Raw genomic sequence first — 72,089 nt, forward strand, 5'->3', positions numbered from 1 at the left:
GAGACACAGACTTTGATAACATGGGGTGTGGAGGGAAAGTATACTATATTTGTTAGGGTGTTTTGTAAAATGGATTTCCTGCCCTAATCTGCCTAAGTTATTATACAAATATATGCTTGACCAGAGTATTTCCTCAATGTTGAAATTACATGGAAACAGATGGATTTAGTTCCCAGGAGTAGATGATGACCTTTACAGTATCTTACAAGGACCACTCAAGGCCTTGTTTGCTACACGGAATGACTACATGCCTACAATTTCCTTTCTTTCTTTTTTTTTTCTACTGTTTCAAACAGCTACATATTTTAAGAGAAATTTGTGCTGAATGTGATACCACCTGTGCCAGGTATTTTTTTCTGGTTGGACCACTCAAGGCAATGGCTTCTTTTGCTTAATTTTTTTTTTTTTAGTCTCTATTTCGAATACATGATTGGTGATAGACTGGCAGTGTTTAGCCAGGTAGAGACCCAGTTCTTTGTGGAAAAGTTCACTGGAAATAGGTAGTTTGCAAAAGAGAAAGCTCAGCACTTGGGCCTATTTTTTTTTTTCCTTTTTTAACCTTTATTTTAGATTGGTTTGTTATTGGGGTATATTGTGTGCTATTTAGGTTACAGGTGCAAATGATTCCATCACCCAGATACTGAACGTAGTACCCGACAGCTAGTTTTTCAGTCCTTCCCCCTCCCATCTTTCCTCCCTCTAGTTGTCCCTGGGGTCTATTGCTGCCAGCTTCATGTCCATGAGTACCTAATGTTTAGCTCCCACTTATAAGGGGAAATATGTGGTTTTTGGTTTTCTGTTCCCTCATTATTTCACTTAGAATACAATTTCTTGGAATTGCTTTATTTTGTTTCATTCCTTGAGCTAAAATATTTGGCTTAATTTATCTTACCTGACTTATTCCTGATTTGAAACAAACGAGTTACTTTCGTCAAGCCCTCAGCAGAGCTCTAGGAAAGTGAAAATGACCACCACGCAGGGCGACCAAGAGAAAAAGGAAGCACATCATGGGCAGATTGGTAAGGTTATATTATGAACAAAGGGAAGATAGAATTATTAAACATCTCCCTACAATGAGGGAGAGTGAACGCAGGTCATTTGGAAGCTGAAATAGTTATATTTGAAAAATTTCAAAGCATTCTTAATTTCTTTATTTATGAGAAGGAGATAGAATTCTTTTTTGTTGTTGTTGTTGTTGTTGTTGAGACAGAGTCTCGCTCTGTCACCCAGGCTGGAGTGCAGTGGCGAGATCTCCGCTCACTGCAAGTTCTGCCTCCCAGGTTCATGCCATTCTCCTGCCTCAGCCTCCCGAGCAGCTGGGACTGCAGGCGCCCGCCACCACGCCCGGCTAATTTTTTGTATTTTTAGCAGAGATGGGGTTTCACCATGTTAGCCAGGATGGTCTCGATCTCATGACCTCGTGATCCGCCCACCTCGGCCTCCCGAAGTGCTGGGGTTACAGGCGTGAGCCATCGCGCCCGGCCGGAGATAGAAATCTTATAGCTTTTAAAATGTCTTGATGATTTGATTTTCAAAAGAAAGCTATACTTCACACCACTAGTAAAAATGTCGAAATAATTTATTACCTTTAAAGAGTGCCAGAATAAGAGATATAAAAAGATTCAAACTGAATTTAGGTAAACATCAAGATATCAATGTCATAACTTGATTGAAGTGCCCTGGGTAAGGCAAACTGTTGAAGGCAAAATGGATGTTATTTAATGCAGTGATTCTATTGTTTAAGGGTAGGAGTTGTCAAGAAGGTTAGTGTGGGTTGAGGGTTTGTTTAGGCAGGCTGCCACAGAGGACCAGTGCAACCTTGTGGCGGAGTGAAAGAGTATCGTGCTACTTACTATGTGATTTTTTTCAGCTGTGTCCCTAGTCATCAGTGATAGCCCAGAATTTGCATAATACTTTGCATTAGGCTAAATTGCTCACAGCACATATATTTTAATTGTGTGTGTGTGTGTTTTTTTTCTTAGACAGAGTCTCGCTCTTGTTGCCCAGGCTGGAGTGCAATGGCGCGATCTTGGCTCACTGCAACCTCCACCTCCCGGGTTCAAGCGATTTTCCTGCCTCAGCCTCTCGAGTAGCTGGGATTACAGGCACCCACCACTATGCCTGGCTAATTTTTGTATTTTTAGTAGAGACAGGGTTTCACCATGTTGGTAAGGCTGTTCTCGAACTCCTGACCTCAGGTGATCCACCTGCCTCGGCCTCTCAAAATGCTGGGATTGTGGGTGTGAACAAAGAAAGTTATAAATCACAGAGATCATAAAAAGAGACCTAAAGAACTAATATCACACGTACACACACACAATTGATACCTGATCATTTCATCTACCTAGAGAAAAACTGGAAAAAACCTTATGAAGGAACAAAATCAAGCCCACATTTACTCTCATAAAAGGATTAATTTTTTTCCTCACAAGCTAGACTGTGTATAGTGGATTCAACACACTATATGATTTTCATTCAAATACTGTCAGAAATGAAAAATTGCACCAAACACAGACGAGTAAGTCATTTATACATCTGCACTGAGATTTAAATAAGTTTAGGCAAAGTTTACAAAACCAATTTATTACCCATTTTCTTAGAAATGAGGATGGTTTGAGATGGAGTTCATCAGTCCAGACAAGATCCTTGTATAGCATGTTTGGATCCTGCAGGAAAAGTTTTGCCTAATTTTATTTCAAATTTAAGAAAAACACATCATTCAGAAGTCCACAGTCTCTTAAATTTGTTCTATTTTTTTCGTTACGTGTACCTCAATATGCTAGACCTATATATGCTAAGGCTTAAAAGAAAATTCTCCTTTTGGCTCAAGGTGCTCACCCACCATCTGGAACTATTTCCCAAGCTTCATCCATTATGCAAATGAGATTTAGGATCCATCATGTTTCATCTACTGGTACTAACACATTAATGTTGGATGTTACAGCGTGAGCCCCCAGCAGACATTGGCTTTTCATCAGTCATTGGCTTGAGCTCACAGCTCATTACTTTTAATGGCTTTGTGTCACTTAAGGTCACTGGGCTCCTAACTGCTTCTGCCTAGGGTTTATCAATTAAAGCAGTTTTCTCTATTTAAGTGAGGCATTTTTTCCCATTTTCTTTCTTTGTTCTTTTTCTTTAAGTTTAATTTTTTTTTTTTTTGTCTCTCTGGAAATCCCACTACTTGAGAATAGATTATGACTGTTTAATTGAATAAATGGGGCTGTTTTCAGAAATTTAGGAAAACAAAACGATTTCTGGAAAGAGTTTAAAGAAGAAAAGGTCCACAGTAGGCCCTTAGTATTTGCTGGTTCCACATCTTTGGATTCAACCAACCATGGGCTGAAAATATTTGAAAAAACAAAACAATAAAAATAACAATATAATAATAAAAATAACACAAATTTAAAAATACTGCATAGCAACTATTTATATAGCATTTACATTTAGGTATTACAAGTAATCCAGAGATAATTTAAAGAATGTGAGAGATTGTGTGTAAGATACATGTAAATATTATTTTTTACATAAGGGACTTGAGCATCCATGGATTTTTGGATCTGGCTGACTCGGAATCAGTCCTACATGGATACCAAGAGAAGACTGTAGATACATGTAGATATAGACACATATATTTATACACATACATATGTGCCTATATATACAGATATATATATATACATATTTATATATATATATTTATGCAAATACACACAGATGCTTCTTGACTTATGATTGGGTTATGTTCCAATAAGCTCATCATAAATTGAAAATAGCGTAAGCAAACAATGAGCCTAATCCGCCAAACCTACTGAACATCATAGATTAGCATAGCCTACATTAAATGTACTCAGAACACTTTATTAGCCTACAGTTGGGCAAAATCATCTGACACAAGGCCTATTTTATAATAAACTGTTGATGATCTCATGTAATTTATTGAATACGCTGCTGAAAGTGAAAAATGGGATGGTTGTATGGGTACTTAAAGTGTAGTTTCTACTGAAAGTATATTACCTTTGCACCACTGTAAAGTCAAAAAATTGTTATGTGGAAGCATTGTAAGTCAGGGACTGTCTATATAAGCTTTTATAGCAATTTTTAATTGCCCCTCTTAAAAGTGTGCTTCCTTTTAAGATAGTGTAGTGATTAGTTTGAACATAGTGTAACAGCTTAGTTAACTACTGGCTGCTCTGCTTCCTAACTGTGTGAGTTTAGGAAAGTTACTTCATGTCTCTGTGCCTCATTTTTGTTATCTTTAAAATGGGAATAATAGAAGTAAAATGATATGTTTGTAATGAGAATTAAATGAATTAAGCACATAAACACTCCAGCACACAATATCTGCTAAAAATGTGATTGTTGAATAATATTAAATTGATAATGACAATGTACACATTTAAAAATAATTTTAAAAACACAGTTAAGTGTTAATAAAAGTTCAAACTATTATGTAAATTAATTAAATAATTGACAAATAAGAAAAGCATCTGTACTTAATGCTGAGCATAAATATTAATAAAAGTTCAGTTCTCAAAAAAATCATTTATACAAATACTAATTTAGAAAACCTCATTAGACTGATAGTCATTATTTACACACACATATATATTTTTAAGAACACCATAAAGAGGAGCTACATCTGGACAACACTACAATCATTTCCTCTGAAGAAATAGAAAATTATGTGCAAACATTTCCAAACACAGCTTCAGTGTGTATCTATGTTGTTGTGTACCAATATTACATAAATATAGATGCAAAAATCCCAAAACAAATTAACAAACCAAATCTAGCATCGTGTTAAAATAATACCATGATGAATTTGAGTATATTCCAGGAATATAATAATAATTTAATAATGACAAAATGGTAATGTCATTCATTATACTGTAAGAAACAGGAGCAATAAATAGTGTTAGTACTTGCCATCCAAGATGCCATCCTAAGCAGGTGAATTTACCTTCCCTCCCTTACCAAATCCCATTGATACAGCAGAATACACATAAAACTTACATTAGTAAAGCACTGGAAACCAGGAATAGATATCCCAAACAGAGCAGAAATTTAAGGGATGGTAAAGTACAAAGCCACAGCAGAAGAAAGGTAAATATTGATATATTTGATAGAAAACACATTCAAAAATTATTTAATGCCAGAAAAATATAAGCCATGTTAATGGCAAATAAATAACTCAGAAAAATATTTGCAATTTTTATAACAAAGGATTTTCTTTTTGTATAAAATCATTTACTAATAAGAAGCTCTCTAACAGACACAGCCAGTCTCACTGAAGAGGAACTCTATACTTCAGTGAGAAAAAAAAAACATGCTCTGGGCTCCTAACATTCACAACGACTCACAAAGAAACACACGCACAAACACGTATGTGCATGCAGGCACACACACACACACACGCACGCGCGCTACATACACACAGGCCCTTGCAAATGCCCCAATACAATCACATACAACAGTATCTTAAAAATGACTCAACATTACCAATTAATTGTAAATTAAAACAAGGCAATATGTTTTTTTCAACCCACTTAACAAAAAGAAAAGAAAAGAATTATGCAGGATAAAAAAAAATTTTGGAGAAAATGAGTTATCACAATTTCTGATTATACACATATACATAAAAATTTTGAAAGTAAAGCAAAATATTAAATATTCTGACACTGGATTTTCACTTTTAGAAACTTGCCTGAAGAAATGTGTCTGGATAAATATATAAGATTTTTAAATAGAAAACATTGGAATATATTTCAACCTCCAAAATTAGGAGATATGATGTTTGTATATTATGATACTTCAATGCCATAAAATGTTATGCAATCACTGATGTGATGGAGTAGATATGTAATTACCTACATGAAATATTTCCTTATTAGAGGGTTAAGTAAAATATATGGTATCTTTAAGTCCTAATACTTACAATATTAAGCAAAATAAAAGGTTGTAAGACAATATCTATATTATCTTATATATAAAGGTGATTCTCATGATTTTATTACTTATGTTCTATAAAGTCACTGGAAACACTAAATTAGTGAATAGGAACTGCTGCTTATGGGGGAATGTGTTAGTCTGGATTCTTTAAAGAAACAGAATAAATAAACTGATATAAAAGGAGAGAGAAAGAGAGAGAGAGATTTACTACGAGGAATTTACTCATGCAATTATAAAGGCTGAGAAATCCAAGATCTTCATCCAGTAATCTGGGGACCAGGAGAGCAGATGGTAGAGTTGCAGTTCAAATCTGATAGCCTGAGAATCAGGAGAGCTAATGGTGTAAGTTCCAGTCCAAGTCGAAGTATAAAGGCAAGAGAAGAACAATGTCCCTGTTTGAAGACAGTCAGGCAGAAAGAAAGAATTCTTTTTTAGACAGTCTTTTTTTATATTCAGGCCTCAAGTATTGGATAAGGCCCACCTACATTCTGAAGGGAAATCTTTTTTATTCAGTCTATGGATTCAAATGTTAATCTTACCCAGAAACACCCAGAGAGACACATCCAGAAATAATATTTAACCAAATATCTAGGCATCCAGTGGCCTGGTCAGGGAAATATGTGGTTAGGTTTCTTCTAGTCACATTTTCCTTAACTAATCCATATCTAACCTTTTATATATGTGTTTCTGTTTAAAGACACTTTACTTCACATATATTGTTGATTCATTATTTAATTTATAACCAATGACACTATAACTCATACTAAAAGAAGCTCAGACGCATATTTTCTCTGTAAGGTACATCTCAGCCTTCTTATGCTTAAGACAAACTAGACAGCACTTCAGCAGGGTGCTTGGGAGTTATTTTAAAGAGTGCTTAGGAAGGCCGAGGCAGGTGGATCACCTGAGGTAGGAGTCTGAGGCCAGCCTGGCCAACATGGTCAAAGCTCGTCTCTACCAAAAATACAAAAATTAGCCGGGCGTGGTTGCACACACCTGTAGTCCCAGCTACTCAGGAGGCTGAGGCAAGAGAATCACTTGAACCCAGGAGGCAGAGGTTGCAGTGAGCCGAGATTGTGCCACTGCACTCCAGCCTGGTGACAGAGCAAGACTCTGTCTCAAAAAAAAAAAAAAATTAAAAAAAAAAGTGAACTAATCAACAAAAAGAAAAACAAGTGAAAAATTTGGCACAAAATGGATTGTGAAAAGAACAAGAACGTTTGTTTATAGAGTGAGAGCTGAAACTGAAAGGCAGAGTGTAGCCTTGTTGGACCTCAGCTGGGAACATATGTGTAAGGCGACTTGAATTTTTCACCATTTTGCAGGAGTTCGTGAATGACCGTGAAAGCACCATGAATATTGATTTGGGGGCTAGAAATAAATTTTAGCAAGTTGAAAAATTTTCACATGTGGAATTTGAATATTGAGGATCAACTGTATGTATTTGCATTTTTTTGTAGAACTGACACAATATTTCAATTTAAACTAGATTCGGTTAAAAATTATTACATCACGAAATAGGAAAATTCATGGTTTAAAACTTGCTTCAGGTATAGGAAACTTGAGACAATACAAAAAAAAAGTTGCTATTTTTAGAAGGTCGCATCATGGAGAAAATATACTCCTAGGCTTCAGTATTCGGGGAAAATAATAGAGTAAAACAATTTCTTTTCTGCCTTCAAACAGAAGAATGAAACATATCTAAAAACAGCAGGAAATTGAACTACAGATAAAAATAAAAGAAAATGGACCCTTGGATAAATTTCCAACAAATAAGAGAATCTAATGCTGCTGAACTTGAAAATTAACTTTTACTACAATATATTTTTATTTTAGTCCGTGCCCCAAGTTCATGAATTGCAGGAATCTATGGCATCAATTCTCTGAGTCATTTTTATATCATTTCTGGGGGTCACATCCTAAGGGATATATAGGATTGGCAACACAGAGCTGTTTTAAGAAACAATCCAATGAAAAACATAGGAAAACACTTTAGAAATTGTTTTTCAAATATTCTACAATATTATTTGTTATTGCATTTGTTTAACATGCCCAAAGCAGACCTACATCTTAATATGATATCAGTATACTTTTCAGGATACTGGAACTAAATATTTTAAAATAAGTATCATTGGCTGGGTGCGGTGACTCATGCCTGTAATCCCAGGGCTTTGGGAGGCCAAGGTGGGGAGACTGCTCGAGGCCAGGACTTCAAGACCAGCCTGGGGAACATGGTGAAAAGTCCACCTCTAGCAAAAAAAAAAAAAGAAAGAAAAGGAAAGAAAGAAAGAAGGTGGGAGGGAGGGAGGGAGGAAAGGAAAGAAGGAAGGAAGGAAGAAAGAAAAGAAAGAAGGAAGGAAAGAAAGAAAGAGGAAAGAAAAAAAAGTTAGCTGGGTGTGGTGCTGTATGCCTGTAACCTCAGCTCCTTAGAAGGCTGAGATGGGAGGATCCCTTGAGCCCTGGACATCAAGGCTGCCTGAACCAAGGTCACGTGACCGCCCACCAGCAGAATGACAGAGCAAGATCCTGTGTCCAAAGAAAAAAAAAAGTATCATTATGGTTTATTGTGTGGAACTTTTAAGAAAAGGACACAAACAGCATTTACTCCTTCATGGAGCAAACATTCCTCAGCGCTTGCTGTAGGTCAGGTACTCTGTTAGTCATCTGAGACGCAGTTTAGCAGAGAGGCAAACAAATTAAGATAACTTGATTGCAGTTTAATATGTACTTTGATGGGGGCAAGTGCAGAAAGCTCTAGATCTATGTATTAGGGGCGTATACCTCAGACTTCCAGGGCCAAGGGAAATTGTCCATAAACAGAAATATTGATACCAGCTGTGCAAAATGAGAAGTAGTTTGCCAAACTCACAATAGCTGATGCTTGGAAGCTGTGAGGGGAGGGACTGGTGTCTATGGCTGGGACCCAGATTTTGAATAGGGGAGTGCTGAGAAATGAGACTGAAGGTTGATGTGGGTCTTCTATCCTGAGGACAATGTAAGATTTTAAGATAGGAAACTAGATTATTTAGAACCAGGATCAGCACACTTTTTCTGTAAAAGGCAGATTGTAAATATTTTAGGTTTTTGGGGTTTCTTATTCAATGTCATCTTTATGGTACAAAGAAAGCATAGACAAATACATAAGCAAATGAGCATGAATGTGTTCTAATAGAGCTTTATTTACAAAAACAGGTGGCTGACTGGTTTGGGGCCATGGCCATAGTTTGACAACCACTGAACATGAAGTTTACCATGACTGAAGGATGAAGCATGGATTTAAGAGAGGCGAGGATGGGGGCAGAGAGTGAAGATTCAAGTGCAAAAGTCTTAACTAAGAGAAAAGCAATGCAGGGCTGGGTAGAAGAAGAGGCTGAATACAGAAAATATTCAGGATTTTAAAAATGCAGGAATTGGTGATATGAAGGATGTAAACGGACATGATGGGTTGCAGGTTAAGGATGATTGGTTGGGACACTGGGAAGATGGTACTATTCTTTGAGACAACAAACATAGCAAGCAGCTGGAGCAGGATTGCTGTCAATGACAGAGGAATGATTTCAATTGTAGACAAGTTGGAATCTAAAGGCCATGACATATGAGTTGAGAGTGTTGGTGTCTAATAAGTCAGACACTCAGAGCAGAGATTTGGAGTGCAGAAGTGACTTAGACATTTCTCCTTTGGAGTTTTCCTGCCTATAGAAATATTGGGACCAAAAAATTTCTAAACACATTTTTTAAAAACATAAATAAATTACAACACCATCAAAGAGTGAAACCTTTATTCTGTTGCACATCAGTGTGAGAAAGTTGGTAAAGACAGCCTCCACTGAGAAAATATTTGAAATATTGAATGACATAGAGTAAAAAAAACGATTTTGCATTACTGTAAAGTAAAATACTGTAGAATAAAGTACGCGAGGGCTTTTTTTTCCTCTCTAAACTTTACAATGTTACGATGATCTTGTAACTATTATAAACCTCACATAATAAATTAGGAATGTTAAACTGTAATTATTTCCCATGGATTCAATCTGAAAATGTCAGCTTGATGGTTCTGTACTTAATTAAAGCAGCCCAACTATTTCACTGACAGGCAGCTTTAGATATTGAGGTAAAGGGTTTTTTTTTTAGATGTAGTCTCGCTCTGTTGCCAGGCTAGAGTGCAGTGGTGTGATCTCGGCTCACTGCGTGATCTCAGCTCACTGCCACCTCTGCCTCCTGGTTTTTCCTGGGTTCTCCTGCCTCAGCCTCCCGAGTAGCTGGGACTACAGGTGCACACCACCATGCCCGGCTATTTTTTGTATTTTTAGTTGAGACGGGTTTCATTATGTTGGCCAGGATGGTCTTGATCTCTTTACCTCGTGATCCGCCCACCTCGGCCTCCCAAAGTGCTTCAATTACAGGCATGAGCCACTGCGCCTGGCCGAGGTGAAGGTTTTTAAGCCAAAGATGAGAAAATAAGGGGTTCTCTCAATGATAATTTCTGTGTTTGACATTAATATAATGCTCACAATATTGATTATTTTATTGTGTATATTCTTTCTTTTTTCTTTACTTGGGGAAAAGAATATAATTCTCCTAAATAATTTTTCTATAGGTTAGAATTTCACGATAACATGTTGTGATCTCATGAATTTGAGATATACCAGAATGCAAATTAAAGTGTGTTCACACACATATTTAACAAATACCAAAAATATGTATGTTAAGCTTATCCTTGTAAGAGTGTGCAATGAAAACACTTCACCATAAAAGTTTACATTTTATTTTAAGTAAGAGAAATAATAGCAATACTCAGGGCCATTTTCCTAACTGCTTGCTGTTTACATTGCAATAGCATTGCACTTTTGTTAAAAATATCAATGTCATATTCCTAAATATTTTCTCCAGATGTTGTCAGTCTTATCACTCTTTGACACTTAAAGATATACCTGTGGATATAAATTTCCAAGAGCAACATGTGAAGAGTCAAGAGGAATGTTTCAGCCCATATTAGATTAGAGAACAATACACTATGTTTACTCTCAATGCTCAGTTTCCATTCTCACATAGTCTGAGCTAAAAAATCAGTGTTTGTTTTTTAACTCCACAGAAGACAGTCAACTGGTTACTATTTTGTGTAAAATATAAAGCTGCATCTTATAACTTAAAATTAAAATGTGTATATAAATAGAAATACATTTTATTTCCAAATACACTTTTATTTTATTCTGAATGTTAATAAAATAAAAGAAGTGAAAAATGACTATTAATACACTTAACCATGTACCTAATCTGGTGCTTATTCACTTGGCATGGACTCACCAAGTTGAATTCTATATATGTATAATAAAGACTTGTGCAATCAACTAAAATATTCCATATGGAAGATTAGCATGTCTTGGTGAACATTTTATGATGCTATTAAGTAAAAGTCAATGAACAGAATCAGAAGAAATAAGCCACCTGTAAATCGAAGAGAAAATTTACAACGTATCATAAAATAATTTTACCTGATAAATGCATATAAAATGTGCCATTAGTGATGTAATTACAACCAGGGTCCATGAGTCCTCATTGTTTTTCTACCCCAAGCATAGAGGATTCCATGAATTTTCTATGATCCATGAAACTTCATTATTATGAAGTTATCTTTCACTATATGCTTCATGTCATTAATTTTTTTTAAATGAAGCTTGGATGTTTCTGACTGTAAGAAAAATTTGAGGGGTATGTGCCATAAAATGGTACCTCTCATAGAACTGTATTAAAAATAGCAAACTTTGTGCAACATTGTTCTATTTGTATATTACTTAGTTCAGTAATCAAATTTTTAGTCTTCCTCTAGGCCATCTAAGTCATATGCAATCTATACAATCTAGCTAACTAATGAAAACAATTTTAATGTAGACATTTCAGCTTCCTGCAGTGAGGTATTCAAACAAAAATCTAACATCTCTTCGAAGAGTAAAGATTGAATGCTGTTCTTTATGAATTTGTCTCACACTGGCAGACTAGAAGTTGGAAAAATTGGTGTACCTAAGATACAGACTCTTTAAGAGTTGTATGCAAATGCTTTTTTCCCTCAATTGGTTTGCTTTAAATTATTTCCTTCTTATTTTTTCCTTTCTTAAATTTGACAGAATTCTCCATTTAGTGAAATATTTCTGAAAGCTTGGAATATGAACTCAGAATGACAAACAAAACTCTTAAAGTTGAAATACCTCTTTTCATATCATTAGCTGTCTGAAACAATGTAAAATTGGACAAGTTTGCTGTGAAATATTAACTGTTGCTTATACTTCTATTTGTCTCTTAAATATAATTCATCTGGCAATTATGTATAGAAGCACACGCTGAAATAGGGATAGAAAATTGCAATCTTTTAAATTTTCTGCATTTACTACACAGTCTCAGAGCTAATTCAGCTTTATTCATTATTCCAAAGTTGAGCTCAATTTTATATTAATGCTTTAAATGAATTCCAACTTGGGAAATAAATAGAAGACTTGTAAATACTCTTTTTTATCCAAAGTTTTAGATTATTTTGGAATTCACAATATATACAGAGGTGGTTTAATGTCACCCATGTACTCTAAAGGGCATTTTAATTTCATCTGGCCTAAAGACAAACTATATACGAAAGAATTCAGAGTTAATCCATGTGCCTCAGAAAAGCAACATGTGACCAAGGAGTCTGGGATAAAAGAAATGAAGGCAGATATCTTAAAAAAGATAAAGACAATGGGCCGGGCATGGTGGCTCATGCCTGTAATACCAGCGCTTTGGGAGACCGAGGCGGGCAGATCACCTGAGGTCAGGAGTTCAAGACCAGCCTGACCAACATGGAGAAACCCCATCTCTGCTAAAAATACAAAATTGGTCGGGCATGGTGGTGCATGCCTGTAATCCTAGCTACTCGGGAGGCTGAGGCAGAGAATCATTTAAACCGGGGGGGCGGAGGTAGCAGTGAGCAGAGATTGCACCATTGTACTCCAGCCTGGGCAACAAGAGCAAAACTCTGTCAAAAAAAAAAAAAAAAAAAAAAGATAAAGACAATGATTAGAATTGTTTAGTGATATTATCACTTTAATCTTTTCCAGTTTTTTCCCAAATCTTAGAGTATTCATCATGGAAACCTGGATTATTACCCAAATCATGAAAAATGCCACCCAACATGTAACTATTCCACCCAGAGATTTCAGGAGGCAATCAATTACATGCTTCCAAAAGTTGTCAGAGGTATGAAGAGGTATAAAGGATATTTTATATTTACATAAATATACATGTATACATATATATGTAATGTATAGATATATACATACATATAATATGCAACAAATAGATATACACACATATACATGTGGAAGAAAGAGAGATGGCTGTACATGTTTTGAGGCCCAAAACTACATACAGTATGTCTATTTTCATTTTATGCTTCCTTGTGCTTTCAGAATGAGTCATTCTAATTGGACCGTGTATTTGATGGTTTTGAAATAGAAATTCACAATGGTCATTTAATATGGTTATGGCACATAAAAACTTACCTTTATTTTTTAAAATCACTATTAGGAGCAATTAAAATTATTTTGTGATAAGATTTAAACATAAACAATAAAATGAGATAGGTTAAGAAAATCTTTAGAAAATTTTCAATTACAATATAAAGTCTCAGACATATTTTCTTGTATAAAAGTGAATATATATTATTTACTTTTGAGTAATATATCATAACATTAAGTGCTTTAAAAGCATTCAGTATGATTGCATAAATCACTATTACATACGCAATAAACCAATCATTGTAACCTCTGCCACTCAGGTTCAAGCAATTCTCCTGCCTCAGCCTCCCGAGTAGCTGGGATTACAGGCGCACACCAACATGCCCAGCTAATTTTTGTATTTTTAGTAGAGACAGGGTTTTGCCACATTGGCCAGGCTGGTCTTGAACTCCTGACCTCAGGTGATCCACCCGCCTTGACCTCCCAAGGTGCTGGGATTACAGGCGTGAGCCACCACGCCCATCCAGTTTTAAAATTTATTTATTAATTACCATTGAAGGAGATGACCCATTTTAACAAACCAGCTTACACAATCAAAAGGTAGTACCAGGGTGTGTAGTTTGGCCTTATTTTTTTAATGTAGTCTATACACATTTTAATAGCTATAACATTTATATATTTAATTTGACTTGATTCACATTTGTTTTTGTCAGAGGGAAAATATTTTACAATATATTAAGTGACTTAAATGTTCAATACATAGAAGTGCTCATATCAACGCCCTGTCCTATGCAGGATATCTGCAGAGACTGCCAGTGACTGCAATCTCCTAGGCAGCTCCTGAGACTCAATGGCAGAATATAATGGGATTTCACTCTGCTAAACAGTGAGATTTGGAAAGAAATGCTTTACCGTAAATCCTGAAGAAGAAGCCCATGTCACTTCTATCTATCTATGGCTTCTCTGCCCTGATAGCAACATCAGCCCAGGACTTCAGAGCTTTCTATTAAACATGATCATTTCTCTAGCTAATTGACAGGGTCACGTTCATGACTTTTTCCAGCAAACACCATTTTTAGTAGTTGGGACCATGTTCCCACTTTTTTCTTTCTTTTCTTTTTTCTTTCTATGGTTGCATCCTGTAAAGTCTCTGCTCTAAATTTGGTACCATCATCTCAGCTCTGCAATTCTAGATTTCCACTTCATTCTATCCAATAGGTTGAACCTTCCCTGGGGTGTCAGAACTAAGGTAGCTTAACTGCTTTTTCCATTTGACCTTGCTCTGTGCTTATCAGCCTGCTCTTTCCCACCATCCCTGCCATGAGTTTTCCCTCTGTCTCAAAGGGCTTCTCTGCCTTGGCCATTATCTCCTACTTAGGGCCATCAGTACAGGATGGTACCTCCCAACTTCCCGCCACAAATCAACAGTGTGTGCAATGCTTCAATTGCCCTGTATGGCTCATTTTCTAAGGAAGCAGTATATCCCTATGCATCAAAGAAGAAATGGAGGCAGGCTAAAGAGAAGAGAATGCTGGCTACATATAATTCCACGTTCATATCTCTCTGAGGTCCTGTAGACAGCTCACTCCATCAAAGTGTAATTCATTCATTTGTTCAGTCAATGGGTCATACAACTAAAGTTTATGGATCACCTTATCTGTGCCAGATACTTCGCTAGGCACTGGGAATTTCATTTTTTTAAAAAACACAGACACCATCTGTTCTTGCCCTTACATACCTTCCATCCTCATGTGGAGACAGATTTATGAAACCCAGCCAACATCCTTCCACACCAAAAAGAAAAATAAATAAATAAATAAATGATAAAAAACAAAAGGTCATTAGAAAAATAGAAATAAATATGTCTCAGCAAAGGGAACCGCATGTACAGAGATTAGGACACAGGAAAGAGCTGAGTATGTGTTAGGCACTACAGACAGTGTGAATAGAAGCTAGTGGATGAGGGTGGAGGGTGAGGCTGATGATTTTCTGTGGATAGGCAAAGCCTAGAGCAGGCGGGGATGGGGATGGGCATGTAAATGTCAAGGTAGGGTCCAGATTATCTTATAAGCACAAATCTGAAGCTATCAGATTGTTTTTAAAAAGATCACTTTTTTTTTTTTCTGTGTGGAAAATGTATTATAGGTAGCCAAGAGAAGAGGCAGAGGAACTAGTCAAGCATTTCAAGGTGAAGGAAGATGGTAGCCAAGACCAGAGAAGAGGCAGGGGAGATGGGGAAAATAACAACTAAGAGAGCCTATTGCAGGTCGGGAGTGGTGGCTCACGCCTGTAATCCCAGCACTTTGGGAGGCCGAGGTGGGTGGATCACGAGGTCAGGGGTTCAAGACCAGCCTGGCCAAGATGGTGAAACCCTGTCTTTACTAAAAATACAAAAATTAACTGGGCGTTGTGGAGTGTGCCTGTAATCCCAGCTACTTGGGAGGCTGAGGCAGAGAATTGCTTGAACCTGGGAGGCGGAGGTTGCAGTGAGCTGAGATCATGCCATTGCACTCCAGCCTGGGTGACAGAGTGAGACTCTTTCTCAAAAAAGAAAAAAAAAAAAAGAAAGAAAGAAAGAAGAGAGCCTATTGCAGAGAAGAAAAGGGAGGAGTCAAGAATGGTGCCTCATTTCTGGTTGTCTCAGTGTTTTTTGGCATAATCCATGTTATGTCTGCCCACTCTCTCTTTATCATATAGTAAACCTAAGTTCTGTATCAGCGATCAGCTTTCTTATGCCTTAAATTCCTCAGTCTCTTTGGATCTCCCAATTTCCACAGCCTAGAAAAGTCTGAAAACCTCTTCTAATTTCAGATTGTTCCAACCAATCAACAGTGTCAGGACAGCCTCTGCACCCAACTCACTGGGTCTATGTGCACTGTTTTCTTATGTCCTGGATTTGCCTGTCATCAACTACTCAGCCTATTCTCCAGGTCACATAGAAATCCACTCACAACCATCATTTCATGGTTTTGGAAATCTCGCTGAAAATTTTGAGTGGTGTGCAGAAGACAAATTCTCATGAAATTCTCATGCGCTCAACAAATGTTAGTTTCATTCCCCTCCTAGCTCCATGTTAAAATCATTCAAAGAAGAATGAATGGATTAATGGTGGATAACTGCTTTCATAAATAAAATAAAATACAAATACAATGGTTTGTACTGTGTTTTATGATGAGCAATTTAGGGATTATTTACTTCTGTGCTTTAGTAGCTATGTTTCTAACCCATTCACCCGCTTTAAGGTTGCTTTCTTTCAAAGTCTCTGGCTTTCTAACACTAGTGTACCCCCAGAGTGCAGCTGTCAGTCACAACCTTGCTGGTGGCTGAGAATTGATCTGTGAGTTGGCAGAGTGTCACTGAGCGACTTGGTTCTCCTCTTATCTTGCACCTCATGCTTGCAGAGGTGCTAGGAATGTCACTTTCAGCCCATGCCCACAGCTACTCCAATTGTCAATTTCTTATCTGACATGTTTGCAAATCTCTTATCATGTATTTCTTGTCCCCTGAGTTATAGACCTTGGATGGTGATGTACCCACTGAATGTCATTGTAAGGTACCAGAAGCATAACTTGGACTTCATTTCCTTCTCAGTTATATTTTAGATGAAACTGTAAAATCAATCGAGGAAATACCTTTTGTTTTTTTTCAGGACCCACCTCAAACTTACAATCATTTCTTTTTCTTCCAGTTTTACATTTGAGGTTTCAATGTACTCTTTTCATTGCATTTATTTTCTATAGCGTATATTTTTCTTATTCTTTGTCTTCTATTGTTTCTGTGTTCTAAATACACAAACAAACCACAAATAATTTTGATCCTCAGAAGTTGGATTATACTTGGATAACTCAATGTTGCCAGAAATTTGAACAATTGTGTTGGGATTTCTCTGTTTTAAGGCTCAAAGCCACAGAAATTCTTATAATCTATTTTTAACAGCACAAAACTGAGTCTTTATTCCATCAGCTCATCCCACTGCCATACCTGTCATTCAGATCCATGTTGGCATTTGCTAGACCTCACCTCACTGAGCAAAACTCCAACCCCCATTCATCCTCCTGGATTTATCTTTCTAAAATATTCTATTATGTTATGGCCCTGGCCACTGAATAAAATCTTCATCATCCCCCATTTTCTACAATTTGTCCCCAAAACTTTTCTTTCTTTTTTTTTTTTTTTTTTTTTTTTTAATTGAGACAAAGTTTCGCTCTTGTTGCCCAGGCTGGAGTGCAATGTCGCGATCTCGGCTCACCACAACCTCCGCCTCCCAGGTTCAAGTGATTCTCCTGCCTCGGCCTCCCGAATAGCTGGGATTACAGGGATGTGCCACCACACCCAGCTAATTTTTTATTTTCAGTAGAGACAGGGTTTCTCCATGTTGATCAGGCTGGTCTCGAACTCCTGACCTCAGGCGATCTGCCCGCCTTGGCCTCCCATAGTGCTGGGATTACAGGCATGAGCCAAGGTGCCAGGCCCAAAAGTTTTCATAATAGACCCAAAGGAAACATTGGTCCTTACTGTTCTTGAATTTCTGGTCACCTTGAACCCTATTAATTACTTTCTCCAAGTCAGTTTTTCTTCTAAAAACAGTGGAGACTCTCTAACTGGTATATTTTAGACCTACCATTCTCTTCCATATAACATTTCCAAGATTTTGTAAGCAGAGCACATTATGTGTTCAGGATGATGCACCAGGGGTCTCACTGCACAGTGTTGCTTATCTGTACCTGATTCTCACCCAGTCTTTGCCATTGTTCCAAGAGGGACGAAGTGAAATTTTTCAAACTCCCCTTCCTGCAGCTCTGGACCCTTAACATGCATGTGCTGTGTCCACTCCCTTTGTCCTTCATACATACTCACATACACACACCACACACATCACACAAACTACACACATATACAAGCATGCATGTACACATGCCACATACATACACATACCACACACATACACGTACCATACACACATAGCAAATACCACAAGATACACCACACACATAAAGCACATATGTATACATGCCACACACATACACATACACACACCATGCACTTATATACACACATCACCACACATACATCACAACACACCACACACCACACACATACAAGCACATGAATACACACACATACATACATCACACACACCACACATATACACAAGCACACACATACACATGCCACCCACACACGTACACACACCACACACATACACACACATTTATCATACACATATATACACATCACAGCACAATAAACTCATCAAACACACACATCACATGCATACACACATATCACACATCTACACATACCACATATATACACAAATAATATACACATACACACACTACACACACCACACATACACGCACTCCACAAACACACAGGCACACACACACCAAACACCCCTGTACACACACACACACACACACACCCCTCACCTGCATTAGGCCATGTGCCCTTTTAGGTCAGGGTTACTGTGTGTTTTTGCCATTATTTATCCAACATCTCAGATGATGTCTAGGACAGCACCAGTATCTGGTAAACATTAAAGACTCAAGTATTCACATGAACGAATGTGGTGGAAAAGAGAGTAATTCCCACTGCTCTAATTCCACATCTGCCAACTCATTCCTTAGTTCTCCATGCTGAACTTCCAGACTCTGCAAAGAAAATTGTTCCCTCTTCCAAACAGATCTTACTCTGAAACTCCTCTGTGTTGATATACATGCTGCTCACCTCTTCTCTAATGAACTCTCACTTGTCTCCATCTGGAAAATTCCTGCTCAGCCTTCAAGACTCAGCATGAATGCCATCTCCACTGTGAATCCTTCCTGCCAACTCCAGCAGCTACCTCCCTTGTATCCCATAGCATGTCACATATGTGATAGCACTTGTGTTTTATTTTTCTGACTTGTACACGTGTCTTTTATATGATCACGTGTGTGTGTGTGTGTGTTCTCATAGCATATCCAATTCCTCAAAACCGTACTGGGAACATGTTAGGTGTTGAGTAAGTAATTGATCAATGGATATGAACCAATTTTGGATGGTTCCTGACCTGAGACCAAGATTCAAACTTAATAGAATGTTATCTATATGTCTAACTCTCCTCAGATGATATAGGAGTTACTCTTGACTCCTTAGCATTGAACATCTTTAACTTAGCTATTTAAAATCATCTGATTCTGAGAAGAATGTCAATGACAGCTTAATGGGAACACCATTGAATCCATAAATTACTTTGGGCAATATGGCCATTTTCACAATATTGATTCTTCCTATACATGAGCATGGAATATTTTTCCATTTGTTTGTGTCCTCTCTGGTTTCCTTGAGCAGAGGTTTGTAGTTCTCCTTGAAGAGGCCCTTCACTTCCCTTGTTAACTGTATTCCTAGGTATTTTATTCTCTTTATAGCAATTGTGAGTGGGAATTTACTCATTGTTTGGCTCTCTGCTTGCCTGTTGTTAGTGTATAGAAATGCTTGTGACTTCTGCACATTAATTTTGTATCCTGAGATTTTGCAGAAGTTGCTTATCAGCTTAAGAAGCTTTTGGGCTGAGATGATGGGGTTTTCCAGATATAGGATTATGTCATCTGCAAACAAAAAAATTTTGACTTCCTCCCTTCATATTTGAATAACCTTTATTTCTTTCTCTTGCCTGATTGCCCTGCACGGAACTTCCAATACTGTGTTGAATAGGAGTGGTGAGAGAGGGCATCCTTGTCCTGTGCCAGTTTTCAAGGGTAATGCTTCCAACGTCTCCCCATTCTGTATGATATTGGCTGTGGGTTTGTCATAAACAGCTCTTATTATTTTGAGATGTATTCCTTCAATACCTAGTTTACTGAGAGTTTTTAACATGAAAGGATGTTGAATTTTATCAAAGGCCTTTTCTGCATCTATTGAGATAATCATGCAGGTTTTGTCTTTAGATCTGTTTATTTATTGATTTGCATATGTTGAACCAGCCTTGCATCTCTGGAATGAAGCCAACTTGATCCTGGTGGATAAGCTTTTTTATTTATTTATTTATTTATTTTTGAGATGGATTCTCGCTCTGTCGCCCAGGGTGGAGTGCAGTGGCATGATCTGGGCTCACTGCAAGCTCACGCCGTTCTCCTGCCTCAGCCTCTTGAGTAGCTGGGACTACAGGCGCCCACCATCACGCCCGGCTAATTTTTTTTTTGTATTTTTAGTAGAGACGGGGCTTCACCGTGTTAGCCAAGATGGTCTTGATCTCCTGACCTCCACCCGCCTGGTGATCTGCCTGCCTCGGCCTCCCAAAGTGCTGGGATTACAGGCCTGAGCCACCCTGCCCAGCCTGGATAAGCTTTTCGATGTGCTGCTCGATTTGGTTTGCCAGTATATTATTGAGAATTTTTCCATCAATATTCATCATGGATATTGACCTGAAGTTTTCTTTTTTTGTTGTATTTCTGCCAGGTTTTAGTATCAGGATGATGCTGGTCTCATAAGATGACTTAGGAAGGAGTCCCTCCTTCTCCATTGTTTGTAATAGTTTCAGAAGAAATGGCATCAGCTCCTCTTTGTATTTTTGGTAGAAGTCTGCTGTATATCCATCTGGTACTGGGCTTTTTTTTTATTGGTAGGCTATGTATTACTGCCTCAATTTCAGAACTTGTTATGGGTCTATTCAGGGATTCAGCTTCTTCCTGGTTCAGACTTGGGAGGGTGTATGTGTCCAGGAATTTATCTGTTTCTTCTAGATTTTCTAGTTTATTTGAATATAGCTGTTTAAAGTATTCTCTGATATTAGTTTGTATTTCTGTGAGGCCAGTGGTGATATCCCCTCTATAATTTTTTATTTATTTATTTATCATTTTTATTTTAATTTTTTTCTCTTTTCTTCTTTATTAGTCTAGCTAGCAGTCTATCTGTTTTATCAATTTTTTCAAAAAAACAGCTCCTGAATTCTTTGATTTTTTGAAGGGATTTTTGTGTCTCTATCTCCTTCAGTTCCACCTGATCTTGGTTATTTCTTGTATTCTGCAAGCTTTGGGGTTTGTTTGTTCTTGGTTCTCTAGTTCTTTTAGTTGTGATGCTAGAGTGTTGAGATTTGAGACCTTTCTAGCATTTTAGCTCTTTGATGTGGGCATTAAGTGCTATAAATTTCCCTCTTAACACTGCTTAACTGTATTCCAGAGGTTCTGGTACGTTGTCTCTTTGTTTCCACTGGTTTCAAAGAACTTCTTGATTTCTGCCTTAATTTCATAATTTACCCAGGAGTCATCAGGAGCAGGTTGTTCAATTTCCATGTAGTTGTGTGATTCTGAGCATAGACATACTTCACAGAATTAGAAAAAAAACTATTTTAAAATTCATATGGCAGCAAAGAATAGCTCGTATAGCCAAGACAAACCTAAGCAAAAAGAACAAAGCTAGAGGCATCAATCTACAGACTTCAAATTATGCTATAAGGCTAAAATAACCAAAACAGCATGGTACTGGTACAAAAACAGACACATAGACCAATGAAACAGAATAGAGAACTCAGAAATAAGATTGCACATCCACAACCATCTGATCTTTGACAAACCTGACAAAAACAAGCAATGGGGAAAGGATTCCCTTTACAACAAAATGGTGCTGGTTTAACTGGATATCCATTTGCAGAAAATTGAAACTGGACCCATTCCTCACAAGTTATACAAAATTTAACTCAAGATAGATTAAGGACTTAAGTGGAAAACCCCGAACTATAAAAACCCAAGATGAAAACCTAGGAAAAACAATTCAGGATATAGGCATGGACAAAGATTTCATGACGAAAACACCAAAACCGATTACAACAAAAGTCAAAATTGACAAATGAGATCTAATTAAACTAAAGAACTTCTGTACAGCAAAATAATTTATCATTGGAGTGAACAGGCCACCTACAGAGTGAGAGAAAATCTTTGCAATCTATTCATATGACAAAGGTCTAATATCAAGAATCTACAAGGAAGTCAACCAAATCTATAAGAAAAAAACAACCACATTAAAAGGTGGGCAAAGGACATGAACAGACACTTCTCAAAAGAAGACATGTATGCAGCCAACAAACATGTGAAAAAAAAGCTCAACATCACTGATCATTAGAGAAATGCAAATCAAAACCACAATGAGATATCATCTCATGTCATTCAGAATGGCCATTACTTAAAAGTCAAGAAACAACAGATGCTGGCGAGGTTGTGGAGAAATAGGAACACTTTTACACCATTAGTTGAAATGTAAATTATTTCTACCATTGTGGAAGACAGTGTGGCAATTCCTCAAAGATCTAGAACCAGAAATACCATTTGATCCAGTAATCCCATTACTGGGTATATATCCAAAGGGATATAAATCATTCAATTACAAAGATAAATGCCCATGTATGTTCACTGCAACACTATTCACAATAGCAAGGACATGGAATCAACCCAAATGCCCATCAATGATAGACTGGATAAAGAAAATGTGGTACACATACACCATGGAATATTATTCAACCATAAAAAGGAATGAGATTATGTTCTTTGCAGAGACACGGATGAAACTGAAAGTCATTATCCTCAGCAAACTAACACAGGAACAGAAAACAAAACACTGCATGTTTTCACTTATAAATGGGAGCTGAACGACAGGATCACATGGACATGGGGAGGGGAACAACACACACTGGGGCCTGTCTGGAGGTAGGGTTGGGGGAGGGATAGTATTAGAAAGGAGGGCTAATGCCTGCTGGGCTTAGTACCTAAGTGATGGGTTGATAGGTGCACTAAACCACTATGGCACATGTTTACCTATGTAACAAACCTGCACATCCTGCATAGGTACCCAGAACTAAAAATAATTTAAAAATAAATTAATTAAATAAAGTCATCTATGACCATCTAGACACATTATTCCAGTTTTAACAGGCCTACCTCTTATCCTGTAGGAATCATTGAAAAAATAATAAGCCACAAATATTTTTCCGCATCAATTTTATTGGAATGCAGTAATACTCCTACAATGTTTGATACCTACTTTTAATTCCAGACAATTTTATTGGGATTTAAGGATGCATAGACTTCTTTCATTTGGTCATCTTTTCTGACATCCTAGAACCCCAGCACTCTACCTGCCCATTAATTAATTTAGTAAGGATGTTCTGAAAGCATAATATGTGTCAAGTACTATTCTATGTGCTAGAGAGTCCTTAATAAATATAACAGGCTAAACCCCTGGCTCTTAGCAATTTATGTTCTAGAAGGAAGAAGTAAACAAGAAAAACAAGTAAGTTTGTTTATTAGAAGGTGATGTTATTGCATAAATAAAACTATGTTAAGGAACAGCAATACAAAAGGGATGGGATGGTGGGTGGTTGAATTTCAAGTGGAAGCACGTGAAATAACTTTCAGCAATGCAAGGATTGAGGTGGGGTCTATGTAGATTCTGTGAAGATGACAAAGCAGAAAATAGTGTGCTCGAATGTTGTAAAACAGCAACATATTTGGGCATATGTATTCACCGGGAAAAAGAATAGGACACTGTGAAAAATAATAGAATAGTAAAAAGACCACCATGTCAAGAATAGAACAAGAGAGAGGAAGATTATTAGAAATGGGAAAAGATAAGTAACAGGGAAAATAGGTAATTATCAAAGGTTTTGAATCGAAGATTTATGACTGGGCTTAAGAAATTCACTCGCACTATCAAGTTTGTGATAGACTGTAAGGTAGATGCCAGGAGTCCAGTTAGGGAATGATAATCTAGCCCAGAGATGATGGTTTGCTGGGACCATTTTGGTGGAAGTGATGAGAAGTAGTAAGAATTTGGATATGACTTCCAAGTAAAGCAAATGGAATTTGTTATGAGTTGAATGGGAGGAGTGAGAAAAAGAGAAGAGTCAAGAATGGCTCCAAGTCTGGTTTCCCTGAAGAATGGAGAAATGGAATTACTGTTTAATGTATGATAAATTGTTTTGGGAAGATGGGAATGTCAGAAATTTAGTTTTTAATTTGGTGAGAATTCAGTTGTTTATTGGACATTTAAGTGGAGATGTCAAGTAGGTAATTTTATATATGAGTCTGGGCCTCAGGGAAGAGATACAGAATGGAAATAAATTTCAGATATACAGGTAGTACTTAAGGCCATAAGATTAAGGTGAGAGTGAAGAACTGTGTCTCGTCTTATTCGATGAAGGGCAGTTGAAGGAGAACAAGCAGAGTAGACTGGAAAAGAGCAGCCAATGAAAGAAGAAAACCAGAAAAATTTGTCATGTTGAAAAGAGAAGGGAATATAAAATTGTGCCCAAGTGAGAGCTCAAGTGAGATGAGGACTAGAAAATGACCATTGCAATCAGCCATGAGAAGATTGTTGGTGACCCTGGCAAAACTGTTTAGTAAAGGAACAAAGGCAAAGCCTGATTATAGTTTGTTCCTGAGATTATTTCATTAGTACTCTGAGAAGTAGTGAATCCTATTATCAGTGTTTACTTACATCTTTGGCATTGCTCTACAACATGCTCCTCAGTTCACAGAAATAACTGTCTGTGCATAAGTAACAAAATAGTTTTGAAAAAATAGTGGTGACAGAACATAAATGAAGTAGGTGGTGAAGAGGTGTTTCTGAGGAGAGAAGAAGAGACAAATATAAATACTTGAAGAGTTGCTTTCATCAGATCCAATGAGATTCTTCTGGAGAGTAGGAAGACAGTGTTTTGTTGTACAAGTTGTGTACTGCATATGCCCTGGAGGTGTCTTCACATCATAGTTTATGTAAATGCCACCATCTAGGGTTGTATAGTTTGTCTATGGAATATACATGGTGGCCCTGCTGTACAGTGGTTTGGGTTAGCAGATATAAATCTGTTATTTGCATGTTTTTCATCTTTGCACATTTCTTAGCAGAAAATATAATTTATTTGTTAAGTAAATGTATTTTTTTCATATAGAAAGTAAACCAACTCCTTTTGGAGCACAAAAAAATATATATTATTTTATTAAAAGCATTTTAATATTTTTAAGAGTGGTTTTTGATTATATACCTTACATGTAGACCTTAGAGTTTAACTTCAAATCAGATGAAATTTTTTTCTTTATCTCAAATCTCCTTACTGCCCAAACTATTAAAATAGGATGGTTTAATTGCATGTTTCATCTGATGATTCAACAAATGAGTCAAATTTCATATTTTATGCATCTTTCCATCATTCAATAATCTACTTTTTATCTTTTATTTATATATTCACATAATAACCTGAAAAATAACTGAACATATACTTATATATTCACTCATAAACCTACAACTTATGCCAGACTCTGAATACTAGAATTCAAAAAAAAACAGGCATGACGCACACTGTTCATGTTGTTTAGATTATCTATTGTCATGTGTCAAATTCTCCCCAAACCTAGTCATTTCTAAAGAATAATCATTTTACTATACCTTATGATTTTGTAGATAAGGAGTTGTGCAGGGATTAGCTGGGCAATTCTTCTTATTCATGTAATCACCTAGATGTTAAACTGGGATATTTGTTGTTCTGGAGGGTCCAAGACAGCTTTACCAAATTTCTTTTTTTTTTATATATGATTTACTAACATATTTTAACAAGTAGTGTGTATAGAAAATAACCAACACGTTTTTGTTTTTTTTGTTTTGTTTTTTTTTCTTTTTATTATTATTATTATTATACTTTAGGCTCTATGGTACATGTGCGCAACGTGCAGGTAAGTTACATATGTATACATGTGCCATGCTGGTGCGCTGCACCCACCAACTCGTCATCTAGCATTAGGTATATCTCCCAGTGCTATCCCTCCCCCCTCCCCCCACCCCACAACAGTCCCCGAAGTGTGATGTTCCCCTTCCTGTGTCCATGTGTTCTCATTGTTCAATTCCCACCTATGAGTGAGAATATGCGGTGTTTGGTTTTTTGTTCTTGCGATAGTTTACTGAGAATGATGATTTCCAATTTTATCCATGTCCCTACAAAGGACATGAACTCATCATTTTTTATGGCTGCATAGTATTCCATGGTGTATATGTGCCACATTTTCTTAATCCAGTCTAACATTGTTGGACATTTGGGTTGGTTCCAAGTCTTTGCTATTGTGAATAATGCTGCAATAAACATACGTGTGCATGTGTCTTTATAGCAGCATGATTTATAGTCCTTTGGGTATATACCCAGTAATGGGATGGCTAGGTCAAATGGAATTTCTAGTTCTAGATCCCTGAGGAATTGCCACACTGACTTCCACGAGGGTTGAACTAGTTTACAGTCCCACCAACAGTGTAAAAGTGTTCCTATTTCTCCACATCCTCTCCAGCACCTATTGTTTCCTGACTTTTTAATGATTGCCATTCTAACTGGTGTGAGATGGTATCTCATTGTGGTTTTGATTTGCATTTCTCTGATGGCCAGTGATGGTGAGCATTTTTTCATGTGTTTTTTGGCTGCATAAATGTCTTCTTTTGAGAAGTGTCTGTTCATGTCCTTCGCCCACTTTTTGATGGGGTTGTTTGTTTTTTTCTTGTAAATTTGTTGGAGTTCATTGTAGATTCTGGATATTAGCCCTTTGTCAGATGAGTAGGTTGCGAAAATTTTCTCCCATTTTGTAGGTTGCCTGTTCACTCTGATGGTAGTTTCCTTTGCTGTGCAGAAGCTCTTTAGTTTGATTAGATCCCATTTGTCAATTCTGGCTAGCCATATGCAGAAAGCTGAAACTGGATCCCTTCCTTACACCTTATACAAAAATCAGTTCAAGATGGATTAAAGACTTAAATGTTAGACGTAAAACCATAAAAACCCTAGAAGAAAACCTAGGCATTACCATTCAGGACATAGGCATGGGCAAGGACTTCATGTCGAAAACACCAAAAGCAATGGCAACAAAAGCTTTACCAAATTTCTGATACCTCATGGTTAGGGAATGGCTGGAAGGCTGGACTTCACTGGGACCCTCTCCTCCCCTTCATATGCTCTCAGACTCTCTCCATGTGGTCTATTCAGCAAATTAGGAGGACTCTGCATTATGATTCAAGAGTCGAAGAGTGACTAATTCAAGAGAAAGGAAGTCGAAGCAGCCAATGTCTTAATCCTCAGCCAGGAACCTGCTGTTCATCAATCCCATTGTATTCTGTTGGTGAAAGAGTTACCTACCCTTCCTAGACTTCAGTCTATGGTACATAGACTCTCAATAGGTTATGTAGCAAAACATTTGTGGCCATTTTCAACCTCGAACATCTGCTGATCTTTTAATGGAAAAAGTGTATTTATTAATAGTGCATTATCATGACTGAGAAAAGAACTACAGACATTCTAAGGAGTGGTTGATAAGATCATTTTCTTCTGCCAAATATATCTGGAAGTCCACGTTAGAGCTTAAATGACAAAATATTTACTTTGCAAGTCAAATATGGATAAGACTTAGGAAACCTGAGCCTTAAATTCTTTCTACTCAATGCTATGCTTGTTAAACAAAATATTTCTGAGAAGACAAAAATGACCACCATGAACAATAAAAATGTGACACTTCACTTTCAAGGTATCACCCAGCTTCAAATACTGTATGTCTCCTGATATTCTCTTAAAACTGAAGCTGTACAGCAATGGCATAGCAAGATAACCACCTGGAAAATTCAAGCACGCAAAACATCCTGTGCATAGTGACCCTAGAGTGGAGTGAGTGTGAGATGGGAAAGAACAAACAAACAAACAAAAACTATTGTTCCCTTTTCCACCCATGTAGAAGAGGAATCATTTTGTGGTCATTGAAGATAGTTACACTGTTGTCTTAGGCGCTCATCACCTTATACTGTTTAATGACTCAAAGCCATATTAAAGAGAGATGGCTTAGACACGTCAAAGGTTAATAAGGATTCATACAAATCATCCACAATTCCACTCAAGTATTTGTAAAATAACCCATACTGTAAAAGAATGCTAGAAGAAGAGATGTTACATATCTAATATGTAGCCATATGTGAAGCAACTGTCTTTAGCAGAGAGCAGCCTCAGAGGAGAAGCTTTATTATTTTACAAATAAATGAGGAACTGCATTCAGAAGGCAACAATTCCAGAATTATCTCTACTCCAAAAGCACCAGGACAAGATAATTTTTTATCTGAGGCATCAACTTCCGTATCCTCCTTTAATACTGACCGAGAATTCTGTATTTTCATGAAGAATTGAAATAGCAGTAAAGAAAGATTGATTTTTAGACTTCTTCTCAAGTTTTCAGAAGTGACAGGGTAAAAAGAAAAGCAACAATAAAACAAAATCACAGCGTAGGTATCCTAACGGAATCATGATTTTTCAGGCATTTGGATCCTTATAACATTAACTCTACCTTTCCTGAGTATGTTACTAAAAAAAGAAAAAGGGAAAAAAAAATTCGTATGTCAAAGTGGGAAAGAACCCATTAAAACAAGATAGCCATATAAATTATCTTGCAATGAAATAAATTATTTTTAACGAGTTATGCATTTTAAAATATTGTTTCCAACATGAAGTCTTGTCAAAGTGATCTATTTTTTAGAAACATGATTACATAGAAAAATATATGTTTGTAGCAGTACAAACATCATTTTTAACTAGCTAGTTTTCCAAATTAGAAGTTTGATTATGAATTATTGTATTTATTTTCGTATTTGTACAACAACATAAATTAGAAACTAGGTGTTTTCCTTTTTCATAGAAATATATTAAACTTCAGTTCAAAGGTATCTGATATCTAAACTGTAGTTCCAGCAGACAGCATTCTTTTCACTTTCATAGGAAAGCTACATACAATCATGAGTGTTTAAGTTACAGAATGCACATAGCGTCATCAACATACAGTAATTTATATTTTGTAACAGTTTACATTTTTCAAAGGTTTTCTTAACTCTTTGATTTCATTTACTCTTCATAAAGTGAGTTAGAATAAGTGCTTTAGTGTGAGCTTCATTTTTCTGATAAAGACATTAAAGCACTGTGACAGTCAAATTAGCAAAGTCAAGTTTGAACTAAACTCTCTTCTCTGCTACAAGGTTTCTTACCTATGTAAACTAATTTAACACTTAATCCCTCGTGCTTTTGACCCAATTAGAATGCCACACAAGTGGCCCACTGGCTGTTTTATATTTTAGTACCAGATGTTAAATATATGCCTAAACTTGTTCTAAATTGCATCTTATGATGCTCAACTAGAGTATCAACTGGGTACAAGTTCAGATACTATCGGGACTGAAAAAATCCTCTGGTAGCAAACAGAAACCAATACACTCTTTATTTATATTATAGCCAAAAGTCAGACATAAAGATGTACGTAGCAAAAATTTTTAACACTCACTGAATATCCATGGAATCCTTTACCTTTGGCCATCTCCTTTAAAATTATATGATTTGTAATTATTGTTGGACAGTGAAACACAAGCCGAATTGGCACATGTTACACTGGATAGAGAGTTAAGGGGAGTGAAGATTGTGCCTCCTCTGTTATCTTTCTGCATGTTCCAGGCTGTACAGTTTCAAGAGAGAGGAGCATGGCTTGACCTGCATCAGACTGAAACATAAGCAAGAATAAACCGGTATGACATTAAGCCATTAAATCCTCAGGGGTTTGTCTCTCACAGTAGCTAAACTCAAATATGTTAACTAATATAGTACAGTGCTTTCAAGAAACAGAAAATGGTCTCTGGATTGGGTGCAATCTTCATAATAGTGACTATGAGTTGATTGAACAGCAACATTTCAGCTACAAAGGACATGTTTCAAGGGCCAAGAACTTTTGTACAGATGGAGCACTTAAGGCACAGACTCATCCTGGAAACCCCCCATTCCCAGCAACAGCCAGAGCACAGAATAAAACTCCTCTGTTGTACAACATGTGACATGTCATAAAATGCTCACATCAGAGAGGACCTGAGAGTCAGGGCAGAATGTGACAATGTGACAGTGTCAGTCAAGACAGATAAATGGTGGTTTAGGAAGAATCACTAAAAGCAAATGTTTTGAGATGTTGGGTAGAAAAAATGAAGGCTTTAAATATGTGTAATTAACAACACAAATAATTAGAGCTTAAAACAAATAATTAGAGCTTAAAATGTAATAGCAGTGAAGTCTCTGGAATGACATATTTTTCACTTGGATCAGTTGAAGATTGAAAGATGAAGCCATCTTCAACCTTATGAATTTTAAATACCCAGGAAAAGTTAATCGCTTTCCCACTGCATACTCACTTGGGCTATTGACAACATGAGATATGTCAAAGAATCCACAGAGAAAACAAGAGTTAAAAGAGACATTTTTTACTTTTTGGAGGGATACCTGGCTAATAATTTTGCTAAGTCCTAAACATAAGAAAAAAAAGTTAAAATCCAAACACACTTCTAGCAGATATGTTCTATTTTGTAGTTCGTAGTCTGTGTGTGTTTAAATGACCTTTTCAGTATTATGTTAGTAGTTCCTATTTCATCTGTGAATTTAGTAGTCTCCAATGTATCATTTTTTAAAAATCCAGATTTAGGATTACTTTGAGCATTTTTGTAGTCATAAAACAAATTGGTTGGGTCTCAATTAATAGCTGCAGACAACTGTCTTATGAGCAGAATAGACATTCCAGATACCCAGGTAATCCTACCCCCTGGGAGAGCACTGCTTTCCTCAACCTCACTTCATCTGTACAGGGGACCCAGTACAATGAGAACTAGTAGCTACAATCAAGTCCTCATCAGAAAGTTTCTCAGTCCCGGGGTTTGATCTCCATATGATATATGCAATAAAGAAATCAGAAAACTTTGTTCCTAAAGTGTTTTAAATAAATTAGAATTTTACCTGAGTTGAACCAATAATAAAACCTGAACCTGGTTCTAGATTAAAAACCACTTCTTGTTCGAATTAGATGAAGATAATTTTTTATAGTGGGCTTGGTTAAGCCGCAGAAGCTAGGCAGATCTTCCCCGCATTGTTTACCTTGCGGGGTTGGGACAACTGGGATTGAAACACTAATACTCTTACCATTTCCAAAATACTCCTAAAAGCCATAGTAAAATTATGCTGGGCACTTTCAGGGAAGAACGGTTCATAGAGTTTGTTCTTTTTTTTTATTGAGATGGAGTCTCACTCTATTGCCCACCTTGGAGTGCAGTGGTGCAATCTTGGCTCACCACAACCTCCACCTCCTGGGTTCAAGCAGTTTTGCTGCTTCAGCCTCCCAAGTAACTGGGATTACAGGCATGCACCATCATGCCCAGCTAATTTTGTATTTTTAGTAGAGATGGGGTTTCACCATGCTGCCCAGTCTGATCTTGAACTCCTGACCTCAGGTGATCCACCCACCTCAGTCTCACAAAGTGCTGGGATTACAGGCATGAGCCACTGCGCCTGGCCCCTAGAGTTTGTTCTTAATCACATTTCAGACTGTAAAGTGAAGACTATCTTTGTTTAATGTGGCAAGAGTCCTGGTTGGAAAGCAGCATAAAACATAACTGGTTTCAATAACTTTTTCTATGTTTTAATCTTTAAAACATCAACAAAGCAAAGAAAACTAAGAGTATTCAAATAAAATTTACCTCATTTTAAGCAGCATCTAATGTTACCCTAAGGATCTCTGTTCTCTGAGACAGTTCTGAACACACATGCGGATATTTGCACAAGCCCACCTATTCACACACACGCACACGCGCACACACACACGCGCACACACACACAGCTAAGAACAAAAGGCTTAGTAAGGGCTACAGGAGCTCAAAATAAAATGGCTTAATTAATCACTGGGTTAGCTGGGGGCTTTGCATTTTCTTTCTATATCTCTTTAAAATGATGCCTATCCACCTTGCCAATAAATTGCCTGTGCATGTTTTCTATTAGGTATTTAAAGCTGTGTTTTTTTATATGTAGAAAAGAGTTCAAAATCATGACATAAGAATAATCTGGGTAGCAATGGCCAGTTTTACTTGTCAAACATTACAGCTGGATTCATAGGAAAATGAGTCATGAGTGATATTTAGCTGAATGTGGGAAGCTTTTCTAACATTGAAATACATTTGTAGAATGTTCTCTTTTCTCTTGTCTTCCCTGTTTTTATTATTTGAGTTCTTGCATTGTGTATTTATTCCAATCCAGACATTATCATGGTTTTTAACTTTGCACATTCTTTGTCCTTGATAAATGTGTGTTCATTGATTTCTTTTCAAAGTGGCATTTCCAATTTAATGAATGAGACATTTACTGTGTGACCTTTGGAAGAACATTTAACCTCTCTGGGCATTACCTTCTTCCTCTGTAAAATGAAAGAGCGGGAATCACTCAATGATTTCCAAGTTCTATTATTGGATAACATTTTAATTCTGACCTTAAAGGATATTTTCATTTGTTCCAAAAATATTTATAACTGTACACTGATCTTGGTAAATCAATGTACAATAAAATGAATACAGTTTTAACAGTCACCCTAATAATCTCAGATTTTTAAAAAAGATATTTGCTTAAGCTCTGCTTTCCAGACGTGCACTTTATCTCATCTACGGATGATTCTTTCCTTTGGGGGAAAGGAACTAATGCTTAAAAGAAGTATTTACATAACAGAAGTCACAGTTCCTACTAATGCCTGTCCAAGGACAAGAATATATCAGAAAAGGAGCCTTTGTCCTATGTTGAGGTTAAGTACTTACCACTCCTAGGGAAAGCTTACATTTCTCTTGTGCTATGTGTCTGTGAATGTTTTATGAATCCAATTGAGCTTAAGAATCAAGTTTCTCCGACAGACACAGTTTATTCAGAGGAATAAAGATACAGCAGAAAGTTATTGATTTTTGAGGGATCTACGCCTTGTGAAAAATTAACCAGACATTCCTTCAAAATCAATACGATTACCCTTGCTGCTTCAGAACTATTACACTGAGTCTGACTAAAGAATGTCTCCATCACAGAGACCAGTGGTTGGTTTTGTGGGTCTTTTGAAAACCAAGGGCAGGTGATTTTCCCTCTATTTTCATTCCATATTTTCTAACCCTCTCCTCATTTCCACAAATGCATGCATGCATTAAAATGTCTTCCAGGGCCAGGTACAGTGGCTCATGCCTGTAATCCCAGCAATTTGACAAACAGAGGCAGGAGGATTGCTTAAGTCTATGAGTTTGAGACCAGCCTGGGCAATATAGTGAGGCCCCGTCTCTACACAGACACAAACAAATGCCTTCTGTTTCCTCAGGATCCATCTGAGGCTATGCTGCCTTAAGTAGTGATGGCATGGAGGCCTGGAACTACCCACTGAATCCATTTCCAGCCCATATAGTTAGTAAAGCATTGAAATTAAAATTCTATATAAATATCAGTTTTTATTGTTGCTTTTACCACTCTCATCTCTATAACTTATCATTTCTGATATTTCTAATTACCTTTTTTTTTTTACAACTGAGAAAAGACTGCTCTTTTCAATCTCTGCTCAGACACAAGAGTTCCTATCGTCTCTACCACTGAATCAATATAAATTCATACATTTATGCATTCCTATCTAGATCACAGACAAGTAGCTAAAGTCCATTTTCAATATGCATTCACTGCCAATTAAGCACTATACTTGCTGCTAGAATACCCAGAGGAACAAAATATAAACTCTGTCCTCAAGGAGCTTGTTGGCTAACAGCATTTCTTCAAGGGGGTGCTCTCGGCATTCAGGGCAAAGAAACCCTTTATTGTGCAAGACTGCCTTGTACCTTTGCAGGGCATTTGGCATTGTAGTTTGAACCCATCAAATATCAGTAACAGCCTTCTGTGATCGTGGCAACCAAAAATTTCTCTTCATATTTACAAACAAACATTGGGGAAGTAGTACTGTCCCTGTTTGAGCCTCTGATGAGCTGCTTAATGTCGGCCTGGATGTCTGGATACAACACGTCTATCCTGCCTCTGAAAACAGACTCACGGACTGAACCCTTCCTTTACTTTGGTCTTTTGGCTCCCAGACGTTTTGCTTTTTTCAGTCCCTGGTCTTTATGAGAACCCTGGTCTCTGGCATGTCAACAGTGTCTTAGGATCTCTAGTCCATCACTTCTACCCAAGTACGTGCTGCCTCATTCACTAGATTCCCTCTTGATGGATGAGATGTAGCCTAATAACATCTAGCCTTTCACAGTAATGTCTTATTCAACTCTGTAGTGGTATCAATAATTTCTCTAGAAGAGTATTTGGGATACAGGTATACTCATTTCCAAGGTTTTCTTGAATAACAAGCAGTGTAATGTAATGTAATGTATTTGTCAGGGTGAAATTACTAGGAAAAAATTTTTTCTTTCCTTCATTAAGCCATTCATTTAACTGTTTATTGTTAATTTAGCAATTACTAAGTGCCAGGTATTTGATTGATCTTTGAGGATTAAGATGTAAGCTTAAATGAATATTGCCCTTTCCCTTGAAGATTTTGCATTCTATTGGCAAAGATACTAATCAAATTATCAAATGTATAAATGACATTTAGCATGAAAAAAAGATAGAGAGCTCTGAAAGTATATAATGAGATAATTGTCCCTGTCAGAGAGCACTGTGACAATTATCCAGGGGAACTGTCACTAAAGAATGAAAAGGAATTAACCAGGTAAAAAAGAGATGGAAAAGCATCCTAATCAGAAGGACTAGTCGGGGCAAAGGACTTCTCCAGGTGGGAGCAGAGTGAGCGCAAGAGAATAAACAAGGCCAGTGGGTTAGAGTGGAGAGGGGCATGTGCAACAGGGGAGACCAGTGAGGTGGTGCAGCTTACCATGAAGCATCGTAGCTTTAAGAATGGGGAGTTTCATAAATTTCCAAAGAGCATTAAGAAGCCGTTGGAATGTTTTAAGCAAGGAGCAGGAAGTGGGTTGTCACATATCCCTATTTGTATTTGGAAAATATCACTCAGCAGATTGTGGATGAACCCTAGTGTATATGGGTGCATAGGTAAGAATGATTTTGCATTAATGCAACAAACAGATAATACTAGTTTGATCCAAGATGCTGACAATTACAAGGAGAGGGTGTATACATAATGTATTTAGTGTTGGCTATAGGGGTAATCCAGAGCATGCTGTATGGTAGTGCTAGTTGAGAAAAGAAAAACAGGAAGAAAAAAAACATTGAAGTAGGTTGAGGAGTAGAGAGCATATGCTCAATTTTGGTAAGTTTTTAAAAATGTCTTTGAGACATTAAGAGGAATATGTAAAGTAACTGTTAGATACATGGCTGGCGTTTGGAGGAGTCATCTCACTGTTTTTCAGATTTTGAAGTCATCTGTATATATGCGGTAACTGCATGGACATGAGTAAGATTGTCTAGGGAGGGTGCAGAAAAAGCAAATGACCAAGGACCAAGAATCAAGCTCTGATGAATGCCATAATGAAGCAACCCAGGCTAGAAGGCTGGGTGGACAAAGGAGTCAGAGAAGCATGGGCTATACATGCATTATAACAACTGCCAGTACCATGTCATGGCAGCCAAGTAATGGTAATATTTCAGAAGAAGCCAATAATCCACACTTTAAAATCCTGCTGAGAAATAAGGAATAGAGGACTAAAAATGTCGGGCAACATACAGGTCAGAGTGAGTATTGCTTTGATGGACAGACAAGACTACAAGCAAAGGTAAATGGATTGAAAAGTGTGAGGGAAGTGAGGAAGTGGGAAGAGGCAGGTAGAAAAATTTAGAGAGACGTGCTTCTGCATGGATAACAAGTCAAAGTGATATCTGAAGGAGAGTAAATGTTGACTTATGTTTCTCTACATATTTATTTGGAAGGTTATATATATATATATATATGAATGTATGTATTTGAGCATCCTTAAGAACTAATACAAAAGAGAGGTTGAATATACCAAAGGAAGATTACTCTAAAGAGAGGAAGTGAAGAGAGAGAAAGATAGTTCATTGGATTCCAAAGTACAAGTAGAAGAATGTTTCTGAAACATAAGAGATGGCCATTATTTTATAATAGTATGGAAGGAGGATAGGTGTGTCTTGAAGTAGCTGGTTTAGGAAAGAGAATCAATGTTTTTGGATTTTGACTAAGAGAAATGTATTGCTGGTCTTAGAAAGGGTGGACTAGAGAGATCTATAGGCAGACTGAACTATTTGTAGATGATTAATATCATGGAACCTAGGCAGAGGTAATGAGAATATGTTGCAATTGGTACCCATGGGCACCAATGACCAATAAGAAACAGGCCAATAGGCCACACCTGTGTGTGCCAGCCTGACGGTATCTCTGAGTATACCTATCAATTTTGTAGTCAGTCACAAAGGAGAAAAAAGATTTTTTTACTTTACTTTTATGCAAAAATCTTCATTTGAATATTTACATGCAATAGGAAAGGCACAAATGGAGAGTGAACATATCAAGATTTATGCATTTTTTAAATAAATGAACACAAAAGCAGAACTCTTGAGGCCATTTATTGCTTGGGCCCATAAACAGCAATGTGTCACCTCCCTTGTTTATTATATTGAGCCCCAGAGTTAGCCCTGTTTCAAGGGAAGGGACCACATTCGTGTGTGAACCCCAGGGACCTTGCTTCATTAGAAACCACCAATGCAACAGGCTATCCCAGGAGGTTCTAGTTTAGAAGAGTTCTAGTATAGGGAAGGCCTCTCTGAGAAAAGACCTGAAGCAAAAGTGGATATAAAAGAGCAAGTCATGAAAAGATGTCGGGGGAAGCTTCTGAGCCAACAGAACAGCAAGTAGAATGGCCTGAAGGTGGGACAGTACTGTATGTACAAGGATTGGAAAGATGACTATGAATACAGTGGAAGGAATAAGTACAAGAGTGATAAGAAATAAGGTCAGAAAGAGAGACAGGTTCATATTATGAAGTCTTTTTTATAATTATTATTATTATACTTTAAGTTTTAGGGTACATGTGTACAATGTGCAGGTTAGTTACATATGTGAAGAGTCTTAACGAGCATGGAGAGAAGATTACATTTCATAATTTTTCCAAAAGGAAATAATTAAAGAGTATAGGACAAAGAAGTCACACAATTTGATTTTTTAAAAGTCATTCATCTTCTGTGTGAATTGACTGACTGGGGCAAGAGTGGAAGCAGGGAAGTGAGTTAGGAGTTAATTGTTGCCTTTATGTGAGAACAATGCAAGAATTGGTTGTGGTGGTGACAGAGGGTTAAGAGATAGATTCTTCGGAATATTTTGCAGGCAAAACTGACAAGACTTGGTAATGAATGTGATATGGATTTTCAGGCAGAGAGAGGCATGATCTGAGCATGAATAACAAAGTCAGGATGATGCCATTTATAGAATTGTAGAAGGCCAGAGGCACTGGTTGGTGGGAGCTTGAGACATCAAGAGATCTATTTTAGACTTGTGAAGTTGAGATGCTTATTCAACATTCAAATGAATGTGAAAACGAATGTTACAACTCAGGGACTGAAGAGAGTCCAAAACATTAATCTGATCTCTACAGCCATTGGACAATATGATATCCCTTAGGGAAGGAGTATAAATTGGTAAGACTAACATAGAAGATACAGATTGTGAGGTCAGAAAGAGGATGAAGGACCCACAAAGGAGACTAAGGGAGAGCAGACAGAACTCTCATCCAGTCGCATTAACAAAAACTTTAGCTGCAGGGAGAGCTTGAGTCAGATGAAGGAGGCACCAGTTGCAGGGAGACAAATTAGGAGGCTTTTGTAATGACACAGGGGAGAGATGACAGACTTAAATTTAGGCAGTAGAAGCGGGAGGGGGAGGGAAATTTTGGAATCATTCAGGAAGAGAAATAACAGGATTCTATGCCTTACAATATATGAAAGTTATGCTGAAGCTTTCCTATTAAATTTTTTTTTCTGCATTGATTAGGGATTTAAGTCTCTGAGATCAAATAATTCACTTAACTGAAGATTCAGTCATTTGAAAATTATGAAAATGACATAGAACATGGTTTGTATGGAAACACTGAATGAAAGAGCAGTGGAGTGGCTGCTCTTGTAACACAGAAAGAGACAAAACCATTGAAATGCAGTTTCTTTTGTACAGATTAGGATGCATCAGGCAAATCCAGATATCATCCATCTGCTTTCTTTGAAAACAAAGGTGCTTCAAGGCTTTCTTAGTAAGTCTTATTTTGATTGCTTATAGTATTCTAAAAACCAAGCTGCAAAAGAGAAGAGTCAGTGAGAACTCATTACTACATTTCTATTTTGTTACTGCTAGTATGAACATTGGTACTTTAGAAAATACTTTGATTAGGCCAGGTGCAGTGGCTCACGCCTGTAATCCCAGCACTTTGGGAGGCTGAAGTTGGAGAATCACGAGGTCAGAGATCGAGATCATTCTGCTAACACTGTGAAACACTGTCTCTACTAAAAATACAAAAAATTAGCCAGGCGTGGTGGTGGGCACCTGTAGTCCCAGCTACCTGGGAGGCTGAGACAGAAGAATGGCGTGAACGCGGGAGGTGGAGCTTGCAGTGAGCTGAGATCGTGCCATTGCACTCCAGCCTAGGCAACAGAGCGAGACTCTGTCTCAAAAAGAAAAAGCAAGAGAAGAAAAGAAAAAAATACTTTTGATTTTACTTTGTATTAAATAAACTCCTGCTGCCCCCTAGTGGCAATTTATTGGGGAACAGAATCTCTGGGTCTCTCCCTGTTTTGCGGCAGAAACATGTACTGGCAACACCAATGTGGTACATAGAAGACTATCCCCCACATTAAGGCATTTTATAGACATCACAACAATCACCTTGTATTCATAATTGCATAACACAGTTATTTGTCTGTTATCATTGCAATTCATGGAACTCAATCTTTGGGATTGTTCAAATGATGGCACAACAAGCCATTTGGCAATTAGAAGTCAGTCATTTCCTGATATGGCCTAGTAATTAGTTAATCGAATTACTTAAATTCTGAGTCTTTTTACACACAACCAAGGCATCATCATCATGTGAACACCTGTGTTTACTCGACCTTGAGTAGACATAATAGCAAGAGAGTCTGTCCCCCATGAAGTTTAAGAATCCAGGCTGCGGGTTTCATTTCCTTATTTCCTGTGTTATCTTTGGACTCTTCCCAGGTTTATTGATTGTAGGAAATGCCATTCCCTTCAGGAGAAACCCAACTCGTAATCATATTGTTGGGGTATTCGCCTTTGGCCTAAAGGACACAATCACATCATAACACAATAATCCAAGCTTAGTGTTTGCTCAGTCTAGTTCCTTTTCATAGTCTCTTTAGGGTTGAAATAAAGAACAGCCTTCACCACCGTCCTAAGATTCTTCCATCACAGCTTCTCATTTACAAACAGCTGCTCAAAAACAGCTATATACAACTCCATAAGAAAAGTCTAAAATTTAAAAACAGAAGAAAGGTTTTAAATCAAAGGTACTATTTTTCCCAAAGAGGCATACAAAATTTGCACTTATTTTATATTGAAAGATACATCCAACTTCATTTACCTGGTAGAACAATTAATTTCTATACCAAACATATCTCTGTGTCTGGCATTGGTGGGTTCTTCATCTCACTGATTTCAAGAATGAAGCCGCAGACCCTTGTGGTGAGTGTTAACAGTTCTTAAAGATGGCATGTCCAGAGTTTGTTCCTTCTGAAGTTCGGATGTGTTCGGAGTTTCTTCCTTCTGGTGGGTTCGTGGTCTCCCCGGCTCAGGAGTGAAGCTGCAGACCTTCGAAGTGTGTGTTACAGCTCTTAAGACGGCGCATCTGGAGTTGTTCCTTTCTCGCGGTGGGTTCATGGTCTCATTGGCTTCAGGAGTGAAACTGCAGACCTTCCTGGTGAGTGTTACAGCTCATAAAGGCAGCGTGGACCCAAAGAAGGAGCAGCAGCAAAATTGCAGAGTGAAAGAACAAAGCTCCCACAGTGCAGAAGACAACCCCAACAGTTGCCGCTGCTGATTTAGGCAGCCTGCTTTTATTCTCTTATCTGGCCACACCCACATCCTGCTGATTGGTCCATTTTACAGAAAGCTGATTGGTCTGTTTTACAGAGAGCTGATTGGTCCATTTTGACAGGGTGCTGATTGGTGCATTTACAATCCCCGAGCTAGACGCAAAAGTTCTCCACCTCCCCACTAGATTAGCTAGATACAGAGTGCTGACTGGTGTATTTACAAACCCTGAGCTAGACACAAAGTGCTGATTGGTGCATTTACAAACCTTGAGCTAGATACAGAGTGCCGATTGGTGTATTCACAATCCCTTAACTAGACATAAAGATTCTCAAGTCCCCACTAGACTCAGGAGCCCAGGTGGCTTCACCTAGTGGATCTCCCACTGGGGCCCCAGGTGGAGCTGCCTGCCAGTCCCGCGCCGTGCGCCCGCACTCCTCAGCCCTTGGGCGATCGGTGGGACCCTGCGCCTGGAGCAGGGGGCGGCGCTCCTCCGGGAGACTCAGGCCGCGCAGGAGCGCAGGGCGTCGGGGCAGGGAGACTCAGGCATGGCGGGCTGCAGGTCCCGAGCCCTGCCCCGCCTGGGAGCATCTAAGGCCCCGCGAGAAATTGAGCACAGCGCCGGTGGGCCAGCATTGCTGGGGGACCCGGCGCACCCTCCGCGCCTGCTGGCCCGGATGCTAAGCCCCTCACTGCCAGGGGCCGGCAGGGCTGGCCGGCCCCTCCGAGTGCGCGGCCCGCCAAGCCCACATCCACCCGGAACTCTAGCTGGCCCTCAAGCGCAGCCCGCAGCCCCGGTTCCCACCCGTGCCTCTCCCTCCACACCTCCCTGCAGGCTGAGGGAGCTGGCTCCAGTCTCGGCCATCCCAGGAAGGGGCTCCCACAGTGCAGGGGCGGGCTGAAGGGCTCCTCAAGCCTGGCCAGAGTGGGCGCCAAGGCCGAGGAGGCGCCAAGAGCGAGCGAGGGCAGTGAGGACTGACAGCAGGCTGTCACCTCTCATCTCTACTTAGGTGAATGATGCCTTTGGCCTGCTTATGTCTTCCATGGCCACAATGGTGAGTACTTGTTTTCTACTCAAATAATAAGAAAATAAGTTTTGGCGGTTTTCCGAGAGCCACAGTATTTATTGCTTGCCCAAGATAAATCGACCTCTGAAGAGACAGAAACTATTTTAAAACAGTTTTAAAAACAACATTTTTCCGTTTACATAGAAAGTTTTAGTGTCAATTTCATCCCCCTCCCCAAATACTATAACCTTTATAAATTATGGGTTTTTGTTTTTGTTTTTGTTTTTTGTTGTTGGTGGTGGTGGGTTTGTTTTTTTTATGCCTCTTACTCTTAAAGTATGGTCATTTAGGAAGTCTATGTAATTTTGTGTCCCGTGATTGCCCACTCTTAGAAAATTGAAATTCTTCAAGGTGGAAGAAACAACATATCTATATTTGTAATCCAAGTATCTAGAGATAACCTGGCTTATAGTAGGTGATCAGTAAAAGTTTGTTGAATAGAACCAAAAAAAGAGGAATATAGATGATATTGATATTAAAAATAAAATAAAAATGACATCCACTGAGTCTTAGGATATCACCGAGGGAAACCTCAGAAGATTATTTAGTATTGACTGACAAAAATTAACATTTCTAAATGATGCTTTGAATTAAGGATTCTCGGTCTATTCATGACAGGTCTTCCAATGTGAATTTATATTTCAAAATATTACATAACCTGTAAAGCTGAATCCATGAATGTGAAGTCCAGCTAAATTTGAGACTGATTCTAAATACAGTGGTAGAGTATGCGGTTTGCTATTGGTGTCTTCTGTCTTTCATAACAAAATAATTTATTTTCTTCCTACATTGGTCAGGAATATCATGTCAAGAAGGGAGGTTATCTAATTGTTGAAATATCAACATTTTAAAAGAAGACTCCAGAGAAGAGGGTAATGCTAAACATAAAGTCATGTTATGATAATGAAGATACTTCAGGTGCATTATGGAGCACATTTTGGGAAGGGGGTTTTGGCAAATAATGTCCCTCAATTATAAGACGTGGGCATCACTTGATCACATCAAATGAGTCTATAGTTTAAGCCAGTCATAATTATTATACCTTGTAGCACATGCAAAGATTTATCTCAGCACTTTGATAGTTTAACCCTATGTACATTAAAGGGCTAGAAACTCAATGTCATCTTTCCGAATAAACTTCCTCATGTGTCATATTTTTCATTGAAATCCTTTGTTTGTATCAAGTTTTAATATTCTTAAAACCTATGATGTAGCTTTATAAATGAACAAAAATATTGAGTATTTATTTTTGATATTTTAAAAGATACAGATATGAAAAGTTCTTTTAAATCAGGAGATGAGAACTCTTGTGGTATATTCAAATCTCAGTTTTCATGGCAGTGATAATCAGTGACATATCTCTATTTGTCCCAACAATTAATATAAATAGTAATAACAGAATCAATAACTAGTTTCCAGTGGTTTTAACTGAATCCATTTATTTCAAGCTTTAGCACTGAATTTTTTTAAGTCCTAAAGGAAATTAATTGCATTAGTTTTCATTTTAATTGATTTTTAAAGTTCTTTTTCATAAAGGAGAAGTTCGCTTCTCATTTTTCTATAAAGATTCCTCTAAATGACATTTTTTCCTGCTATTTTTTATATGGCTGTAGAGGTAATTTCTCCATATCACATTTAACTTGAACTGCCTCAGTCAAAAATGGGTTAAGCCCTAATTCCTACAGAAGAAAAGAACAGCATAAAGTACCACGGAGCGCAAACATTTTAAGGCACAGCAAACTAGACAGAAACCTCACTGCTGAAACTGGCTAGATGCATGTGATTGGACAAGTTCCTTCACTTCTTCAATTTTCTTCTTAGTGTGTTATGTACAATATCTTCTTCCTAGAGCTGTTCTGAAGATTAAATAACACCTGTGTAAGTACTTAATGCAAATAAGTGCAGAAGAAAGATTAGTTTCCACTATTTCCTATCCAGTTATTTTTTGTGACAGCTACTGTGTCCAGGTCTTATGAAAATAGTCTATTAAATGCCTCATTAAAATGAACTTTTGCAGTAAGATAAATAATTTATTTACCATTATGAAGAAAGAGAGTAATTAGACAAATCTTGAAAATGTCTTCAGAGAACCGAAATGTGTATTCCACATTTTGTTATACTTGTTCACCAGTAAAACATGGCAAGTGATGAGGAAAAAAAAGGTAAGAACAGGGACAGGAAGCTGAATTAGAGCAGTATTCTGGGCCCTATGTAATGCGTTAGCAGCAATAAAGAAAAGAGCAGAAAATGAATGTAATTTGCTGCCTCTCTGTAAATAAGTTTTAATATGTAGTGCTAGCCAGGTAAGCTAATGAGAGAAAGAAATTTTAATTACAAGAAAATTATGTCTGTAATACCTTAGGCAGAGTGTCTTAAACATGGCCTTATATAAATATACTATGTATATCAGTTAATTGCTTAAACATTGAGATTCATTTTACTACTTTTTAGGATAAAGTTTGCCTATCTGTTGCATGAAGTTAGCCAGGGAAATGGTAAGTGTAAACTGAGTGTTTAAAAGGTGGGCAGACATAAAAGAATGTATTAACAAGCTCTGCTGAGGTAATGTTTCAGAAATAATTTAGGCTGTGTGAACTGAATGGAATACTATTAGAAATAAGCAAAAGGGTTCATCAACATTTGAAGCTTGAAGGAATTTCCCTCTTTTACTGAGTTTTGATATATACACATCATGTCTTTTAGTGAGATCACACCACGTAGACAAAGCATACAGGCATCCCTCCTTCCTTCCAAGTATTTAAAATAATAAATAGCTTCATCAGGTTCAAACACAGCTGGTTATTTTCTAATAATATTTGCAAAATCCAACATCAGGCAGTGTTCATGTGCATGCTTTCCCAAATATAAACACAGCATCAATAAAGCATAGTTTCATTTATCTGATGGAACAAGGAGCTGGAAGGATAAAGGCAGATATTTCAATCATCTTGTCATTGGCTTGCTCTGTAACTGTCTGTCAGTCAATAGGCATTTGCTGTTTTCTGTTGCTAAAATGGTCAATGGAAATGCAGTTATCTGTATTCCTCTTTGACTCATTTATTATCAGGCAAATTGAAATATAGCACTTATTAAACAAGTTTTGCCAAGTACTCACACACAGAGAACACCACCAGAAACTGAGTGGGAGAAGGCTTGAAATGTTTTCCAAAATAGTTTTCTGAGAGACTATAAGATATCACATGGCAGAAAATTATAGGAAATAATTTTGCTTTGTAAATCGTGAAATATGGCATTAATTTGCCATTCTCACATATCATGCTATTCCCATATTCTAAATCCAGTCCTTTAGTTTGTTCATGCTGCCATGAAAAGACTTGAATTAAAGAATCCCAAGGTTGGAAGCAACCTATAAGAAAGTCTCTCAAAATATCTACATGATGCTCATATCATCTCTAGAGTATCCCTGCCAAGCAGTCACCTGATGCAGTCCTGAACACACACTCCCTATGGAGGCCACTGATTTTACCTGGGAACAACTTCGATGGTGAGAATGAATTTCTCTATATTAATTCCAAATCTAACCACCTCCAACGTCAACCCTAATTGTGTTTTGTGAGGGGATAATAAGCAAGCTTAATCATTTTTTCCACATTCAGGAGGCAATTTAACAAATAATAATTATATGCATGATACAAACCAGATTCTGCTTTAGATACAGGAAATAAAATAAAGAATAAAAGAAGGTCCCTAATCACGTGGAATTAGCTGTCTTGCTATGTGATGGCTAGGAAAATGATGCACACATAGGCAAGTACAGTATGATAATAAGCTCCAGGGTAAGCGTTTGAGCAGAATGTAATAGAATTGCCCAAGAGGTAGTTGGGATCAGAGGTGATGCCTAAGTGAAGAATAGACGAATGATGTATCCTTTTCTGCCAGGAAACAATCACACTTTCATTTATAACAATTTTATCAGGTATAAAAAACAAATAATCATGGCTAAGCCAAATTGGGTGACTACGGGAGTCTATTATTACTTCCCTCTTCCAAATGAAGGAACTGAGATTTGGAGAGGTCTAGTTATTTGCACAAGGTCACTCAGTGGGCAAGCTTTTCTGCTCATGGCTTCCTTTTGAGTCCTAAGCCGTGCCTGAGCATCCCACCAGGGTGGTGCTGTGAATATAAACTCCACAGCAAAGAGAATTGATGAGTGAGTTTCCTTCTTTGCCAACCGTTTCCTCTTTAGAAAACAATAGATCACTACTAGAATTGCAAGATAAAATTTTCAGTTCACAAACCAAATCCTGATAATGTGGAACATTTCACAAGTTAATGGAACAAGGTCTGGTATCTCTCTGGATTCTACTCTCTGCTCAAGTTCCTAAGTGGCTCCTGCTTTAGGCAAGGTCCCCATGGCCGGACCCCTGCCTTCTTCTAAAAATGCTTCACCTCTAAACACACTTTCACTACCTTATTGGACTCCAGTTCACTGGCTTTGTCTCTTCTCCCCAAACACTTCCAAAGACCTTCCCACTCTGGACCTTTGCACTTGCTCTACCCTCTTCCTGAAAAAGTTATTTCTCCTTATTTTTCCAATAGCTTTTTAGTTCCTTAGGTCTCAGATCAAATGTAGAAAGCCAGCTTTATCACCTTAGAATTCAACTGTTCTTCAAACTCATGACCGAAAGTTCTCTACATCTTATTAGCCTATAGTATTTTCTTCAGCATACTTATCATTTTAACCTATAGTGCATATTTATTTGCTTAATAATGATCTCTAATATTGTCTGAAATGAAAGTACCAGGAGGTCGGCCAGACACGGTGGCTCACGCTTGTAATCCCAGCACTTTGGGAGGCCGAGGCGGGTGGATCACCTGAGGTCAGGAGTTCAAGACCAGCCTGACCAACATGGAGAAACCCCGTCTCTACTGAAAATACAAAATTAACCTAGCATGGTGGCACATGCCTGTAATCCGCACTACTCTGGACGCTGAGGCAGGAGAATCATTTGAACCCAGGAGGCGGAGGTTGCGGTGAGCCCAGATCGTGCCATTGCACTCCAGCCTGGGCAACAAGAGTGAAACTCCGTCTCAAAAAAGAAGAAAAGAAAAAGTACCAGATCATCAAGAGCTCTGGGTGGTTTAGTTGCTGCATATTCCTAGCAACTAGAAGAATGCTTGTCATATAGTGAGACTACAAGAGATAAAAGAAGGATGTGTTCAGTTTTCTAACGGATATTTTAGTAATGTGGTGGACCCAAATATAATTTTTTTAAAAAAGAAAACTAGCCAATACCAAAATAATGCTATGGAGATAAATCTCATTTTTCCCATCTTAAAATGAAAAAAACTGAGGCTGAGAGGTTAAAAAAAAATGTGGTCAGAAAAGCAGCCAGCCAACCTAGTAGATGGGTGAGATGGAATTCAGATCAAATTCTCTCTAACGCCAAAGCATTTGCTCTTGCTCCTATATTTCGGCAAATAATGGCTAGTGCTAAAATAGAAGTGTGTGCAAAGAAGAGAAATCATAGAAGATAGGCAACAACTGACTGCCTGGGAGTGTCAAGGAAGGTTCTCAGAAGTGACTTTTTCACTGGATTTTGAAATTTGTAGAGGAGAATTTGACGGGTGGGGAAGAGTGTCAGGGAGGCGTTCTCGACAGAAAGGAAGCCATGCGCAGAAAAGCTCCGGTGGACAAATAAACAAAGGTCCATTTAATACCTGTCTCCTTGAAAATAGATTCTGCCATAGTAGCATGGGTTTTTACAAATTGCTTGTAAGAATATCTACAAAGCAAGATTTAGCCACTAAAATTCAAACCAAGATGTTGATTGCTATCACCCAGCCCACGGAAAGTGTAACAAATTGGCACCTGGTTCTGTCTACCAAGTACAGACAGACAAATTGAACACTGTGTGGACATCAAATCCTCACTAGAATGAGGAGATGGCATGGCTGAGCACCAGAGGTCATGGGCTTGCCCTGTTAATATGTTAGATTCTTTTAAAGGATGCAGATTACAGTCTATCACTTTCATATTCTAGTTTATTTGAAACTCACCGTCAGATCTACAGAGTTAACTGCCCATTCGACAGAAGCATGAAGTCTCAGAGAATATGAGTATTGATTGTCACGCTTCACGAGATGAATCAAAGTTAGAAATTTCTTCTGAGAACCGTATAAATATTTGTATCCTAATGTCATTGGGAATTTGTTCCTGAGTTGTATTTAAGATATAATTCAAGGAATTGTCAAAAATATGTCATTACTGACATAAATATTATAAAGAGTGGAGTTACTGACGGTTCTTGTCTGTGTATTAGCATTAAAACTTCACTCTGCAGAAAAGTCTATTGCCTGCAAGGAGGCAATTTACCAACAACTTTCTGGTGGTATGAATGTGTGAATGCATCTCAAAACCAAAGTGTGTATTTCCTGCCAAAATCATTGTCCCTAAACATTTTTCCTACACTAGGCTTGGAGCAAGTCAGTTTTATTTAAATAACTTCATTACAAATGATCTCTACCACCTAGAAATAGGTGTTTTGATGTGTGTGTGTGTTCAAATAATATTTCATTTTGTTTTCTTTTTATGATTAGAATAATAGTAAGTCCCAGTTAAAATAAATTAAACAGTATGAAATTCTGATAAATTCTTGTAGTGTTTCTTTTTTAGAGATGTCCCCTTGAATGGCTTGCATTTTAAACATCTGTAATAAGTTATGTACCATTTCTAACTGTATTAGCACTGAATCATTTACTTTTCCAAGAAATAAAATATTTTTCTCTGTTTCATCACTTTTTATATCATGATCATGCACATGTAAATGTTTTAGGTATTTTTTTACCCTCAGGGGCTTTGCATTCTTACAAGGAATGAAAATGGGAGGAGAGTTAACTAACCCATCAAACATCTTTCTTGTCAGCAGCCAGTAGAAATGCATTTGGAAGCTAAAAAACTGGTATGGTTTGAACTAGGGGACTTGTTAAATGTACCTTTAGAACTCTATGTAGGATATAAAATTCTGGAGATATAGCTCTGCTTCTACTTCATCTCAGCCAGCTTTAATTTCTATACAAAGGGAATATTAAATCTTGAAAAGACCTAAAAAAGGACAAAGAATATGTCTTTGAGAGCACATTAAATATACCAGGCTTCCACTTTGTCATAAAACTTGCATGAACAGATATAAGACAAGGCAGGGAATGAGGGTCATTGTTTTTTTCAAGCCAAATCCACCACTTCTTTGCTCAACAAATCATTACAGATTCTATTAAAATGTGAGTTAAAGAATTAAATGAATTATAGTGCTGAATATTCACTGGCAACAAGATTTTGTTATGCTTTTTAAAATATCCCTATGAACCAATAATTTTAGAGGGAGAAGGTAAATAAATGAGTTAATTAACAACAGCTCTGTCAATACTTTCAGAATACAGTTGCAGAAACTCTCACTCTTTATGGAAAATAGAAGGGAATATGTACAAGAAACAATTATTGTATGCAGATAAGGCAGGTAAGTGTTAAACTATACAAAATAATCTCCTGGTTAAATATTCAAAGAAGTGATATTTGTAGAACTAAATTTGTCATTTGAACTACTCTTCCACAAGTCTATAGTGGTGAAAATTTTTCCTTTTTTTTCTTTTTTTTTTTTTTTTTTGAGACAGAGTCTCAGTCTGTCACCCAGGCTATAGTGCAGTGGCACGATCTTGGCCACTGCAACCTCTGCTTCCTGGATTCAAGCAATTGTCCTGCCTCAGCCTCACGAGTAACTGGGATTACAGGTGTGCACCACTATGCCCAGCTACTTTTTGTATTTTTAGAAGAGACAGGGTTTCACCATGTTGGCCAGGCTGGTCTTGAACTCCTGACCTCAGGTGATCTGCCCACCTTGGCCTCCCAAAGTGCTGGGATTACAGGTGTGAGCCACTGCGCCTGGCCAAGAGGATTTCTTAAATCTACTCTGGAGGTAATTTATAGTCGAATATAGCTATATAATTAATAAATCCAACTGCTGCTGGGTCCCATTACTTTAATTTGGGTGTTGAAGAAAGAGAACCATTTCAGATTTGATGAATAAACAAATTAAGGACTGTGTACAGCTGTACAGTTGAAGTACATCTCTTTGTTATTAATATTAATGATACTAAGCCATCAACATGATTATTCTATGGTCTTCCCAAAAATCTGAGTTTAAACCCTTCCTTAATATAAAAATAAACCTCAGAATCAAGGTATAAGTTGATCCTCAACCCCACAAGGGTGTGAAAATACTTGATTTATTATTTTGTTCAGTGAGTAATACTGGTATCCAATATTAAAGTATAAGTTTATCCTCAACCCACAAGAAAGTGAACATGTTTGATTTCTTATTTGTTCAGTAAGGAAGATTGGGCTCCTTTGGGCTTCTAATATAAATCAAGTGAGAGTCCCACTGCCTCTAAGAGGAGAATGGGGGTAAACAGTGAATTGCCTTCAAAGGTTTGAACGTCTTCAGCAGCTCCTGTAAGAATGACTCACAACCATACTTGGCACTATAGAAATTGATCTTTATATCTTAGCCATGAGAAATCTACTTTCTTTCCAGAATAGATGGTGTCTTTGACATTTCATCAAGTCAGCATCATCTGAAAGGTACCTCTGTTACTGGATTTCTTACTTCTTCAACTAGAACCTCACAAAAGCTGCCTACAAAGGCAGAGCTGTATACGTGCAATCTGTTCATACCCTTCCTCTTGTTTCTGATGATTCATGTAACAGAGAAACAAAGAAGGATCCTTTGCCTCCTTTCCCCTCAGTTATTTATGTAGGGCCACATAAAGTCTGCATTACACAAAGCAAAACTAGGTTATTGAAAGCAAACAGGGCTGGAAGAATCCTACGGTTTTTTTTTTAGTATAATAACAGAAGTATAATTTTCTTGTCATGGACTAATGCATTAAAAAGTGCCTAGTTATAAAATTAGGAAAGAGACAACTTTTTAATTTTGAAAGCCAATAAAATGAGGATTCCTTAAAAGCTCTTTTTGTTTTTATAAAAAATTAGATTAGTAGTATTTTTGTTTGTTTGTTTCATCATTTCTTCTTTGCCAGCTCTATAAAATAACCTTTCAAAATAGCTGTGTGCCATATGGTAACAGTCAAGAATGAAAATTATTTAAGATGTGTGTGTGTATGTGTGTGTGTGATGCATACAGGCACATAAAGTGACATTGGTATTCCTTATACTTAGGAAGCTCTTTATTCTAAAACTCTGGATGTAGAGAATGGGAAGAAAATAGAAAGATGGTTTTCATTCCAGCAGAACTCCACCGACTGGACATTAAGAACTTCTCATGTGCAATTGAGGCCAGATCTGGAAAATTTAGTTATAGCTATACATACACAGCACTTTTATAAAGGAGTCACTCAAAAGCTGTGTCTATTATATATCTTCATGTTTATTACCTCTGGGCCAAATTTTTGTTTGGCAGCAAATGGAATTTTGACTTGGCAGAAAACTTGCGTTTAGCAAATATTTGGCATTCTATAGAAGCCTCTTCAAATCAACAAGAAAATAGCCAAAGAGAGATTAGGAGTGGAGAGAGGCCTACCGTTGTTTGACACTGGTTCTGAATTCATTTACATCATCAGTATGCATCCATTCCTCACTTGCTGAGTGACCATTGGCCTGTGAATTATCCAAGCCCAATCTCAGGATTTCCATCTGTAAAACAATAGTATAATATTCACCTCACAGCCTTGATGTGGGGACTGCAGCTGGAATGTTTTAGAGTCACCTGTCATAGTGCAAAGCACAGTGTTTAGGATGAATAAATAATAATTGTTATAGTTGGCACTGCCTGTTCTCTTCTTTCTTTATCATATAAGTATACATATTTTTTTCTATCTTCATATGAAAAGTAAAAATATTTACTTTAATTCTACTGGTCCCCTAGTCCGTACAGTCACCAGTTTCTCTGCTACCGGGAGAAAGTTATACTAGAAGGAAATAAGGAAGCCCTGATATGATCACCTCCTATTCTCTTTTCGACCCTGTTGCTATAGGGTATTTCTTCCATTTTTCTGTTATGTTGCCAAATTCCTTGTGTATTTCTGCATCCTCCTATTACGTGTCAGCATTCAATGTTATTAAACAATCCCTGTTTTTTAAAACAGTCTTCCCTTGGTCTTCTGATGAATCTGTGTCTCAATTTTCCATCTACGTTGCAGATCTTTCTAAGCCTTTTCATAAGGCTCTTTTTTCTTTTAAACACCTTACCTCTAAACGAACATGTGTTTCAATTTTAGTAATGACTATTTGTCCATCGCTATGTTGTATATTTATCCTGTGATACCCGTAAGAATGTGGTATCACACATTCTTGTGGCTTTAAATATCATGTATATACTGAGAAATAAACATTAGAATCATATGCTTATCTTGAGATCCCAATTCTCCTCTGCAAGTCAAGCCATACTTACGTTCAAAATTAGGCTCTTCATTCAACACTTCATCTCTACTTTAACTCCTTGATTTCTGCTTTATTCTAAATGACTTTACCATCCACTTAGTTGTTCAAGCCAGAAAACTTACATATCCGTAAGATACAATGACCAGGAACATGGCCTCTATTGTTCAAATCTTGGCCCTGCAATATTATGCTAAGTGACCTTGGACGATTTTTTGTACCTCTGTGTCACATTTTCATCACTTGTCTCTTAGTTCAGGCTGCTTTAACAAAAAGCCATAGACCAGGTGACTTAACAGGAATTTATTTCTCACAGTTCTGGAGGCTGGGAATTGAAGAGCAGGGCATTAATATGACCACTTTCTGGTCTGCAGATGTTTATCTCCTTGCTGTTTCTTCACATGCTGGAGAGATGTAGCCTTTCCTGTGTCTATTCTTACAAGAGCACTATTCCATCCTTGAGAATTCTACATTGATGACCTAATCACCTCCCAAAGGCCTCACCTCCTAATACTCTCACATTGGATATTAGGGCTTCAGCATAAACCTTTTAGGGGGACACAAACAGTTAGTCTATAGCCACTTGTAAAATGCAGATAATGCTAGTAAAACCTGTGTGTTGAGGTTATTGCAAGGACTAAATTAGTGACTGGGTTAAGTGTTTTGCATGGTGATTTACTTACAGCAAATACACAATAAGAATTTTCTATCATCCTCATTCTTCATCATCATCATCATCATCATCATCATCATCATCATCATCATCATCACCATCATCATCATCCTTGGTTTCATACCTTCCACATCTAACCTGTGGTAACTAATGTACATTTCCATACATATTTGAAAATATTTTAAATCTATCCATATCTTCTCTTCTCCTCTACCAGTACTCTAGCTCAAGTCAACATCATTTCTTACTCAGATTATTACAATAGTCTTCTAGTGGATGTTGCCAGTTCTTACTGCCTTCTACTTTTTTGCTGCTGAAATAAAAAATAATTTTCAACATGTCACTAATTTGTCTTTAGATAGATTCACATCGTAATTTAGAATAAAATGAAATCTCCTTACCAAGTCTTAAAAGCATTATACGTTATGGCCATATATCAACTTTGTAACTTCTTTTTTCATGTTCAGCTTTGTTCATCGGGAGAGTCATACAGTTTCTATTTGATTTAATTTTGTTTATAAGCAAGCTTAGCTATTCTTTGCCTCAAAGCTTTTTTATATCCTTTTTTACATCCATCTTCTTCTCTTTATAATATGTTTGTTTCTTGATATTAGTGTTCTAAATATTTACAATGAAAATGAAAATTAGTCTATACACCAATTTATGATAAGAATTACTCAAATTGCTGTTGTAGTATCCAAAATTAGTCACTGGGTCCCACAGAATTGGTTTTCAAACACATTGTGAACATTTTCAGAATTACCCATGTGAAAATACAAAATACACCAAATTGCCAAAGAAAAAGAAGGAATACAAGAGGAAGGAGAAGGAAAAATAAAAATAAAAATACACAGTAAATGGAAAAAACATATTTCTACTCTAAAGTGACAATGCTATGTGGCATAAATGTGAATGTCCAGCAAGTAAATTTAGATAGAGATGTGTTTAAGATACCCCATTCTTAGTATCAAGGGACAAATTACGAAGTCTTTATTTTTCATGAATAGCTGTTTTCTTTCTTATTTGCAGTGAACATTATTTAAGTGTCTTTTTATACAAGAAAGCTGCATAATAAAACTAATAAATAAGAAAAATCACAAAAGACAAAAATTCAAATGCAGCTGTTATTTACCATTTCGCTGCAATGGCCTACAATTATACTTAACAATATTAGCCTGTACAGATTTCCAGAAGATTCCTGCCAAAGATTAAAACAAATGTAAGTGAGAAATTTCTATTAACTCAACATATTGTAGCCTAGTACAATAAAATTGTAGTTTCTCAAACTTCTGTTAGAGAAAACTTCTAAGTATAGAGAAGAAACTTCTTTCAAACTTTGTGTACATCAAAATAATTACTTCATAATTGAATCCCCTGCAACAAGACATAGAAGGTTCAGGAGAATCTTTATTTTATATTCTTAAGTTACATAGAATGATATTTATTTCAGCTTTGAAACACACTTTTCTCTCAGTAGTTTTGTAGCCTACAGTGGTATAAACAGATAAATATTGAAAGAAAATATGGCATGTATAACAAAGTAAATGATATTCTTTTTTTAGAGTTTTATGATGCTTTATTCATTACACATTTTGGCTGATAATATATGTAGTTTAGTGAGCTTTACTGACTCACATTTTATGTGTTTTTTCCCTCTTTTTTTTTTTTAGCAGTAAAATTGTATTATCTTTTGACTAGATAGAAAAATCTGAAGCTAATTAAAAGTTGTAAGTATTCTGTAAGGTCCATTTGAGTTAGCTGAAGCACAATGTTTCCTAAATAGAAGGTCCAGAAATCTAGAGGACCAAATATGATTTCTCAGATGTCTAAAGGCCTTTATATAATTTCAGAGTCTGCTAAAACATGTATTTATGATAGTGCTGGCACAAAATAATTACTTACCCAAATATTCATGCTTGCTTAAGAAAAAGCAAACAGAGGCAAAAATAATACATTAATGATGAATTCAACATGAAACAAGATTAAGTAAGACTAAGACACACTATATGAACAGGGGTTGTAAGCTAGTTGCAAATGAGAAAAATGGTGGAAAAACTGAATTATCATGCAGTGCATGGAAGTAAGAGTGCACTAAAATAAAGTAAAATAAATTGCATTAGGGCCATCAGAGCTATATTCACATTGTAATTGCTGATTTAGGGTTGACAAAATAACATCATTTGTCATAGTAAACTAATGCTGTTAGTTTGGATTTTATGGTTTGTTTAGTTTTGTTAGCATTTAATTTATACATTCTTTTGACTTTATAGCTTCGTATAAGCTGTAAGTAAATGAGTTTAGACACTTCTTTTATGTTTGCACTTATTTAACTAACATTGTAATAAAAATAATGTAAGTCAACAAGGAGAGCTAACAAATACCATGAATTCTCAAGAAACATGAACACAAATATTTGTCATAGTATTTTTGTTCATGTGTAATCCACACATATGAAAATCAAGTACAATAGCCAGTAAACAAGAAATCTTCTTACTTTTCCCCTTCTTTTTACCCTTATTTTAAAACTAAACATTTAATTTGAGATAATTGGAATTTCACATGCATTTATAAAAAATAATACATAGAGATCCTGCATACCCTTTACTCAGTTTCACCCAAAGGCAACATGTTGCAAAACTATACTGCAATATCCAAACCAGGTTATTGGCATTGATACAGTCAATATATAGAACATTTCGTCTCCAGGATTCCTTGTTTCCCTTTTATAGCCAGACCTGTTTTCCTCCCATCTTTGCTCTCCCATCCCTTAACTATCTTGTTCACCATTTTTGATATATTTTTTAATTTCAAGAATGTTCTATTATAAATGAAATTAAACAGCATGTAACCATTTCTTTTGCCTTTTTTCACTAAGCATAATTCACTGGAGATTCATTCAGGTTGTTGTGGGGATCAGTAGTTCATTTCGTTTTATTACTGAGTAGTATTACTGAGTATGGATGTGCCACAGTTAGTTTAACCATTCACTCATTGAAGGTTAGTTACTAACCTAGGTTAGTTCCAGGTTTAAGTTAGTATGGATAAGACTGCCATAATCATTTGTGTACAAGATATTGTGTAAAGATAAATATTCATAAATGCTCAATAATGCAATTGCTAAGTTCTATGGTGTTCCATGTTTAGTTTTTCAAGAAATTGCCAAACTGTTCTCCAGAGTATTTGTACCATTTTATGTTTCCACCAGCAATATACAAGTGGTAAGTTTCTCTGCATACTCACTATCATCTCATGTTACCATCTTTCTTTAAAAAGCAATCTGATAGCTGTGTATTGACAACTCACTGTAGTTTCAATGTGCATTTTCCTACTGGCTAATAATATTGAATTTTTTTTTTTTTTTGAGACAGTTTGTCTCTCTGTCGTTGAGGCTGGAGTGCAGTGATGTAATCTGGGCTCACTGCAACCTCTGCTCCCAGGTTCAAGCAATTCTTGTTGGGACCACAGGCATATACCACCACACCTGTCTAATTTTTATTTTTACTAGAGGCGGGGTTTCACTGTGTTGGCCAGGCTAGTCTTAAGCTCCTGGCCGCAAGTGATCCACCCGCCTTGGCCTCCCAAACTGCTGGGATTACAGGCATGAGCCACTGCACCTGGCCTAAGATATTGAGTATTTATTGATAAGCTTAGATATCATCTGTTTGTCCTCTTGAATAAGATAGTTCTTCATTGACTTTTTTTTTCCATTTTCTAATTGGATTTTTTTTAATTGCTATTGAGTTTTGAGAATTCTTTTTATATTGTGGACTTTATTCTTTTGTTAGATTTGTGATTTTCAAAACTTTGTCTCAGTGATTAGTTTGGGTTTTTACACTTTTAACAGATCTTTTGCAGAGCAAAAGTTTTAATTTTGGTAAATTCCAATGTATCAGTTTATTTCTTTCTGAAGTGTGCTTTTGGTATCAAGCTTAAGATCCCTTTGCCAGCCTAAATTGCTGAAGATTTTCTCCTATATTTTTTCTAAAAGTTTTATAGTTTTGTTGTACTTTTAAATATGTGATCTATTTTGAGTTAATTTTTGAATAAAAGGTGAGATAGGTTAACATTTTTTTTTTTGCTTGTGAACATCTCACTGCTCCAGCATCATTTGTTGAAAAGCTGCTGTTACTCCACTGAATTGCTTTGGGATCTTTGTCAAAGATCAGTTGGGTATATTTATGTGGGTCTCTTTCTGGGTGCTGTATTCTGTTTCTTTGATGTCTATGTCTGTTTCTCCACCAGTATCACCAGTCTTTATTACTGTAGCTAAATAGTAAGTCTTGAAGTCAAGTAGACTGATTCCTTCCACTTTTTTTATTTTAAAAATTTGCTTTGGCTATTTTCCTCTTTCTGGAACAGGGTCTCACTCTGTCACCCAAGCTGGAGTGCACTGGCATGATATTGGCTCACTGCAACCTCTGCCTTCTGGGTTCAGGTGATTCTCCTATCTCAGCCTCCCCAGTAGCTGGAACTACAGGCATGCACCAGTTTTTGTATTTTTAGTAGAGACGGGGTTTTTCCATGTTGCCCAGGCTGTCGGCTATTTTACTTTGCCTTTCCATAATCATCTTGTATGTGTGAGATACATACATACATATGTGTGTATATGTATGTATTATTGTATATATCTCTATATATAACCTTATTATAGATAATTTTATAATATAATCTTCATCTAATTTTGATAGAGATTACATTAAACTTGTGTAACAATTCAGGAAGAACTGATATATTTACACCTCTTGAGACCAAATCTGGAACATGGTGTATCTTTCCATTTATTTAGGCCTTCTTTGATTTCCTCAACATTTCTTCTTTAATAAAAACATTGTAGTTTTTGTTATATAAATTCTGTATCTGTTTTGTTACATTTGAACCTAAACATTTAATTTTTTGAGTAATTCTGAAATGATATTGCATTTCTAATTGTTTCTCATATATTCTTTGCTAATATGTAAAAAACAATTTTTTTATGTTTATCTTGTATCCTGTCACCTTATTGAAGTCACTTTTTAGTTCTGAGAGTCTCTTTGTAGATTTCTTGAGATTTTCTACAGAGACAATCATACTATTTGCAAATAGAAACAGTTTTATTCCTACCTTTCTAATACATAAGCGTTCATCTCCTTCGTCTATCATACTTGCCAAAACTTCCACCACTACGTGTATAAAAATGATGAGAGCAGATGTCCTCACTTTGTTTCTTCTGTTTACCCAAGACAGTCTTTCTGTCTTTTTCTTTCTTTCTTTCTTTTTTAGCTTTTCTTGTTGTTGTTTCTATATGCTCTTTGTCAAGTTAAGAAAGTCCTCCTCTGTCTCTATGTTTCTTGGAATATATATAATGAATGGATGTTAAATTTTGTCAAACACTTTTTCTTATTGACTGATATTATCATGTGATTTTTCTTTAACCTGTTAATATGTTAGATACATTGATCTTTGAGTATTGTACCAGCCTTGCATTCTTGTAATAAACTTTCATTACAGTGTATAATCAAATATAGTGAGTTATTTGAATTGAATTTGAATTATTATAGTTGAATTGTTTTTGCTAATATTTCATTAAGGATTTTGTTTCTATGTATAATAGGGATATTTTTCTGTAGATTTTGTTTCATTTTGGTTTTTAAGTATCAGAGTAATGCCAGCTTCTTAAATAAATTGTGAAGTGTTTGTCTTTAATTCTCTGAAAGATACTTGTAGAATTTGTGTTAATTTTTTAAAATAATTGGTAGAAATCCTTTGAGGTATGGAGAGTTCTTGGTAAGGAGAACTCTTAAATTACAAATTTAATTTCCTTCATAGTTACACAACTATCCAAATTATCTATTTTGTTTTTAATGAGTTATGATAGTATTTTTTAATGGAATTGGTCCATTTATTCCAACTTGTTAAAATTATACATGTAAAATTCTTTGTAGTATTCCATTATTTTCCTTTTGGTGTCTACATGATCTGTAGACTTATTGCTTGTTCCATTCTGATATTGGTAATTTGTGTTTTCTCTCTCTTTTCTTTGTCAATCTTTGTCAATTGTATTATTCTTTTCAGAGAAGAAGCCATTTATTTCATTAATTATTCTCTATTTTATTCTGTTTTCAATTACATTTATTTCTGCTCTCATCTCTGTTATTTTATTTCGTCTGTTTGTTTTAGGTTTAACTTTCTCTTATTTTCTTGGATTCTTAATGTGGGAGCTTAGATTATCGATTTGAGTGTTTATCTCATTTCTAATTTGTATATTTAGTTAGGGGTTCCCAACCCTCAGGCCACAGACTAGTACCGGTCCATGGCCTGTTAGGAACTGGAATGCACAGCAGTAGGTGTGTGGTGGGAAAGCAAGTAAAGCTTCACCTGTGTTTACAGCTGCTCCCCATCACTCGCATTACTGCCTGAGCTCCACCTCCTGTCACATCAGTGGCGGCATTAGACTCTCATAAGAGTGTGAATCCTATTGTGAACTGCACATGCAAGGGATCTAGGTTGTGCAAGTCCTCATGAGAATCTAATGCCTGATGATCTGTCACTGTCTCCCATCACCCCCAGATGGGACTGTCTAGTTGAAGGAAAACAAGCTCAGGGGTCCCAGTGATTCTACATTATGGTGAGTTGTATAATTATTTCATTATATATTACAAGGTAATAATAATAGAAATAAAGTATAAAATAAATGTAATGCACTTGAATCATCCCCAAACAAATCACCCTCACCCCTGGTCTGTGAAAAAATTGTCTTTCATGAAACCAGTCCCTTGTGCCACAAAGGTTGGGGACCACTGTATTTGGTACCACAAATTCTCCCTTCAGCATGGCTTTAGTTGTGGCCCACACATTTTACAAAGTTGTATTTTAATTTTCATCCAGTTCAATATTTTTTCATATCCTTTGAGACTTCCTCCTTGACCAACAGATTATGCAAATGTACTTCTTAGTTTCCAGGTGTTTGGAAATTCTCTTCTTGTATTTCTGTTGTTGATTTCTAGTTTAATTTTATTGTAGATGGAGAACACATGCTGTATAATTGAAATTATTTTAAATTTGTTGGGGTTTGTTTAATAGCCCATGATCTGGTCTGTATTGGTATATATACTGTGTCAACTTGAAAAGAATATGTATTTTTTTCTGGTTTTGGTGGACTTTTCTTAAAAAAATTGATGAGACCCTATTGATTGATTGTGTTGTCGAGTTCTTTCATACTCTTGCTGAGGTTTTTTTCTCTAGTTGTTCTCTCAGTTGTCTTGAAGGAATGTTGAAGTGCCCAAATATAATTGGAAATTTGTCCATTTCTGCTTTCAGTTTTATCAGTTTTGCTACACATCTCTTTCAATTTTTTTGGTGTATACATGTTTAGGGTTGCTATGGTTTCTTAGTCAATTGATTCTTTTGTTATTACAACATGTCCCTCTCTGCCTCTTTTAATTTTTTTCCTCTGAGCTTTACTTTATTTTACATTTATATAGCTACTCTTTCTTTCATCTCATTAATAAGTGCATAATACATATATTCATTATTTTACTGTCAACCTACCTGGATGTTATATTTCAAGGAAATTTCTTCTAGACAACGTACAGTTGGGTCATGCTTTTGAATCCATGCTGCTACTATCAGTCTTTTGATTGATGCATTTAGATTGTTTGCATTAATGCAAGCATTCATATGTTAGACTTAAGTCTGCTACTTTATGTTTTGTCTTGTTTGTTTCCTCTGCTTTTCCTTTCCCTGTTTGCTTTTTCATGCTTATTTGCAGATTACTTGAACACATTTTGGAATCAATTTTGAATGTTCTATAGTGTTTTGATTGCTCATCTTTTTATACCATTTTTAGCGTTTGCTGTATTACATAATACATGGATAGCTTATCACAGTCTAACAGAATTATCATTTTACTAGTTCAAGTGAAGTATAAAACTGTATCTCCTTGTACACTTCTTTATCCTTTCCCATTTATAATATAATCATAATATTTAATCTACATACATTTATAACAACTTCAGACATTGTTATAATTTTTCCTGCCACCAAACAAAATTTTTAAAACACAATAGAAAAAGGAAAGACTAATATTCACACATATTTTTGTTTAACGTCTTCTTCCTTCTTGCCATCTCTAGAGTCTTATAGTTTGTTTGTTTGTATGTTTTCCTGTTTAGAAAACATCCTATAGCCGTTCCTTTAGGGTAGGTCTGCTAGCAACACACCCTTCTCATTCTTCTTTATCTGAGAATGTCTTGATCCTGTTCATCCTGAAGGATATCTTCTTCTCTGAGTATAGGGTTGGCAGTTCTTTTCTTTCAGTACTTGAAAAATGTATTTACACTCTAGGTAATGTGTTATTTCTCCCTTGCTGCTTTCAAGATTTTTTGTTTGTTTCTTTTTAGTTTTCAGGCATTTGATGTATCTCAGTATAAATTTTTTTGAGTTAATTATATTTGGGGCTTATTCAGCTTCTTGAATCTGCAGAATTATGAAAATTTTGTAAGTTGTAGCCATTTTCAAGGTGCGTTTTCCTCTCTACCCTCTTTATCGACATCTTCCCCACAAAGATTTTGATAGCAGGAATGCTGTTTCTTTTATTAATCCCACAGATCGTTGGCAGCATTCTGGGAAGGGAGGGAGCATTGCCTCAATATGGCCAAATGCAGGTAGAAGTCCAGCTTTTCCACTCTAATCATTACCCCTGGGTAAAGGTTCTGGTTCCCATGGGGCTTCCACTGATTACCCCATGGCTTAGAGGGACAGGAGAGCCTCATTACTGCTCTCCACATAGCCTTCACTGGCGCTTTGGGTGGTAGTCTTCTTACCACTGCCTGATGAGGAACATCCTGGCTCTTTACTAGGCTTCCTCTGGTATCACTCCAATCACATGGGTGTGGAAAGTCTCTACACTATCCAGTGGGAGCGAAAAGTCCGTGCTCCTCACATGATCTCCGCTAACACTGCAGAGGGGTAGAGGCTTATTGTCACATCATGAGAATGAAAGTCATGTCTTTCTATTCTGCCTTTCCTGACACTGGCCAGTCAGGGGAGTTGTGCCATGTTGTAGCTCAGCAGAGTGAAAGCCTGGGCCTCACATTCAGTCTTCGCTGGTGTGAATGGTAGTGGGACCAGAGTTTTTTCTGTGGTGTTTGGCTAGAGCAGAGTGGTTATTGTTTAAAGGATTTTTGTCTTGCTGGGCTGCCTGTTTCCTAGGTCTTTTGCCTAGAGAAAACAGGCTTTTGTTGAACTCTTTTTGTCAGCTTAGCATTTTCAGAATGCTGACTTCTTCACCTCAAAGTTTAGTAAATATGAACTAAAAAGAAAACTTACCACCATGCTCTTCCTTGGGTCTTGAGGTTCCTAGCTGGTCTGCCTTACTTTCTATTTTTTAGAGACTATTTATTTATCACAATATCCAGAGTTTTTAATTGTGGTCATAGCAAGAAAAAAATAGATAATATTATGTGTATGCCATCTTTTCTCAAAGCAATCTACTGGCTCATATTTAAAAAATAAGACTCGTGTTAGTCCCCTCAAAATATGTTTCTTTTCTAGTATCCCCAGTTTTAACTTCATGTTCACCAAATGTTTTTGCTTATTTAACCTCCCACATCACATTTTTCTGATCAGTTTAATTGCTTTCCCACCTGAAATAGACTGTAATCCTTTTCCCCAACTCTGTATTTTAAATGTACTTAAAATCTGCTGTCATTCTGACCAGCATAACCATCAGCTATTAACCTGGACATTTCTACTTTACTATTTTTCTTGTTTGCTTACTTGTTTTTTGCTTTTCTACTGCATTTTGTCTTCTATTCTAGCTTTCATACTGTATTTAGTGGAGCCAAATCTTGCCTGATAGAACAAATTCTAATGGTGTACATGACAGAACCTCAACTTTTAGCTTTTGTTCACTCCACATTGCATAATCAAGTGCTGCTGAATTTAAGAAACACATAGATCCAAACCTTCTTGAAGGATGAAGCTTCACAGGATGGAAGGCAAAAGGATTGTGCACTTGGATCCAACTCTGAGCCAGACTCACCTAAATCTTGTACTTCCTAACCTCAGAGACAGCCTTTTTTTCTTGGCTTCTGGGGTTTTGAATTTTGACTTACTGTTGATCAAACTGAGTCACTGAGTTAATTCGGCTTTTAGTAAACACCAGCATCTGCCCCACTCAGACCTTGTAATGTTCTTTCTAAGCACTTTCTCCCCCCTCCTTGTCCACCCTCAGCCAAGCATCGCAATGGCTTTGTTTTGATTATTAAATCACAGCTTTGGAAACCTTAGATTCTGCTAATCCCTCTATAAACTAGTTGTTTTTATGAGATATATGTGAGTGTACTCAAAAAACTTAAAAAGATCTTTATTGAAGTGCAGGGAATTATTATCATTAGGAATTTATTTTCATGTAATTCAGTACCCAAATGTGTTTGTGGAGTTCAGAACTAAAAAATGGTCAATATATCTTGTGGAAGATGATATATAGTCTTTCAGGATGAGATGAGAAATAAAGTTCATGTCCCTCTAGTAGTCTCCTTTTACTAAAATAGTATTCATTTATTACCTATATATAATTTATATATGAGTGTGCATTTTTCTTGTAGCAGTTGATATCATCCATTATTATTTTATAACTGGTGAATTTGCATAAAGCAAATCTACATTTATCACTTGTTTGGAATAACATAAAAAGTCAGCCAAAGAAAGCAAGGAAAAAGTGAAATATTTTTTGCATTGCCTATATCATGATAGGCAATGATATGTAGGATGCTATTCTGTTCCAAATATAATCTGTAGACCCCTCATATTTTGATGAGAATGCTCTTTTTACACTAGCACTAAAAAGATGACACACAGGCAGAAAATAATTCAAATAACTTCCATTCAATTTCTAATTGAATCTCTCTTCTATGGGGAAGGAAGTAAAGTACAATTAAAGATGTAGTGGAAAGCTGTTTTTTTTTTTTTTTCTTCCAGCATGAATTTCTTTTTCTTTAAAGAACAGGACACTTGCTTTTCCTTTGAAAAGCTCCCTCCTTTAGTACCAATAATTTTCCTCTGGCTCTTGGGGTAGATACTCAACTTCGTGTTAGACAGTCAGCAAGCTCCAGTTTTTACAGTTCACTCTATCCAGAGTGATTGGCCCAAAAGTGGCCATGTGGCTCAAAACAGGCAAATAATGGCCAGAGTTTTCACTGGAAATAATGAGCGTGTGATGAATATACATATTAGAAAGAAGCAGCACAGACTAATGGTTTTGAACACAGATTCTGGGTCCAGACTCTCTACCTCCAAAACATGTATCAGTCGCCATGGGCAAGTTTTGTAACCTCTTTGTGCCTGTTGGCTAATCTTCATAATGTGGATGATAATAGTGCCTACTTCATAAGTATTAGCAGGATTAAATGAGTTGCCGATTAAATGAGTTTCTGTGTCTAAAGTGCTTGGAATGATAATCATTAAATTAATTATTATTTTCTCACTGATGTTTTGCTAAGCTGGAAGGACATAAATATTGAGCTGCTAATAGTCGTTTTGCCACAAACATTCACCAGGAACAAATCCAACAAAAAGGAAGCATATAGCCAAGAGATGGAGAGAGACAGGCCCAATCAACATCATTTGATCATCTGAATCCAAGTCGGTCTTAATTTTTCAGCTTATAATTTTTTTAATCTAAATCAATATGCATTAGGTAAGTCTTCCCTATAAGTTAAAGGGGCACCATGAGGAACATAGGAAAAGGAGGAAATGAGCTGTTTCTGGAGCAGTCTTCCCGTGATCAGCAACATAAAATTCTCTAAAAGGAGAGCTGGCTACCCTATGTAGTCTACACATTCAAAAAGTACAGTTGTCCCTCGGTATTCAGGGAGAATTGGTTCCAGGACCCCCAGAGCACACAGAAATCCATAAGTATTCAAGTGTCTGATATAAATGGAATAGTATTTGCATACACACTATACATATCCTCCCATATACTTTAAATCATCCCTGGATACTTATAATACCTAATATAATGTAAATGCTGTATAAATAGTTATTATACCACATTTTATTACTTTTACTATTTTTTATTGTTGTATTGTTATTTTTCATTGTTTTATTTTCTCCAGATATTTCTGATCCATAGTTGGTTGAATCCATGGATGAGGAACCTACAGATACAGAGAGCAGGGCCAACTACGTTTTTTATGGGCTTCATGTGTCAGATAGAAGATAGGCATTTAAGATACTAAAGAAAAGGAGCCATCCCTGGACTAGAGGAGGTTACTGTCTAATGGGGAGGTAAGATGTTCATCATTTTAGGCTGCCATAACAGAATACCACAGACTGGGTGGCTTAAACAACAGACATTTATTTTCTCAGAGTCTGGAGGATACAGTTCAAAATCAAGGGACCAGCAAGGTGGCTTTCTGATGAAGACTCTTTTTCTTGCAGACAGCTGCCTCCCCACTGCATCCTCACATGGCCTCTTCCAGAGAGATCCCTAGTGTCTGTTTCTTACCTCATAAGAATACCAGAGATCTGTGGTACCTCTTCCTCTTCTTTTAAAAACACCAGTTTTACCAGTTTAGGGATTAAGGCCCCACATTTTTTACCTCATTTAACTTAAATATTAGGTTGGTGCAAAAGCAACTGAGATTTTTGCCATTAAGGCCTTATCTCCAAGTATAATCTCATTGGGTGTTAGGTCTTCAACATATGAATTTGAGGGTCGATTCAGTCCATAATGGTACTTAACAAAGCCATCTGAGTTCAGGGTAATTCACGATTAAATAATAAGTCTTCTATTATTTTCTGAAATGATCTGTTCATTTAATAAAATGCAATTCTTGAAGAAGAATACACTCAAAGGCAGCTCTTCATAAGAAAATGCTGAATATCAACCATGTATTGTCAGGATAATTCTTAGTGAAAATAATTCTTCCATTCTAAAATGCATTTTTTAGGAAAAATGTTTGCAAGAAAAATTGAAAAGCATGTTTATCACATGCTTTATAGGGTAAAGCTTATGGAGTCAGCTATGGATACTGAGACAGAATTACTACACAATAACCTATGAGAGTCTACCCTGTCTATGTTAGCTTTTCCAGGTGATTCTGCTGCGCTTGCAAATGAATGCGGTGAACAGAAAAACAAACCAAATCAGGAACTTGATCAAAAAAATTTTAAAATAAATAAGCATAAAAATCTGTTCATTGATCTGACTTCAGATTGAATTAACAAATGTTTGCATCAATTAATTGATTTAAGCCTTTGCAGCTTCCAGTGCTAAAAAGATAAAGCTTCAAGTCAAGTTGGCAACAGAAATGCCAAGGGCTGCAGCTGGAAACTGCTGCCTGGGGAGTCACATTTGGTAGCAGAATGCTGACCAAGAACCAGCCACTCTAGAAGTACTTTACATATCAAATTGCTTTAGATTTTCACTACAACCCTAAGAGGTTGGCATTATTGGCTCTACTTTATATAATAGATGCAGAAAGGGCAAAAGACTTTTGCTCTTCAGGCTCAGCCACAGGCCAGTCACATCTTAGCTGGATCTAAGGGCTTCCTCTTTCCTAGGCAATGTTAGGTTTTCTGTTGTATAACAAATTACCACAAACTTAAATTAGAAGTTTGGCATGGAATAGCTGGTTTCTCCACTTGGGTTATCACAACGTAAAAATTATGATGTTATTCTGGCTGAGTTCTCATCTAGAGTGTCTGTGGACAAGTTCACTTCCAAGCTCTTTCTTATTGTTGGAAGAATTCAGTCCCTGTGGTCTTAGGGACTGAGATCCGTTTCTTTCCTAGCTGTAAGGAAGGGGAAGCCCTCAGCTCCTAGGGGCTGCCCGTATTCCTTGACACTTCATCCCTCCATCTTTAAACTGGCACCAGTGCATAGAATCCGTCTGTCATACTTTGAATCTTTGCACTTCTCTTCAATAACCAGCCAGAAACAGCTCTCTGCATTTAACAGGCTCATGTAATTAGGTCAGTCCACCTAGGTAATCTCCTTATTTTAACATCAATTATGCCATAGAAGGTAAAATACAGTTATGCACTGCACAATGACGCTTCGGTCAATGACAGATCCCATACACAAATGTGGTCCCATAAGATTATAACGGAGCTAAAAACTTTCTATTGCCTAATGAATTTCTATTCCTAGGAAATTGCTATTCCAGGGAAAAAATTCCTCTTGCCACATCATAGCCAATGCGACATCTAAGTGCAAGGCATTACTATGTGTTTATGGAGATGCTGGTGTAAACAGACCTACTGCATCATCAGCTGTATAAAAGTACAGCACATACAATTAGGTACAATACACAAAGTTTGAAAATAATAACTATGTTATCAGTTTATGTATTTACTATACTATACTTTTTATCATTATTTTAGAATGTACTTCTTACACTTATTAAAAAAGTTAACTATAAAACAGCCTCAGGCAGGTCCTTCAGGAGATGTTCTAGAAGAAGACATTGCTCTCATAGATGACAGCTCCATGTATGTTATTGTTTCTGAAGACTTTCCAGTGGGACAGGATGTAGAGGTGGAAGACATCCACAGTGATTCTGAAAATCCTGACCCTGACCCTGAATTAGGCCTAGGCTAATGTGTGTGTTTGCACCTTCTTTTTTTGAGAAGGAGTCTTGCTCTGTCACCCAGGCTGGAGTGCAGTGGCACCATCTCGGCTCACTGCAAGCTCCGCCTCCCGGGTTCACACCATTCTCCTGCCTCAGCCGCCCGAGTAGCTGGGACTACAGGCACCTGCCACTGCAGCTGGCTAATTTTTTTTTTTTTTTTTGTATTTTTAGTAGAAACGGGGTTTCACCATGTTAGCCAGGATGGTCTCGATCTCCTGACCTCGTTATCTGCCCGCCTCGGCCTCCAAAGTGCTGGGATTACAGGCGTGAGCCACCGCGCCCGGCCTGCATCTTCATTTTTAACAATAAGCTTGAAAAGTAAAAAAATGAAATAAAATTAGAAAAAGTTTATAGAATAAGGGTATACAAATATAGTTTTATATAGTGGTATGATGTGTTTGTGTTTTAAGCTAAGTAGTATTACAAAAAGGGTCACCAAGTTAAAAAATAAAAGTGTATAAAGTAAAAAAGTTACAGTAAGCTAAGGCTAACTTGAAGAAAGAAAAATATTTTTAATACATTGAGTGTAGACTAAGTTTATGGGGTCTATAATGCCTGCAGTACAGTACAATAATGTCCTAGGCCTTCGTGTTCACTCACTACTCACTGACCCACCCAGAGCAACTTCCAGTCCTACAAGCTCCATTTATGTATGTGCCCTATACAGGTGTATTATTTTTAACCTTTTATACAATATTTTTATTGTGCCTTCTCTATATCTGGATATGTTTAAAGAAATAAAATTTGCCACTCTATTACAATCACCTACAGTAGAGTACAGTAACATGCTACACAGGTTTTTTGCCTACAAGCAACAGGCTATATGATATAGTCTAGGTGTGTAGTGGGCTATTTCATCTAGATTTGTGTAAACATACTCTGGTGTTTGCACAAAGACAAAAGTAGCCTAATGATACTTTTCTCAGAAAGTATCCCTGTCATTAAGAGATGTATGACTGTAACCCATGGGAATATCATCCATCATATTTGGAGTTCCATGGGTTATGCAGGTCGTGTGCACCAAGCGGGTGGGAAATCTTAAGGGTTATTTTAGGATTTTGCCTCCCATTAATAACGTAAAATCCTGTCTTATTTATCTTTTATTAAACCTATTATTTGGAACTGCTTTAAACTTCTAGAAAGGTTGCAAAAATATTTCATGCTCCGTATGTCACTCATCCAACTTCCCGTATGTTAACATCTTATATAACTGTAGTAGAATCATTAGAAGGAAGGAAATCATTTTTAATAAAATGCCTTATCTACCTCTATATCCCACAAGAACTGGCATTATAATCATCATGCACTACCTTTTCTTTCTTCTACAATTCTGATTCATCTTTCAAGAGTTAGCCCAAAAGCTCCCTCTGGGGGAATCTCATTTTCCACTCTCTGAATACACCATGCCCATTTGCAAAGTCCTGCGTTATGACACTTACATAAACAATTAGAGAATAATATATCTGTTTGTTTCCCCTATCTAAAATGTATATTTATTAATCATATATTTATTAAGAATTTCCATGGTTCCGTATGTCAGACAAAGAGCTAATAAAAGCAGAAACCATAGTTATGCACCTTCTCTCTTTCCCACTTTCTATCTAGTATAAATCCTAGACTGTGATATGCCATTCATTAATATCTGGTTGAATAAATAAGGTGTAATATGAGAGTATTCACAAAAATTGTGATTAAAAATTCTTTGGATTTTCAAATGTGCTCAAAGATTACATCATTACATGTTAACATATGTTAAATTAAACTGAATTTGCCATATGCAGCAAAGGATAACCTAACTTATATGAACAAACCATAACTGAACTTGAAATATATTATTGTAACGAGTAACCAAGTCTCAGTCAATCCCAGCAGCCGAGCTTTCAGCCAATCACAGGCTGTTGACTGCTCAGATATGTGCATATAAGGCAAATATCAAGCTGTAACCAAACAGGTTATATCTGTATGCCATTTTCTTTTCCTGTCTATAAATACTGTTTGTCATGTTGCTGAATGGAGCTTTCTGAAGCTTTACTGGTTTAGGGTGCTGCCTCATTTATGACTCATTTATTTGCTCAAATAAACTCTGCTAAATTATTTTTTCTTAAGATTTTCTTTTAACACATATATAGCATATATTTTTAAAAACAAGTTTGATAGTTATTTTTTTCTTTAGGTTACCACATTGGTGTGCAATTTTTATTTGTCTGATTTGGAAAGTAAATATCCACCTCCATAGTTATATGCCTTTTTTATTCCATGCATATTCTCACAGACCCCTTTGTAAGATTAATGGAGCTTCAAAAAATTTCTATATGCTAAAAATTATTCTCTTGATAATAATGCTCTTAAATTCATTGCATAGGCAAAGCTTTGCAGATACCTTTGGGTACTAAAAAGAAAATGCACAAGTTGAGAATGTAATTCCATGACATTCCACTCCTCCTTGCACAAACAAAATGATGGAATGAGGCCGATGTCTGCCAAGGGCAGAGCAGGGAAAAGGTGCCCATTAGAGCTCCACACTGTAAGAGCAGAGTGCTCATCAGGAAAGATCTCAAAGCAGAAGGGCACTTTCCCTCGTAGCATATGGAGAACATCACATAGCCAGCAGGACAAATTAATGGCCCCATAATAAAATACATTTTCACATGCTATTAAAGCTGTTGTCACACTTCATTGCATAGATGATTGGAAGCTCCTAGTGATGGAAGGTGAGGTCAGCTTCCTAAACCATCCTGAGTTATGAGTGGGCAGTTCTTTCCCATAAAGTTTCCTGGAGGTTGGGAGTTCTCTGTATTCAATTTGGTCACTTTCTTTGAAGGGAAATAAGTAATGGCCCTTCAACACAGAGACCTGGAAATAGAGGAGCAAAATGGCCCTTCCAGGTAGGCACTACTAACTGAGGTTTCATAGATGACAAAAACAGAAAGGTGTCTGAATTATGGAAGACGGCTTATAGTTTCTGTGATAGGGAGTGGATTGACATTTTTTGACACTAGTGACTTCCAACATGTTTATATTAGCATTATGAGCAAAAGTAATCTATAGAAATTTGCTGGTTGGACCTATGTTGTGGACACCAAAGCATTTCAGTAAAAAGTGCAACTTATTCCACTCAATGATCATTTAATGACATAGTTAGGTGTCAGAAAGCATGGTTTTTTCACTACCTATGTTTCATTGTTGAGGTTTCACGTTTTTGAAGAACCTAAACACTTAAAATAAGATGGTGCCTCATTCATTTTTTTTACCACATAATATATGCTCAGTAATATTTGATATTTTAGTATACGGATGCCAGAAACAGTGTAAATGTGTGTGGTAGAAATGACAGCATGTCGGGAATAAGAAATCTTTGTGCCAATACTGGATCTACATCTACCTTTCTGTGTCACCTTGAACAAATCATCCCATCTTTCAGAATCATATTTATCCCATTGTAAAATAAGAATACCAGACAAGATAAGCTGTCAGATTCTTCTTCCTCAAAACTTTAATGATTTTTCTATGGTATCAGCTAATAGCAACTTTTTCAGCACAGAAGCTTCAATATGCTAAAAGTGTTTTAAAATAATAAAATGGTAATTATAAATATCAAGCATCATTGCTTCATAATCTGCCCTTTATTTCAGGATTCCTCATGCGCACTCTTTGTATTAAAAACCACAGACCAGTTCATCGCAAAACTATTCTGGTTAAAGAGACAAATGCTTGTTTTGTCTAGATGCACCACAACCACAACCACTGTAGTTGACCTGGCACATAATTTATTATTGCAAAAGGAGGTATCCAACTCACAGGAAAAGGAGGCAAGCCCCGTTTTTGCATTCCAAGCATTAACAACTTTTGCTTTTTTCCTCTCCTCTCAGACTTTGAGCTCTTTCTCTCTTTTGCTCTTCTAAGTCTCCATTTCCTGAACCTAATCTTATAGATGTCTGCATTCAGCTGTGACAAGACTGTGTAAGGATTGCCAGGTCATGTTATCAGCGGTCAAAGTATAAGCTGACAGGTTGAAAAATCAGAGAGTGGGTTCACAGACCAATGTGTAGTTAATTGCACTCTTACCGTGGACCTCACACAATCTTTCAACCCAAGGACATACCTAAGGAACAATGGAAAGAAGTATTTTGATTTCATTATGTTGTCATAATATTTTCTTAAACTTCAAATGGATTGCAATCTCTACTTCTACACATGCAAATATCATACATTTAGGGGCTCAAAATCATGTTTCTCAGCCTAAGTTTTCATCAGATAAAACGAGAAAATCTAGCTATTTTACCTATTTAAAAAAATTGTAACAGTCATGACCATAAAATATATATAGTAAAGAATACAGATGGCCAAAGAAATATGTAAAATTTATTTCACCAGTGCTTAAAAACCTGCAAATTAAAATAAAATACAATTATCATTTTTTATTTTCTTAAAAAAATAGGGCATTGAAATATGCAATGTGTAGGATTTAGCAAAATAAGCATACCATTTCTCTCTTTCCCTCACAGCATTATTCCACTAAAGAGTAATGGATTTGGATACATGTTGATTTCCTTAAATAGATCTATAAAACCACAAACATATAAAATAGAGAGACATTGTCCACAATAAAATACAACTATACAAAAGATACATTGATGACTTCTGGAGAGATACGGTTAATTAGATACACATAACACAAAAGTTTTCTTGATATGTTCAGAAATAGGAGAAATCAAATCATACATCTAAAAATGTCAAAAACACTCCAAGAGAAGGTTAAAAATGATTATTACAAATGAAATAATAATTTCCCCTATGTAAGCTCCGCCTTCTGTCCCCTCCCTTCTGATGAAATTGGCTCATACCCCCTTTGTTACTCTCTGTGCCCTGAACTTCTATCCCAGCTCCAGAAATTATTTATTATACATATATTTCTATATGTAGTTCGCTATATTTAGTGAGGTTTTTCAAGGGTTGGATCAATTATTTGCCTCTATTTTCCAATACCTAGCAGAACAGAAGCATATCCCAACTTGTCGAGTCAAGGGAATCATCCTCTGGAGTG

This window comes from Pongo abelii, chromosome 15 (genome assembly GCF_028885655.2).
Source record: "Pongo abelii isolate AG06213 chromosome 15, NHGRI_mPonAbe1-v2.0_pri, whole genome shotgun sequence".
Lineage (NCBI taxonomy): Eukaryota > Metazoa > Chordata > Mammalia > Primates > Hominidae > Pongo > Pongo abelii.